The 65,171-nt window shown below is 43.1% G+C and overlaps 3 protein-coding genes across 10 annotated transcripts in view; 2 read left to right on the top strand and 1 right to left on the bottom strand.

The window, feature by feature from the left end:
• Positions 1–18,771, top strand: part of B3GALT5 (beta-1,3-galactosyltransferase 5) — a 359,311-nt gene extending 340,540 nt beyond the window's left edge. For all 8 annotated transcript variants that reach the window (XM_058834241.1, XM_058834233.1, XM_058834251.1 and 5 more), the window contains 2 exons: positions 14,341–14,523; positions 15,747–18,771. In XM_058834241.1, the coding sequence (XP_058690224.1) occupies positions 14,443–14,523; positions 15,747–16,700 (1,035 nt within the window). In that variant the 5' untranslated portion in view covers positions 14,341–14,442 and the 3' untranslated portion in view covers positions 16,701–18,771. The remainder of the gene's footprint in view (positions 1–14,340; positions 14,524–15,746) is intronic.
• Positions 18,772–27,215: 8,444 nt separating this feature from the next.
• LOC131592069 (proteoglycan 4-like) lies at positions 27,216–31,442 on the bottom strand. Its single transcript, XM_058863337.1, has 3 exons — positions 31,412–31,442; positions 28,811–29,620; positions 27,216–28,045 (listed from the first exon to the last, which is right to left on the bottom strand). The coding sequence occupies exons 1-3, from the start codon at positions 31,440–31,442 to the stop codon at positions 28,035–28,037; spliced, it is 852 nt and encodes a 283-aa protein (XP_058719320.1). The 3' UTR covers positions 27,216–28,034.
• Positions 29,296–57,734, top strand: IGSF5 (immunoglobulin superfamily member 5). The gene is made up of 9 exons (XM_058834208.1): positions 29,296–29,522; positions 31,505–31,628; positions 36,975–37,295; positions 37,989–38,297; positions 42,908–43,036; positions 43,516–43,540; positions 46,894–47,006; positions 48,185–48,261; positions 56,201–57,734. The coding sequence occupies exons 2-9, from the start codon at positions 31,571–31,573 to the stop codon at positions 56,267–56,269; spliced, it is 1,101 nt and encodes a 366-aa protein (XP_058690191.1). The 5' UTR covers positions 29,296–29,522; positions 31,505–31,570; the 3' UTR covers positions 56,270–57,734.
• The last annotated feature ends 7,437 nt before the right edge of the window (positions 57,735–65,171 follow it).

Raw genomic sequence — 65,171 nt, forward strand, 5'->3', positions numbered from 1 at the left:
TGGCTTAGGGATTCCTGCCCTGGGTCTGGGACAGAGTCACTCCCTGGCCATAAAACACTGGGGTCCTTCTGGAGAACCAGAGGTTCATTTTAAACATGGAAAGCTTAAAATAAAACCCAACCCTCAGATATATATTTTTTTTTTCTGTCTAGATCCCATCACAGCAGGCCTGGGAGGAACTGGGAGAACAAACCCCACTCCCATCACAGCAGCACTGCAGAAAAAAAACATGAGAGAAGAGCCAAAGAGACAAAAATAATCAAAACAAAGCCAAAAACACAACAAACAAAAAACCAAACCAAACAACAACAACAAAAAACTCCCCCACAACACTCCCTGTCCCCTCCTCCCCCCAAAAAAAAGAAAAAAAAAGAAAGAAAGAAAGGAAAAAAAGGGAGAAAAAAGAAATAATATTATTATATATATAAAAGAAATAATATTATATAAATAGATCATAAATGATATATGATTTATAAATGATATATCATTTATTTATATAAATATATTTATATAAATATATTTATTTATACAAAAATATAAATATATTTATTTATATAAATAAATGATATATAATAATATATCATTTATTTATAGTAATATATATATTTATAGTATATTCATAAATAATGAGCCCAGCAACCCAGTGCTGAAGTGATAGAAACTGGTGTGTGTGGAGAAGAGTCTAACTTTTTCTTAAAAAAATATTTTTCATTTCGTCTTTCTCTCTCTTGATTCTGCTGCACTTCTTCTGTACTTTTCTTTCTCCACTCCTGGATTTCTCAGTCCCCTTTGCGCTGAGCTCCTTTGGGATCCTCCCTCGTGGGGAGCCCTGCTTATCTCAGCTCTCTAGGTTTGAAGAAAACTCTTGAGCTCGTTAGAATCTTGTTTCTTGTGTTTATTAGAAGGTCATCACAAAACTTGGCAGCTCTCTCCAGACTGGCTGCACAATTTCAATTCACTGCAATCTGGCTCATTTTCTTCTGATGGTACAGAATGGCCTCACTTGTGGCTCACTTTGGGTTTTGAATGCACAAAATGGCCCTGAACCATTCAGTTCTTTTATCTTTATACTCATTCTTATCCAATTAACAATAGACACGGATATTATTTTTCTTAATGAGCCAATGACCCATCACCTGAGTGCTGCACTGTGACATTTTCTATCCAATCACTCACTATTACCCAAAAACCTCGAGGAGAAGAACATGAAGAAGAAAGAAGAAGGAAAAGAAACAACATTCTAAATATTCCATCTTGCCTTCTGCTTTCTAAACTATTTTAAACTCTAAACTTTTTCACCCAGTGACTTAAGAAAACTCTCTAATCTACACACTCACACTTTTAGCTTTTCTAACTTTAACATCTCTTTTCATGTATCACCATGAAAACATGCTCATGAATTTTCACATTATATGAAATTCAGTGTTTTTCTGGATCTCAGAGTTAAGTTATCAGAAGCAAGGGCACACACTCTGTGTCTCAGACTCCAACAAAGAGGAGCAGTGCCTTGCTCTGTCTTGCTGATGGACTGCCAAGGAGACACCATCCTGAGAGCAGAGGCTGCTGAGAGGGATATCAGAGGGGAAAAGGTTCACTAAGGGTAGCACAAAAAGCTTTTCCCTTGTTCTGCACTTTTTTTTTAGGATTTCCACCCTTTTTGCCTGCCAGTTTGGGTGAGCACAGTGTTAATACATAAATATGATGACCCAGCCACTGCTGAAGCCATTGCATGGCCAGAGATGTCATTTTGGACAGCTCCAATCTGGCCCCTGCTCCTCTGAAACGTTTGGATTTAGGAAAAAACTCAATGTTTCCTGCTGCTCTTGACATTTTCTTATTATCTATGTGTGCTTAATCCTTCTCTGTGTCATGCTGAGCTTATGAAAAAGCAATTTAGGGGCTTTATTCCAAGGAAAATTGAGAGTTTGCAGCTTTTGCTAGTCCTTATACCAGGGCATATGTTACATTCAGTGATTAGAAAAGGCAAATGGGAATAACACTGCTGACTTCTTCTGTGCAGGATTTGAGGTTGGAGCTCCTGGTCACATCTGAAGTCGTGCCTCTCATTTTGGGGCTGCAGCTGTTGGAATCTTTATAAAGCAGGGACTCCTGCAGATGGTCCAAAGCACTTTGGGTTTGGGTTTTTTCCCTGGCTGATGTGTGTGACCTCAGTGCAAAACACCACCCACCATCCACTGAGCCCAGCTGGAGCTTTGCCCCAGAAAAATTAAGGAAAATTGTACTTTAAATTGATATTTCCAACCTGTTCCTCAGGGGGACTCCAGACCTACTTCCCTGCCTCAGGCCAGGCTGCTTTCCCTGCACTATGTGGCACATAGCCCTGATCTCTTGGTGCTCTTCAGATAATTACACTCATTAACAGACCTAAAGGAGACGTCAGGTTCATTTGGATACAGTAATTAGGCTTTGGCACAGGAGCTGCTGTGGTTTAATCTGTGGGAAACACAAAGGAGTTCCACCAGGGTGAGTGGTGTGAACAGAAACCCTAAAAACACCCTGCTGCCCATGGCAGGGTGTGGGAGGGAGTTTGTGCCCTGCTGGAAATAGGGATTTGCAAAATACAGAGTGCTGCAGTTTGGGATTCGGATCCCAGACCTTGGCCACCTTCTTCATAGGGTCCCAATGATAAATAACACGGAGAAGAAACATTTTCAGCTCCCCTGAAGCTGCTGAATAGAGCTTAAAGACTAACTGGCAAAAAAAGAAAAAAAAGAAAAGATAAAATGATGCCAAGGCATGCCCAGAGAATGGTAAATATGTCTGGGACCAGTGCAGAAACAGATAAAGAGGTCTTTGTCAAATTATGTATAAAAGAAGCAACAGAGATAAAATTAGAAAAGTTAACTCCCACCAATTTTGGTGTCATTTCTGGTGAACCTACACTGGACAATGTCTGGTCTCCCCTGAGACTCCATTATTTTTCCTGATTTTTTTATCCACCAAGACTTTGGATAAAATCACAGATTCCCCCAGAGGTTCATTTGGGACACAGGTAGGATCCCATTGTGACATTAAGGCATTCTCTTCAGTTTGGGAATCCTGCCCACATAAGGCAACTGAAAATTGGTATTTTGGAATGGGATATTTTAGAATTTAATATCTTGAAGTTGGGTTACTTCGGCATTTTGAAGCTTGATGTTCTGGTGTTTTGAAGCAGAATTATTTTAGTATTTTGGAAGTTGGTATTCTAGTATTTTGAAACTGTGTTACTTTGGTATTTTGGAACTTAGTATTTAAATATTTTAAATACATGTTACTTTGGTATTTAAGAACTTGGCATTCTGGTATTTTACAATAGAGATTTTGAAACCTGGTTTTCTAATATTTTGGTGGAACAGCTGCCAGCATTTAGATTGTCAATGAAAAAAGGAAGTTTAAGATTTAAGCTGTAAAGTCCTGTGCATAGAGAGCTGCAGGCACAGGTAAGAGAGAAATAAAGCCAAGAAAATTATTTGGGAGGAAGGTAAAACTCACTTTTTTCATAGGACAAGTTGCAATTTTCATAGGACAATCCTCAGATGATATTAGAATAAAACTACTGAAAATCCAAGAAATGGATGGTTTTAATACAGGTAAACTACTTGATGTTGCATGGGCAGTGTATCAAAATATGCAAACCCAAAAAATAACGTTAAAAAAAACCAAACAGAAAATGATAGCAATCATAAAAGAAAACAGCTAAAAATTCTCACCCACAGGGAGGTGTCGGGGTTCAAAGCAAGGCTGGTACCCTGGTTGGAACCAGCACGGGCGGCTATCCTCAGCCGCGCGGTCCATGTCCCACTGCATCAATGTGATGGATGGCGAATATGGCGATTTATTGCAGGGAAACTTAACATTTTATAGTCTGGGGTCACTGTGTTACTCCCATCTACATACGTCACACCTAAGTGCTATTGGCTAATTGCTAGAGGCCTAGCTATCCTAACAGAGGGGGGTCGGATAACTTTCCGTAACATCCCGAATTCTTCCGCATCGCCAGGCCCTAAACTACAACATATTCCCCTCTCTCTATGAATAATTAATTTGCTAAAATATAAAAGTATTGAAAATGGATAATATAAAATTGAGTTCAAAGATTAACACAAGTAAAATCATTACAACTGGTCTAATTAGGGTAGACACCAGGGTGGTTAGCCACGAAGACTGATCGAACCAGGATTGGAACCAGCTTTGCTGGGCTTCTCTCTCTGCTTTTCTTTGAGACAGCCTGTCTCGTAGCTCTGCCATGGTGTCTCTCACTATTCCGGTGTGGTCAGCGTAGAAGCAGCTCTCTACTTTCAGGGCAATGCAGAGGCCTCCTTGCTGCATGAATAGAAGGTCGAGACTTCGTCTGTTCTGCAAAACAACTTCAGAGAGTGAGGAGACTGATTTTCTAGAAAGGATATGGATTTTTCAATTCTTTGTTGATCTTCATCTACAGTCATCTGTAGCTGAAACAGCCTCTGTTGTTGGGTCACGATGGCAGAGACACCTGTGGCAGCACCTGTTGCTCTCAGGTTAAGCAGCATCGCTATGATTACACCTGTCACCACTTTTCTTTTCTGAAGTCGGGTGAGTCTCTCTACTTGCAGGCTCCACTCTTCATCCAGGTGGTACAGGACTCTGGGGATGATAACAGCTAATATACACAAAAGTCAACAGAGGAGTTAAAGCTTGGGTGTAAATGCAAGGGCTTGACTATTAGATCATGGGTTTTCAGTTTGTACCACAAAATTGGGGCTCACTGCTTCAGGTGTTATAACTATAAACAGCACAATTACTATAAGCAGCTTACCATGTAAATGACACCATGCTTGCAAACTCACATTTAAAACTTTAACATTAAATGAACCTTTAAAGATACTTACACTACCTCTTAAAGGAAAATACTTATATTTTATACTAACATAACAATTACTACACAGGCTAAACACTTTACCTTAAACTATTATCTAACTACTTTTAACATACGTGTTCTGGTATATATGTAGTCTAAACATAAAAACAATTTGCTAAAAGGATAAACACACAATTACTATTTGCTTTGTATATAGTTAGATGGAGTCTCTACACCTCTCAAATCTTTTACAGAATTTCTCTAACACGATTTAGTCCTGGAATGTTCACTGCTCCCGTGATGTCAGCTGGCAGCTGATCGGTGACTGAGGGCTTTGATGTTCAAGTTGTCTTCAGACCCTTCTAAATCTTAAAACAAAGGATAACTGAAAAATTAATAGAAACACCACATCATAATAACAATATAAAATTTATGTTGGCAACTGTCTGTATAGTGTTCAGACATAACTGTGTCCTGACAGCTCCACTTCTGATCCAAGTCTGGAGTACCAAGGCTGTGTGATGACTTCTCTGTTCACTGGATCTCATGTGTTTAGAGGCAGACAGTCTGGTCAGATGGACAGGTGACCTTTCTGAATCTGTCAACAAAACACAGGCACTTCTCTCCTTGAAGTTAATGAAATACACTAATCAAATTGCTTTTAGGGTATCAATTTCCCCCGTTTTCTAAAAAATAAAAATGAGATGTATTTCTGTTCAACATTAACACAAAACCTTATATACAATTAGTAAGAACCTGTAACAGTTAAAAATCAATTAATATGAAGGTACTGTTAATTATTAAAACACTGCACCAGCATCCCATAGTTAATAAACAAACAGAAACAAAAAATCAGTGAAGGATTGGATCATCACCTCCGGAAAATGATTCTCCAAGCCCACTTCAAAATTGATCCAGCTGTCATATTAATAGGGTCAAATTGCAAAGTCAAAAAGTGACTCAAATACTGATTTGGGACAGAAAACATCTGGATCTGTTAGCAGACATTCTGTCCAGGTAAAGTTAAGACTTGGCCAGGGCCTTAGACTTTAAACTGGAAAGATGCCTCTTAACTCATTTTTAAAACAAGGTTTTCAATAGCAACAGCTATGAGATGCTTACAGCACAGCAAACTGTTAAAATGCATTTGTACAAAGCAAATGATCAGAAGTCTTAGGTACCAGACTAATTAAATCATTCAGCAGTTGGTTTAATTTGAAGCTTCTTTTATGGCAGCTGATCTTCAGCAATGGTACATCTTAAAATTCTGAAAACATTGAAAAATAAAAAAGTTATAGCAAACGAAACTGCAAAAATTACAACAACTAAATAGAACTCCCAATGAAGTCTAGGGTGTCACAGTCTGCATTCATTTCTGTCCACAAGCAGGTGTTCATCTGTGGTTTAGCACAGTTGCTTCAGTTGTAGCTGTCTTCATATTTCTAGGAAAATAACTATACTTTGCAATTTAAACAAGTGTTTCCAATAAAACATAAAACAATTCAAATTAAACAAAATTTAAACTTAACAATAATTATTTATAACAAAAGGAAATAGCAAAACCTAACTTTAAAAAATATCTAAGTTATACAGCTTAACTTAAAAACATTAAAGTCAACAGTAACATGGATTCACTATAAAAATTATAAAAATGTAACAAATACATCACAATTCCATGTTATCTACCTTTGAGAATAACCCACAATAACTGCAAATGTTACCGAAAACACTCATTCACAACACGAATTTGCCTAGTATATGCTCAAATTAGCTAAAATTCTAAAGTGCAGCTTCTCTAAAAAAAAAAGCCACAACACCGGATTGGGCAAGTTGTCATTTAGCTTTTGCAGCACTTCTCAAAAACATCAAGTCCAATTTTAAAACTAAAATCCAAAATCCAAATTAGTATATATGCAGTTATATGTGTTTTATATAACAAAAATATTCACATTAAAATTTCCGTATTAAAATTGTCAAAAACTCAGCAAATGGGTAATATATGATTAACATAACTTTAAAATTACTGAAACAAAACAAGAATTTTTTAAGTTTCTTGGGATGCAAAAATACAACATTTAAACCTTTTAATCTATTTTTAAAGGCACTTAATTCAATAGAAACTTATTTTTAAATCTCAATTTTAATTACAACAATTTGCTAATTTATAAACAATACAATTTACAAAGCTTCTAATTTTTAAATTGTCTAATTAAAACTCTCTCTTTTTTATCCCTCTCAAAAATGTCCAGCTTTTTGTTGTTTTTCTTTTGCTTTGTTGCTTTGGTTTCTGTGTGTTTTCTCAACTCGTCCATGCCGAGCTACTTTTTAAATCTGAGAAAAACTCTGAAAACTCCAATTGCATAAACTCATAATTACTTTAAACACAAAATTAACTCCAAAAGGGTACATAAACACCTTTTAAAGACTCAAGAAATCATGACTTTGTAGCAAACTCGGTATTGTCCCGCCGCTTCTCAGAGAGGGAGTGGGGGGGGGGGGGGTGCGAACCGGTCGTATCTCAGTCAAAGTCAAAACTTGTCGGTTACTTCCTGTTTGCCGTGCCTTTTCTTGGGCCCCGGCCTCGCTACCACCCCCGTGGGCAGGCTGTTCCCTCCCCCCTGGTTCCACTCCGCCTCCATCCCACCTTTCCTTCCACCTTCTGCTCCCCCCTCTCTCCTCTTCTGCATTCCAATCCCTGTGCCTCCCGCGTCTTATCTCTTCCACATTCCTTATCTTTCTTCTTCACATTCTTTTTCTTTCCCATCCCCCCCGACCACGTTCCTCTTTCTTTGTTAGAGACGTATTTTTCCCGCGCTACAACTTCTTTCTCTGTGCCATCTTTATGTCTTTGGAGGGATGTTTTCTTCTTATTTTTTCTGCCACACCTCTGGCTATTTCTGTTAACTTTTTCCAAAAATCTTCTGCTCTTCGCTGTTTCTCTGAGAGCAGATAAGAATTTAGGGACTGAGGGGACTCCCAGCCCCCCTCCCAGCTCAGTTGAGCTTCTCCCGTCTGGGGGCTGTAAAAGCTCTGACCCTGAATTTCAGGGTAGCCAGCATACAGTTCCTTGTTGTTCCCCAGATCTCTTTGGCAAGCGTTTTAGTACATCTGTCCCACACCTTAGGGTGGATAAACCTTACAAACTCATTTACGACGTCAACAACCCAACGCCTTGTAATAACAAGCGAATTAGGTTTACAACTTAATTAATTTACAACTTACAATGTAACCTTTTTCGATGATTTCATCATCCTTCTGGGCCCAGGCTCTCCCGTCAAGAATAGACTCACTATCTTGACCGCTGTTCCTTGATTCAGGGTATCCTTGCTTTCTTCTTGTCCCACTTTTCTTCCTCCCGGGTTTCGGCACCATATGTGGGGGTCAAGCAAGGCTGGTACCCTGGCTGGAACCAGCACGGGCGGCTATCCTCAGCCGCGCGGTCCATATCCCACTGCATCAATGTGATGGATGGCGAATATGGCGATTTATTGCAGGGAAACTTAACATTTTATAGTCTGGGGTCACTGTGTTACTCCCATCTACATACGTCACACCTAAGTGCTATTGGCTAATTGCTAGAGGCCTAGCTATCCTAACAGAGGGGGGTCGGATAACTTTCCGTAACATCCCGAATTCTTCCGCATCGCCAGGCCCTAAACTACAACAGGGAGGAGTTTTGTAACAGGGGAAGGGGTTCAGTTCCTCCATCTTCATTAGGGAAATTGGGAACTAATCAATACACATATTGCAAAAAATAAATAACCCATCAATTTTTGTACCTGCCTAACTCTCCAAAATTTTTATTAAGGAAAAACTTACTGGAAAATTGTGTGCAAAAATCAAATTTCAGGAAGGAGACATTCAAATTAAAATCCCTGAGTCTAAATACATGTAAAATTCAATTTTTATATTACACTGGCTTCCCAATCTGAACCTATCCCAAAGAAAATTAAGGATGCAGTATTCCCCATTGTGTGGTCTGGGGAGATTCCTGGTGTTGGGGAAGGTGAAACAGGGAAACCTTATGAATGTGATGGTTTAACAAAAGATTCTGGAAATATGAAGGCTAGAATCAAAGTAGAAATGAAAGCCTGCTTTGAGTCATAGGATACTGAGTACTGGTTAACCAAAGAACAATAGCTTAGCCAGCTAGACGAGAATCCCTGTTGATAAAACAATGTCCTTGTGCTGATAAAGAATGCAAAGGTCAAGAAGCAAGGAAAGAACTTGTAAGGTTTTGTAGAATCTAAAATGCAACACTGTATGTTAATATAGGGAAGCGCATAGGCTGAATGTAAATTCCTTAGTGGGTGTGTCTCATGGTGATTGGTTACTAAGAATTAGAATATTCACTATAGGAAAGCATATAATCGATTGTAACAAGAACTTTGCTCTCTGACCTCTTCGCTCTTTTCTCTTAACTCTTACCCCTCTTCCCCTCTCCCCCATTCCTAACTCTCAGCCCCCTCTCCCTGCTCCTACCCCTCTCGTCTTCCCTGCTCTCTCCCTCTGCCTTTTCCCTCTTTCCCCCTGCTGCGCTCTTACTCCCTCCCTCCCTCATCCAACCTCACCTCCCCTGCTCTACCTGTTCTCTCTCCCTTCCCCCGGAGCACGTGGACGCCGAGGCTGGTGGTGGACACGGGTCTCCCCTCCTTTTACCCTTATAATAAATTGCTTATACTTGAACAGCTTGACCCTGGAGAAGTCTCTCACCGCGAGCGAGAATTTATATACTGCAATATCCTGGAAAATCACAAAGAGCAGAACCCGTGAGAATCAAATTAAATCAGACACAGGCCTGGTAAGACAAAAAAAGCAACATCCTTTAAAATTAAAACATTGAAAAGGCTCATTACCTATCATTAAGAAAATTTTAAGGTGCAGGTTGTTGGTAAACTCAAATTTTCCCAGTCAAAAATGTTAACAGCAAAGGTTATCAATTAGCACAAGACTCAAGAGCAATTAATAAAATTGTTAACTAAAATTTTAGTTAAAATTAACCCAAAATTTATTAAAATTTTAAATAATTTAAATTTAAATTTTTCAAATTCAATTTTTTAATTAATAATATGTAATATTAATATTTAATATTTAATATTAATATTTAATATTAATATTAATATTTAATATTTAATTTAATTAATAAATTTTTAAAATTTAAATTTAAATTTTAAATAATTTTAAAAATTATTTAAATTTTAAATAAAATTAACCCAAATTAAAATTAACCCAAAAATTGCTAAGTTATCCAAAACACTCATAACCACACTTAAAAAAAACAGTCAATAAATAAATAAATAAATTTGGAATGGTTTACTGTAATATAATAATGTAATGTAATAATGACTATATTTAGTAATATAATAACATAGATTTAAAGGAATTTTGAGTTATTGGTTTATTATCGATAATAATTTTATTATATATAATTAATTTATTAATATAATATATTATATTAATATAATATTAATATAATATAGTAATAGATATTAATTATATAAAAATAATATATTATATATAATATATTATAATATACAATATACAATATATAATATATATTATATATAATATATAATATAATATATTAATTATCTATAATATATATAACGTAATATATACTATATATAATATAGTACGATATATAATATATATTATATATTATTATATATTAATTATATGTATAATATATAACATAATATATATTATATACATTATATTTATATTATATATATATATATATATAATATTGATTAATAATTATTGAATTATTTAAAATTGCCCATAAAGATTTCAGTAGATGGCCTGATGGCACTTGGGCTGCTTTCAAACAACTTAAAAAGCACTAATGAGGTCTCCAGCTTTGGGCTTCCTAGATCCTGTGAAATCTTTTGAATTATTCCCTTATGCCAAGGATGGCCCAGCTGTTTGTCACAGGTACAGAGCTGCAGAGTCAGGTATTAAACCAGAATATAGCAATTTGTCAGCTAATCAAAGCATTTTATTCCAAATTTCACCCTGGTGGATGGGCAGTCACCTCTGCTGGACAAGTAATATTTTTTGAGAGAATAAAGTAGTGATAGAGGCTATCAAATGTAGTAACTCTCCTGGAGATTGTTGGGAAATTGACTTTACAGAACTTCCATGCAAAGAGAGCTGTAAATAGCTCTTAGTGGATCCCTTTTGTGGATGGCATGAAGCATTTCCCTGTTGCACCAACATGGCAAAAGAAGTGCTGAAAATATTTCTAAATCAAGTATTTCCATGCTTTGGAGCTCCTCTAGGAATGTCATCAGACAGAGGGTCTCGTTTATAGCAGGAAAAGTGGGACAAGTTAGCAAGGCCTTGGGAATGCAGTGGGATTTACACACTCCATGATGGTCACAAGCCAGTGGAAAGGCAGAAAGAATAAATTATACTATTAAATTATTATCCCCAACCAAAATAAAACTGAGGAAAAAGAATGACTGAACCTTGCAACTGAAGTATGGCTCCTATCTGTAATATGTATCTTAATAATTACTTAATTATATTGAACTTAACATAATTAAATATAATATATATATCTATAATATATAACATAATATAATTAAATTATATTGAACTTAATATAAGTTCATTAAAATCCTTCTTTGCCAAAAACACTGTTAGAGTTTCACGGAGGGATTAGTCATGAAAATTCCTATGAAAATTAAAAGTAGCTAAAATATGAAATGTAACTAACTGCTGGATGTGTTCTCAAGGAATGTTGGTAGGAATGAGGTTCCACAGAACCACTTGGCCTTAAGGAAAAATGTGCTATTACAGGACAAGAATGTTGCACTTACATCAGGGATGAGTTTGAAGCCCAGCAGACAAAAATCGATAGAAAAAGCAGTAGAAGAGTGGCAGAAAGAAGAAAACTCTTTGATTAATTCATGGCTACCAAATGGCTACAAAATACATTTGTGGCAGTCATTTGTAACCACAGAGTTTTTATTTGTTTGTGTTCAGTTCCAGAGTTGTTGTAACACTTTGTGCTGAAAAATGCGGTATTGTGACCTGTCTAAAAGAGACAGTCTCAAGAAAAAGGAGGGATTTGGTAAATAACAAAGAGGATAAGGAATTTCAGCTCCCCTAAAGCTGCTGGGAGAGAGCAGTCTTTTTTTATGTGTTCATTTCAGGTGAGTGTGAGAAGAGGCTGCAACTCCCACATGATTTGGTGCCAGGATTCCATGCAAGCCACAGCTGCAGAGACCCATGAAGTGCCGGTCAACTTAAGAAAAGTCTCTAGGATATGAAAAAGGCAATTTTTTTTTTTTTTTTGCAATGCCCCTCATAGAATATTTTGCAGTTGGAACAACAAGAGATGGAAAAAGCTTTGAGATAATTAAAAATTATGATTTCTGACTGACATCACAGAGAAAAATCAAGTATAACATCATGCAAAACGACTTTATATAAAACCAGAAAGATTTGTTTTGAAGCAAAATGAGGATGGGAGGGAGGCTCAGTCCCTGATACAGAAACTTCAGTGCTCCAAGGAACTGCCCTGCCTGTGCTAATATAAAATGGTTTTAGTGTTCAGAATTCCCCCTGTTCATCTGAAAACAAGGATTGAATGGATGGTTTGTGGTTTTGGCAAGAGGAAGCAGCTTGTGTCTCTGTCATCCCTTTCCCTTGGAGCTCTCTCAGTGAATCCCAGGCTGGATGGGGTTTGGAGCACCCTGGGACAGAGGGAGATGTCCCTGCCCTTGCAGAGGTGGAACTGGATCACCTTTAAATTCCTTTCCAACCCAAACCATTCCACGGATCCATGGCTCCTCTTATCCAGGCCCACCCCTTGATCCCAGCCCAGGGACCTGCTGGGAGAGGACACAGGGACATGTGTGCCACTTGCAAGCTCCTGAAACTCTGATTGCAATTTGCAATTTGCGAAGTTGGCGCCGCCCGGCCGCGAGCGTTTGTTGTTTTTGTGCAGGGACAAGTCGTGCTCCGTCACACACGGCCTGGAAGGGGAGGGCAATCTGCTTCTGGCAAGGCAGAATGGCAAAGGTGGAGGCTGCTCAGCCAGCTCTCCAAAAAAAACCTTTTTAAAGCTTTTTTAGGTCTGTTACCAGTGCTGGAGACAAAGAGTAAACAGTAAACCCGTTACGTTAATCTGATTCTACCGAAATCTTGTAAAATTTGTTGTGTGTTATGGCACCTTGCACTTGGGTATTTGTGGAAAAGGTTTTAATAGAATGTTGTTCTCCATTGTTTTCTTAGTTCAGGGTTTGGTTCAAACATGTTCTGGAGTTTCTGTAACAGAGAAATATCAGACTCAAACAGTTTCCTGTGAGCTGGTGACAGGAACAAACCTCTTGTACATCTCCACTGTCAACCTCAAAACATCATCCTGTCCTGAAAACACAGTTCAGGATATTCATGTGCTTCCCCCCAGGCCACTGAAGAATGTGACAGCAGATGCAGAGCAGATTTTTGTACAGTTATATACATATAATATAACTGCATATGTATAATCTCAATTTTACATATGTATTTAACTGAAGCAGTTGTAAAGTTAATTACAAGATTATTGTGAGCTCTAAATACAAGTAAAAAAAAAAATCAGATCTGTGGAATACCCTATTTAAGGACAAAGTGAATTTAAATATAAGTGCCAGAAGAAATGTGAACTTTTGAAATATTTTCAAAATTCATTAGTGAATCATTGCAAAAATGCACTTCAGTGTGGGAGCAATTCCAGTAAACCAAGACTCCAGTTCTACTTGTTTCATGCTTCTGAGAATTCCCACTGAAGTCAATGGGACTATTCTTGGGGGTAAAATGAGCTGGATTTGGTTCCAGGGACACCTGGCTGGACTTTCAAATGAACTTAAATCCTGCATTGCAAAACCCCTGATTGCATGGAAAGGGGAATTTGAGCAAAAGGAAGGCACTAACGTGATTTAGGGGAGTCTGCACAGAACATTCCTGGTCAGAAGGCAGAGATCAAATTTCCATGAAATCTGCAGCTCTGGGCATGGTTAATTTGGTTTGCTGTGTTTTTATTTGGGGAGCCAGATACAATTCTTTGTTAAGAAGGGGAGAAGTGGAAGGGGTGCCCTTTCCCCTGGTAAAAATTGCCCCATCCTAGTGCTCTAAAATAGAAGTAGGAGAGCCTGTGGCTTACTGGAATGAGCAACTCAAGCCTTAAATTCCTCTCACTAGGTTAATTTATGGAGATGTGTGATATTTTTGGCACTGCAAGGATTTAGGCTTTGCTTTGATAATTTTTCTCTCACTTAAAATTTCTATTAGATTTATAACCAGATGCCCAGCTCATTAATCTCTTACAGGGTTAAATGAGTGAACAGTTTTGATATTGTTTGGATCTTTCTCACTTAAAAAGGGGAGGGGAATAGGACAAGCCCCTTCTCCCCTCAGCATGTCCTAGTGAGCCACTCAAACTCTGCACAAGCTGAAACATCCAAAATAGTGTGACCCACTGCTTTTTTGGTTCTTTTCTCTTTTTTTTTCAGAGCAGCTGACCCAACTTCAAAAATGTGACTCATGGCCCCTCCAGCAAAAGGATCAGGAGCAGCTTCTGGGTTGGTACAAGAGCCCCACGGGACACAGAGGTGATGAAGATGAGAGGAACCTGGCTGGGTGTGCCCATTGGACACCTGCTGGCTCTGGGACACAGGCACAAATGGAGAAATATGGTATTTAAAAAAAAAAAAAAACCCAAAAATCTATCACTGTTATTCCCTGCCCTCTGAAATGGATACATAAATCTGCTCCTTCTCTGCCCTGCTGGGTCTAAACTTGGTTTGTAGGATGCTGGAAATGGGGAGGAGGTTTGAAGCATCACCTGGGTAACCTGGTGTGAGTGGACACGCTTGTGAGGATTAAAGACTTTGGGAATGGTTATTTGAATCACAGAATCAGAGAATTGTTAAGGTTGGAAAAGACCTCCAAGATCATTGAGTCAAACATTTCACTAAACACCACCTTGTCAACACACTGGCTTGGAGGGCAGATTCAAGTTAAGCCCAAGAGTGAATCTGTCATCAGAACATGGGCACATAGACTATTATTACTCATGATAATGAACAAGCTAGACAAAAAGCAGCTGGGCTTTTAAACCCCAGGTTATTTGTAGAGCTGACAGTTAGAAAAATCTCTTTATTTTTCCCTCCAGCTGTCAAAATTTCTATGAGAGTTACAAGGAGAAAAAAGAAATGAAACTTAGGTTGACATTTATTTTCCTTTCCTTTTTCATTTTTAAAGAGGTATATTTGAAGATTGAACACAAACAAAACGAAAACTGTAAGAAAAGTTTCCTAGGTTATGTTAAATTCTCCAAATCACCCTGATATCAAAAATCTGATTTTTGTTTCCTGAGCTGCTGCTACATTTGCTCACCACAATGCCAGTTCCTAGAGATTGCTTTATTGATCAGATAGATGAGGGCTTCCCTAGCATTTCCATGACCTCAAGGCACCCAAGTATCCTGAAAGTGCAGTGTCTGAAGCAAAGGGAAATTGGAAAGAAATCTTTCCTATTGAAGGTGAATGAGTGGACACAAAATTTAAAGTTCAGTGCCTCTTCTTTTGCTATCCTTTATTTTTCCATTCCTCTACCTCATCTGAAGTGAAGCCCACAAAACTCTTCCACCTCCCGTTTATATCTGGTATTAAATCCAGACCCCTTTTGTTGTTGAGTGATCCCCTAATAGGTCCCTTTCCCATTCTGAGTCTAGAAGAATATTTTCCCCTTAACAGACCATCCCAAGTGGTGTCATGAGGAGGAATGCACGTGGGTGAGCACCTAATCTTTCTATTAGACCTGGCTTTAAACCCCACTGCAGGGAGCTGGGAGCAGAGCACTGAGAGGAACCTGAGATTATTTTTATGGATGTGCTGCTCCTTCTTGTTCCTTCCAGGTGGATTCCAGAAAGTTCAGGCTGTTTGTGTGCCTGCTGGGGCTCAGCAGTGCCAGCCTCTGGGCTCTCTACAGCTGGACAGAGCTGTGCGTGCTGTGTGAGAGCAGCCAGGGTTACATCTTCCCCACGGGGACTTTCAGGAGGGTGGAAGGGAACTTCTCACAGCTCCCAGACATCGACTGCCACAAGAACCCTCCTTTCCTCGTCCTGCTCGTGGCGTCCTCGTTCCAGCAGGTGGATGCCAGGATGGCCATCCGGCACACTTGGGGCAAGGAGAGGACAGTGGCTGGCAAGCGCCTGGTGACGTTTTTCCTCCTGGGGAGCCCCGTGGATCCCAGCCAGCAGGCTGACATCGCTGCTGAGAGCCAGAGGTACAGAGACATCATCCAGAAGAACTTTACAGACACCTATTACAACCTGACCCTGAAGACCATGATGGGGATGGAGTGGATTCACAGGTTTTGTTCCCAGTCCAGCTTCGTGATGAAAACCGACACCGACGTGTTTGTCAACGTTTTTTACCTCACTGAGCTGCTCCTGAGGAAAAAGAAGACTGCTGGATTCTTCACAGGCTTTTTAAAACTGCACGAGTACCCCATCAGGACGAGAGGGAGTAAGTGGTATGTGAGTAGGGAAGAGTACCCAGGAACCACCTACCCACCCTTTTGTTCTGGGACTGGATATGTTTTATCCAGTGATGTAGCCAGCCAGATCTACAACGTTTCTGAGAGTGTTCCATTCATTAAACTGGAGGATGTGTTCATAGGACTGTGCCTTGACAAATTAAAAATTGGGCTGGAGGAGCTTCACTCGGAGCAGACGTTTTTCCCAGAAAGGATCAGGTTCTCTGTTCCTCGCTTTAAGAAAATCGTGACGTGCCATGAAATAAAACCATCTGAGCAGCTGAGCTACTGGAACCACTTGGTGGCAGGAGCTCCAGGAGGAGTGCTCTAGCACCCACCCTGCTCCACTTAGCAAAATGAAATTCTCTGCTTCTACAGGGCTGCTCCCCACTCCGGCAAACTCCCAATAACTCCAGCTCCATCGCGTTAAAGACTTTGGAAATGGTTATTTTAATCACAGAATCAGAGAATTGTTAAGGTTGGAAAAGACCCCCAAGATCATTGAGTCAAACCTTTGACTAAACACCACCTTGTCAACTAAACCAGAGCAATGAGTGCCACTTCCAATCATTCCTTGAATCCCTCCCTGGGCCCTTCCAGTGCTTAACCACCCTTCCTGTGAAAAAATTCCCTATTTCTGCCCAAGAACATGCAAACCTCCTTCTCTCCCATTCACTCCCACCTTTGTGCATCCCTTCTCTAGACAAGTTACAATTATTATTTAATTTTTTTTCCCCCCCTGAAACATTCAGGCCTGCTAACCCACCCCCCAAATCTTGCTGCCAGAGGCCTGGGAACATTTCTGCTGTGCCAAACAAAAACTCAAAGTACTTTTGTTCAGAGAATGAAATCTGCACCATCTTCCTGGTCACCCTTGATAAATTACTGCACCCATCTGTGCAGGCATTTAGGGAATAATATTTGTAGCTGTCAGGATGGAAGCTGCAGCCCTGCCCTTGCAGCCAGCTCTGTGTGGGCTGAGCTGCATCCTGGCACAGATCCCTCCTTCAGTCTACACCAAGTTTTTTTTCTGCAGAATTTGCCCATGCAATGCTCTGGGGACAACCTTGGGCACTGCAGGTCACCTGGTGGACAGGTAAAAGCTGCTGCAGCTGTTTCCTTGTGTGTGCTTCTTGCTGAAAATAATCCGTGGTGGAGCCAGCGGAGGGTGTCCTGCTCTTCCTATTAAAATAGACCCTGGAGACATCTTTTATATTTGTCTCACTTTGATTGCCTGAGAACCACTCTGAATGGTTTGCCAAGGCTAAACTAGAGTCACTTACAGTGATTTTGACTTTTTTTTTCCCACAAAGAAGCTGGGTGTGTGAGGGAGAAGACAGGAGGATTTTTCTCTTTTGAACAAGACCGAGTGGGAAAATGTGCTCAGGAAATAATTCAGACTGGGAACCCTATTTCTTATCTCCCAAGCAGAAAGTCATGAAATCTCTGGGATGATTATAAGTTTCAGAGATAAGGAGTGGGATCTTTACAGCAGATGCTGAAAAATCCTTCAGGGCTCTGAGGAGGGAGAAAGAAGTTCAGAAATGCTCCCTTATGCAATGCTCCTGATTTTCCTGCAGGCACAGGCGAGGTCAGTGCTATCAGCATGGAATGCCTGTAATGTCTGTGTGAAGGGTTTTTTTCCAAAAAGCAGTGAAAGTGGAGCTGTTCCCAAGGGGAACTGAGGGGATCTGACACCCGCCATGGTAAAAGCACAGAAGAAAGACAGGGAAATGGATTTTATGATTTTGGTGTTATTTATTTTTATTGTTTCTTTTTATTGAAAAAAGAAAAAGGATTTTTCTTTCTTTCTTTCCTTCTTTTCAAATCCTTCTTGGCAAGGATTTCCCAAGTATCTCATTTTACTTGCCTGTGTCTGAAGAGCAGGATAAATATTTTCAGCAGGAAAATCCTGTGAATCCTGTTTAATAATGGTCATCATAAAATACTTGTTTTCCTCTGGTGTAGAGTAACCTGAGATCATGCACTTACTTTGACCACTGATGATGAAAGAAACAATATTTATTTGTTTGTCAGAAGAATAGCCTTCTTAATTTTAAGATTTTTTTATAAACTTTTAACATTTTATTTAAAGAATTAAAATGTTTTAATAGCTCAATTTTACTTAAAATTCAGCTATTTTCTGAATACTTTTGCTGCCTTCAGAAGGTGTGAAGGGTCAGACTGATAAAGTCAAGCCAACATTTTTTTAATCACTATGCTTTCCATGTAATATGCAGAAATATCTTGTGTCATTCATTGCTCTTGTGCCCAAACTGGTTATTCCTTTAATTTATGGAAAAAAGGTGAGCAGAAAGGAATGTTTCCTGGTCATTCCTAGCTGCCTGTCTTCAGGGGCAGAGGTCTGTGAGCATCATCAGCCTGATGTTCTCTCCTTGTTCTCAGAGGTAATAATAATAATAATAATAATAATAATAATAATAATAATAATAATAATAATAATAATAATAATAATAATAATAATAATAATAATAATAATAATAATAATATATTAATGAAATAATCCTGCAGGCAATTGTAGATCTCACTTCCACCTCAGTGCCTGGTGCCAAAAGTTTGTGGCTTTGCATCAGCATAAAAAATGTCACCCTTGAGGACCAAGTCCTGCTCAGCCTCTTGGCTGTGGCTTTTATTTGAGTTCAGGAGTGTTCCCAAGTACTTGAATCCAGCTGCTAAGAGCTCTGTCAGTCACTCCTGCAGACTCCACCTGGGTATTTTTGGGGTTACATTCTAGTGGGAGATGTCCCTGCCCATGGCCAGGGGGTGGGGATGGATGTTCTTTAAGGCAGCCTCCAACCCAAACCCAGCCATGCTGTGCTTCTGTCAAATCCATCTCTGATGTGCCTTTGGGAACAAGGTCCTCAGGCATGAGAAACCATCCTGACACCGTTTCCAGGGAGATGTATTTGTCATTTCAAGTGACCTGTACAAGCTCTCTCTGTTGCTGCCTTCAGAATGTTTTGTCCCCACATCGGTCTCCAATGGCCCGACTGCCCACGGGCATTTAATTTGTCACTGCTGAGGAGCAGATGAGTTCAGGTTGAAATGTCAGGGACTGAGGGAGCCTGCTCCTCTCCTCTTTGCAAAGTGGCTTCCCAAGTGATTGCTTTTGGTTGCTGGACAGAATTGTCTTCAACAGAATGATTTTCTTTGTGTAAATTAGAAAGTGATTTCTTTCATTCACAGAATCACAGGATTGTTTGGGTTAGAAAAGAACTGCAAGTGCACTGAGTCCAACCATTAACCCCAAAAGGTGTCTCTACACCTTTCTCAACACTTCCAGGGACAGTGATTCCATCACTTCCTTGGGCAGCCTGTTCCCTGTGCTTTACCACCCTTTCTGTGAAAAAAATTTTCATAAATACAATCTAAACCTCCCCTGGTGCAACTTGGAGCCATTTCCTCTTGTCCTGTTTTTTTTTTTTACTTGGGAGAAGAGACCAACCCCACCCTCCTGCCAGGGAGTTGTGGAGTGCAATGAATTCCTCCCTGAGCTTCCTTTTCTCCAGACTAAACCCTCCCATGCTCCCTAGGCTGCTTTGAATAACAATATATTAACTGAATAATTAATTACTTAAAACATAAAGTTACCCTGCTGGAAAATGTGATTTAAGAAAAAGCAGATGATTGCATGTAAGGCAAATCCATTTGTTTAAACAAAACCACTGCGCTAGTGAGTTTATATGTATCAGCTAAATTAAATTAGCTTTTGCAGCTGAGGCCTCAGATCATGAATTTTAAAACAATCAAAACAGTATTGGTGGCCTTTTGCAAAATTAGATGCATTTTCTTATGAAAGACATCACAAAGCAATCAGAAATATAAGTAGATCTGTAAACACAATACTGCAGTATACATATACTTATTTTTTGAATTTTGTATAGGCTGATAAAAGAATTCAGGCAACTTGGGGGCAGTTTGTCTGCAGAAGTTGAGCACAACCCCAATATTTTTATGCATTCTGGGTTAGAAGTTTATTAAGTTTTTTAGTTTTTTCTAATAAATGGCTTTGAAAAGGTCAGCTAAAAGTTACTCCACTACTTCTAAGTAGGGGGAGTCCAGAAATTAGCAGAGCTGACAGTGACTTAGAGTTGGTTGCATTTCAACACAACTCTTTCTTCCAAGATGAGTTTTTGGATGCAGAAAAATAAATACAATTTTTTTTTCATAACCCTAATTCATCAACTAACACTTCTCAGTTTAAATTAGGATTTTCAAACCTGTGCACAAAGGATTTAGTCTCACAGCTCCTCTCAGACTCATTCAGGGGGTAAAACCTCCCCAGGCACTTCTGAAAATACAGGGTGCATTTTTGCAATGGAAGTTTGACCTTGTTTCAAAGTGGAAGAGGACAAAAGGGCTCCTGGTGTGTGCTGGAGGTGACAGGAACGCTGCTCCTCACGGATCTGTGTGGGTGACAATGAGTGTTTGTATTATTTGCACAGAACATGAGAGTGTTGAGCCAACAGTTCCATGTTTGATATTTTATTAGTAAAGAATTTTGCTACCACAGTTTTTTGTGTGTGTGTGTTTGCTTGTCTTTCCAGCTGTGAATGTATCAGCGTTTTGGGGTGTAGTCATGTTAGGGGGATGGTTCATTTAAATCAGTAGAATCATAGAATCATTTAGGTTGGAAATGACATTTAAGGTCATTGAGTCCAACCTTAAACCCAGCACTGCTGAGTCCAGCACTAACCCATGTCCCCAGGTGCCACATCTACACAGCTTTCAAATCCCTCCAGAGATGGGGACTCCAGCACTGCCCTGGGAAGCTGTGCCAGGATTTGAGCACTTTTCTGGGAAGAAATTTTCCCAAATATGCAATCTAAACCTCCCCTGGCCCAGCCTGAGGCCTGAGCTCTCCTCCTGTCCCTGTTCCCTGGCAGCAGAGCCCGACCCCCCCGGCTGTCCCCTCCTGCCAGGGACTTGTGCAGAGCCACAAGGGCCCCCTGAGCCTCCTTTGCTCCAGCCTGAGCCCCTTTCCCAGCTCCCTCAGCCCCTCCTGGGGCTCCAGACCCTTCCCAGCTCCGTTCCCTGTCCTGGACACGCTCCAGCCCCTCCAGGGCTCTCCTGCACCAGCCACAACTGGAGCCAGCCCTGGAGGGGCCTCTCAGAGCCAGCACAGAGGGACAATCCCTGCCCTGCTCCTGCTGGACACACAATTCCTCACCCAGCCCAGGGGCCAGTGGCCTCTTGCCCACCTGGGCACCCCTGGGCTCGTGTCCAGCCCCTGGCACCGGCACCCCCAGGGCTTTTCCAGCTTTTCCAGCCCCTCTGCCCAGCCTGGAGCTCCAGGGGGTTGTTGTGACCCAAGGGCAGGACCAGCCCTTGGTCTTGTTAAATCTGAAACCGTTGGATTTTCTCCCCTTCTCCAAAATTACTCAGGAAATAGTGAGGCAATTGAAAGAAACAGAGAAATCTAACCACAGCTGATGCCTTTGGTAAGAACAGGAACCAAACTGAAATTATTTCTGCCCCACTGTGTGCCTGAGGATGGCTGTCATGCTCCTTCTGGGACCTGGAAGTACAGGGCTATTGTCTTATCACTTAAAAGAGAAATGTGAAATAACTGAAGACTGTCAGATTGATTTCCAAACACAAGCAGTTATGAACTAAAAACAATAAAGAGAAAAGTTCTCCTTTACTGCCTTTATCTTTTATCTAGCTTACATTTCTGATGTATTTTGCTTGGGGTTTTTTTTACACCTGTACATTAATTCATTAGTTCATGACAGCAATATATTCCCAGAAATATCTACAAATATTGTCACAGGACAGACATAGGCAGCACATAGGAGATCCAGCCTGAAAAAGCAGACTTGAATTTGCACGTGTGCAGGCTGAGCAAATAAAGACTTCTTTCAAAGCCTGGTAATACAGTGCATTTGAGGCTGTTCTTCTAAAGAGTTCACTTAAGTACATTTTCACCGAAAAATGTAATTAGATGATATCAATGGTTGAGAATTAATGTTTCATATATTCAAAAATGCATTATTTTTGCAGGAAAAAAAAGAAATAAATTCAAGATCCTTCTTAGAACCTCTCCAAGTGAACCTTGTACACAACATTCCTTGCATTCAGGTACTGACCTAACCCGACCTCGTTTAATTTATGACTTTGGGTGCAGGGACAGAGTCTTGTAATCATCTTCCTGCTCCTCAGGAATCCCAGTTACATTTCTGATTACACTATTACACTCCACAAACTCCCGTGTACAGCTGGAGGCGCAGAACGTCATAAATTAGTGATGTGCTGTGATTTACACCTCCAGCTCCTGGATCTTCCAGGCAGCTCTAAACCCTTCATGTTTAATTTAATTATTACTGCTGAAACAGCAGTTGTAAGTAAATGTTTGACTCGAGTACACAAAGGGACCTGCAGCTTTTACACGTGTTGCTGCTCATAAAGGTTTAACGGGAATTAACGAGAGAGGATCAGAGGGAGCTGAGCTGGGAGCAGGACGTGGTGTGGGAGTGATGCTGCTGGGTCCTGACAGGGTGAGGAGGGGGTGGAACAGCACAGGTGAGGGGCTGGGAGGCTCCTCAGCCCATTTTGGGGATGTCAGCCCCTTGTCCTGAGGCTGAGCCCTGCAGGTGGGACTCTGGCAGGAGGTTCTCTGAGCACCACCTTCAGCAACTCTGCTGAGGAAGGCACTGTGTGGGATATGGAAGAGGAAAGGACTGGAGGCTTTATCCTTTAAAATGTCAATCTTTACTGTGTTCCTGAGATCTTTTTGTACTCACCAGTTCCCTCAGCTCCTAGCTGATCCCATTTTTTGTACAAGTGTTTCAAAGGAAATGACCAAACAGAATCATGAAATCAGAGTGGCTGGGTTGGAAGGATCCTTTAAAAGTCATTCAGTCCAACCCCCTCTGCCTTGGGCAGTGACATTTTCAACTCAGCCAGAGCCCTGGCCAGCTTGGCTTTGAAGTTTTCCAAGGATTGGGAATCCATCACCTCACTGGACAACGTTTGGTGGTTTTCCTCACGCTCATTGTAAATAATTTCTCGTATCTAGTGTAAACTGACCCTCCTTCAGTTTAGAGCCATTACCCCTTCTCCTATCAGTACAAGGCCTTGTAAAAAATCCCTCTCCAGCTCTCTTGTAGCCCCTTCAGATAATGAAAAAGTGCAATAAGGTCTCCCTGGAGATTTCTCTGGTCTGAACAGTCCCAACTCTCTCAGCCAGAATATCAAAATAAAATTTACTGCTCCTCTAAAGGAGAAAGCCAAAATACAGCAGCAATTCTGCCACACAAAGAGGAATTGAGTATCTGAAACCATCTCTGCCAGAGCTTTACAGTGTCTTACTGCAAAAGGTCAGCTTTCAGCCACAGCCCTGCTATCACAAACACAGAGCAGAGGAGACATTGATTTCCAAAAAAAAATCCCCTTCCATTTCTACTCAGTGATCTTAAGTGAGTGCCCAAAGGGAGCAGCAAGATATCGGTCACAGGGATGTATTTCATTAAAATGCAGAAGGGAAACAGCTCTCCCAATATCACACCTGCTGTTCTGGTGACAATCTGCTCTCTCATCATGGCAGTGCCACTCTGGATCATGCCTGTGGGTTACTTGGGGAATATTCATTAATATTCTATTTTCAGAGGTGAGAGTATGAACATTCCTCACAACTAGCAGCCCTTGCAAAATCATTAGGAAAACAAGAAAAGCTTGGGGGGTGTTGGACAAGATGAACTTCAGAGGTTCCAACCCCAACAATTCTGAGTGATCCTGTGCAAAGGGGGTTTAATTCCATAGTCCCGTGGTAAGTGTCCTGGGAATTCCTGTGGGGTCTGGAGCCTGGACAGAGTGTCTATGTCATGTTCATTTCATTAAATGAACGAAGCTGTTAATTTGTTCCCCTGATGTGCCCAGAGCTGGCCTCACTGTGCTCGCTAGAGAGAGGTGTTGAGCACCAGTTTGAAAGCAGCTCTGGATAAATCTGCACTTTGCCTGAACTCCTTGAAGAACCTGGTTTTCCACTTAAGCCTCAGAAACAGTCTAAAAAGCATGACCTTAAGCAATAAAGAAAAATGCAGTCATGATTATGAGTGTAGCAAATGATGTTTCCCTTTTCTTGGCAGATTATCACGCATTGAAAAGTTCTTTAGAATAAACTGAAGGATAACCAGAGCAATTAAAGCTGTTTGAAGCAGAGACAAAGCATTTCTAAAGCTAAAGGAAATGTTGCCAGGGGAACTGATGTATTAAAAAATTTCCTTCTCAGATTTACACTCCCTCTGACAGCACCAAAGCTGCATCTTCTGTCACTCTGTGATAAACTTTCTTACTTCATCTTGCCTGAACTCCACAATGAATGTCTTCATCTACCTGTCCTGAATGATGACATTTTTCCAGCTACAGCTCACTGGTTTCAGTGCTGGAGAGGAGAAATGCACCTGGCAAAGGGGAAGAACGGAATGTGGTTCACAAGGAGTGCTGGCAGAACAGGACTGGACAACAACATTCCAGTTGTGCAGATTTATTCAGGCCAAATAAAAACAGCAAGGATATTCGTGCCAAAAAAAAGTGTTTAATCCTGTGGCCTCCTGGGTGTGAAAGTCTGGAAGAAGATTATGTCCAAAGCTTTACTCATTAAGGGCCCACAGCAATTCTGCACAGAGCTGTGGCTTTATTATAGTCAGCAGGGGAAAAAAAAAAAAAGAAAGAAAAAAATCAGATGAGTTAAATTGGTGTTACAAGGATTTTGAGAATTTATGCTGGCCTAGATTCATGGTAGCATAATTTCATGAATCTTTACATCAAGGCAAAGATTACCTGACTTCCTTGGAAAGAGATAAAGCAGGATTCCTCAGACCAGTGGGAAGCAACCTGGTGGGATTGGTCTCAGCTGCTTTTGCAGTCTAAACCAGAGAGTCCAGCCCAGCCCAGCCCTTCAGACTCCACTGGAGTAAAAATAAGGAAGGAGACAATGTGAGAAAATGCATCTCAGTGTTTATAAAGGTAACACAAAGAGGAAATGGCCCAGCCCTGTTATTTCCAGAGCTTTCCCTCTGAGCTTCTGATTAAGTAAAAATGTGACCACACTAACAGACTAATTAAAAAATATAAAAAACTCATTAAGAGACAGAGAGGGATCTGTTTGTCTCACTTAAGACTTCTACAGCTAACACTGTTAGCTGTAATAAAATCTGTTTTGAATAAGAAACACCTTACAGAGCAAGATATTTTGGAGAACAGTAGAGGAAAGGAGTAAGAGCCTAGAAAGAGGGAAAAAACAGAAGCAGAGTTGGAAAAGTTATGGCTTAGCATCATTTTGACCTGATTTGCTACTGGAGAGAGGCATCCTGTAGGGAGCAAGATAGAGACAGCTAATTCAGCCATTAGGGCAGCTTTTCTCCTGCCTTTGTCTTTTCTAGAGGTTTCAGTTCCCTTGCTCTTCATGAGAGAAAACAACATTTATTTCCTTGATAGGGAGCCATTTCTCAAAATCCTTGTCAAGGTTGGTCAATGGTCAAACCTTTCAAGCCCATTTTAATGAAGAAATGAAGAATCTTATTCCTGTTTCTAGCACTGACCTCAAACAGCTTTAATCAGTAAGTTCTCTGCTGTTTTAGTGCTCACACAGTCTGATCTGATTTTCATTGACTATGCTAAAAAAGCCAAAATACAGCATGGAACTGGAGGGCTTGGTGACTTTGCAGATGAAATTTTCTATCACAGAATCACATAATGGTTTGGGCTGGAAGGGACCTTAAAGCTCATCCAGTTCCATCTCCTCTACCATGGCAGAGACACCTCCCACTGTCCCAGGAGCTCCCAATGTCCAGCCTGGCCTTGGGCACTGCCAGGGATCCAGGGGCAGCCCCAGCTGTGCCAGAGCCTGCCCACCCTGCCAGGGAATAATTCATTCCTAATATCCAATCCAAACCAACTCCCTTTCAGTTTGAAGCCATTCCCATGGTGACAATTTGTCCCATTCTCCTGCAGGGGAAGCAGAAATTCCACTTTTGGCCCCAGTGGCAATGACAGAAGGTTTCACCCAGCGAATCCCAGCAAGTCCATTTCCCTCGGAGCTCCTTGCGTGGGATTGCACAGCAAGCTGTGCAGACATATGTTCCAGCCTCACACACCCCAGAACAAAAACCATGGGGGTTGCTTAGGAGTTCACAGTGTACACACCATCCAGAAATGGGTTTGGAAGGGTTGGTGGAGCGGGGGGAAGAAAAAGGATGAAAATCCTCCTACTCACCAGCAGAAGAAAAAGGAAAAATTGGAAAGAAGTGTCTAGGGGAAGTGGAGTGGGAGGTAGGACTCTGCCTGGTGATTCACAAAGTGACCAAGATGCTTCTCCATTTCAATCAAGCTGGCAAACTCAGGACCTGGTCTTTTGAGAATGGGTAGCCTGGAGCATGCACGCTGGGGACTCAGACTCTTCACCACATCTCCACTCCATCCCAGCACCACGGGTCCTTAGGAAAGCCAGAGGAAGGAAGGAGCTGACAAGGGCAGCAATTGATAATTAATAAAATGTCAATTCACGTGCTGGTCTTTTCTCACACAACTGATTTTGTTCTCTCTACACTGAGGGGATGGGCACGAACCTCAGAGCAGCTTAAGCCTACCTGAAGAGCAATTAGAGAGATGACAGAGCCAATCTCTTCTCAGCAGTGCCAAATGATAGCTTTGTAAGAGTTTTAAAAGCAGCAATTATCCTTTCCAAAGCGTTTTTATGAAGCGTTATCTTGATTAATTCAAGCTGAAAATTCATTTTAACCTTCTGCACTTCTCCTGCTTGGGCAGCCAGAGATGGAATGTGCTCATTAAATGTTATTTATCCTTTTTGTTGCTCTAGCTTTATTCAGACACACCTGTATGGAAGGCATTTCAAGAATATTGTCATTTAAGTCAGTGGAACAAGAGTGTGAGATTTCAGACTTAAAAAAATTAAGGTTTTTAAAGTCAAGGAAATAGCAACAAAAATTATAACTGGTCAAAAAAAAACTTCCTGCAGCTTTCATGGCTATTTCTTTTAACAAGTCAGGGCAATATTTTTTCCAATAAAGCTAAGTTTTTAAAATTTATTTTCAGAAATTTCTCATGATTGCCCAAACTGAATGATTCATTTCCCTTTGCTGAACTGAACCTTTCCGTTTTGAGTCACTGTGGCGTTAACTTCTACTTGCTACTGTTACTGTGCTTAGTAGGAAATACAGTTCAGGGAAGTTTTACATCACTTTTTTTATGATTTAGGCTTTCTGGCAGATGGACTCATCATAAAAATCTCCTGATGGGTCACACCAGTTCAGTTCACTGACCAACAATGGCATAAAAAGCAGGATGCAGCTCTTGGAGGAAGACCAAGACTGTAAGAACATCTCATGAGGCAGAAGGGAAGCACACACAATCCCCTCAGTCTCCAGGGGCCTGAGGAGGAATTTCTTCACAGAAGGCACGATTAAACCTTGGAAAGCACTCCCAGGGAGGCGGAGTCCCTGGAGGCATTTAATGAAAGACTGGACGTGGCACCCAGTGCTCTGAGTTGAGCACTGGTCTGGTTGACAAGGTGATGTTTGGTCAGAGGTTGTACTTGATGATCCCAAAGGTCTTTTCCAACCTGTGATGCTCCCCAGTGAAGCCACAGCCTGATCCATCCCTGCCTTTATCCTTGGATGGGCACCTAGATTTTACCTGCAAAAGATTGACCTGAAAAGTTTTACACCACAATTCTTACAAAGCCTTTCCCCCAGCCCTGCCCCATCTCCTTCAGCTGCAAACTGGGCCCCTGGATGCTCCCTGGCCCTGGCTCAGCCCCTCGCCCTGTCGGGGGCTGCTGCTGGACCTCAGCCCCCCCATCTGTGGGTGACAGTCACCACTGGCAGGGGCATGACTGGCACAGGTCAGGAGCTTTCTGCCACTGGCACTTTAACGGTGGGATGTGCTCCAGCCTCATCACACTCACCTACACCATTATACAAGGGGACATCAGTGCCAGGCACATTCACACTCAGTTGTACCATTATAACAGGGAAAATCAGTGCCAGGCACATTCACACTCACCTGTGGCATTATAACAGGGAAAATCAGTGCCAGGCACCGTTCACTCACTTGTGTAATTGTAAGAGGGGAAACTGGCACCATCACACTCACCTGTGTCATTGTAATAGAGGACACCCATTCCAGGCACCACTGCACACACCTGTGCCATTGTAACAGGGGAAATGTTATATAACAAGGGAAATGGGCACCACTGCACACATCTGTGCCATTATAACAGGGGAAATTGGCTCCATCACACTTACCTGTGTCACTGTCACACGGACACCCGTTCCAGACATCATCACCTGTGTCACTGTCACAGGGACACCCATTCCAGGGACACCTGTTCCAGACACCATCACTCTCACCTGTGTCACTGTCACAGGAACACCCGTTCCAGGGACCATGGCTGCCCACCTTGCCGCCCGGAGCCCTCTCCTGCAGCTGTGCCCAGGACGAGCTCATGGCCGCGGCTGCCGGGCTGTGAGGTGAGGCTTGCCCGGGGTGCTCGGGGCCGCGGCTGCCGGGCTGTGAGGTGAGGTTTGCCCGGGGTGTCCCCGGTCGTGCCCAGGACGAGCTCGGGGCCGAGCTCGGGGCCGCGGCTGCCGGGCTGTGAGGTGAGGTTTGCCCGAGGTGTTCCCGGCCGTGCCCAGGACGAGCTCGGGGCCGCGGCTGCCGGGCCGTGAGGTGAGGTTTGCCCGGGGTGCTCGGGGCCGTGCCCTGGACGAGCTCGGGGCCGCGGCTGCCGGGCTGTGAGGTGAGGTTTGCCCGGGGTGCTCGGGGCCGCGGCTGCCGGGCTGTGAGGTGAGGTTTGCTCGGGGTGTCCCCGGCCGTGCCTCACTTCCTCCGGCCCGGTTAAACATTGACAGGGCGGAGGGAAGCACAGGCCATCCCTGCGTGTCACGGGGCAGTGCCAGGCACGGCCTGCGGCCGAGGAGCGGCTCGGAGCAGCGTCCCTGCCCTCAGCGACAGTGTCCCCGACACCTGAGGGGCGCTTCCTTGGCAGGGCCGGTGAGGGCTGGCCCGGGATCCTCGCTTGGATCGCCTCCAGCCTCCTGTGAGGGCAGCGTGAGCCGGACCTGTCCTCAGAGGGAAAGCGGTGGCGGACAGCACCGGGGATGTGACCCAGGTAAACCCCCCCGCGGCCTTGATTTGCTTCCCAGCACACGGAGCCGGGGGCTGAAAGGTAATTTAGCGTTTTTCCCTGCTCCTGCCTCCGCAGGGAGCCTGCCGTGAGGTGGCAGGAGTGTTTTGGGGCTCTGTCTCCTATTCTGCTTCCTGGAATTTGAGGTCGGTGCCCAAAGCGCCTCTCCGGGTCCAGCTGCCATTCCCCATGGGTGGTATTATTGTTGTTATGCCCTGCCTGTGTCGTGGATGAGGGAGGGAGCAGGCTCAGAGCAGCACCGAGTCACCCCATGCACCGGCAGAGGAGGGGAAAAGCAGCCCAAAACAAACCCAGGCATTTAATTCATCATCAGCCAAAATATCCTGTTTCATCTGGGGATCGGCTAATCTTTCCCAGCCCTTTAAAAGTCCATTTCCAAACAAAGTAAAACAAAATATTATAGAGCCCTCCCTTTCCTGTCTTGCTCTACTTCACCCCGAGCTGTTTACTGATTTTTGTCCTGGATTTGGCATAAAATTCTCACCAATTTATTCTTCACTGTGTAAAACTTTGCCCAGCTCAGACTGCTTTGGTTCAGCTGGATTTGTCAGCGGGGGTGTGAAGGCTGCTGTTCTGGCTGGAAATCCTGCTTGTGTCACAGCTTCCTGGAAAAGGACCCAGCCCTGTGTTTTGGATTTGTTTCCTGCTGCTTTACTCGGGCTGTTTTGCTTGGTGTGGCAGATGATACCAGCTCCTGTAGCCCGGATTGGCTTGTGTGTGAGAGCTGTGACAGAGCAAGGAGAAATCCCTCCAGGCTGTGCACAGTGACCCTCCCTCCCCACCTGCCTGCTGGGGACTCCTCCGCACATAAAATGTGGAGGTAAAAAACCCAAAACCTTTCAAAATGCACTAGGAAAACCCAAACCAGCTTTTGTGGTTTGGGCTAGCAGGTTCACTAGTTTCACTAGCAGGTGAAGAAATCAGCCCACAGGTTTGGTTTAAAATGTTGGTAAGTTGACAGGGCTGTCCTGTGAGTTCCCAAGGTAAACTGAAAGCTTGAAAAACGGGAAAATGTGGATGAAAATGCCAGCTGAGCCTGCCAGATTCCAGGCAGGGAACAAAGCTCTGGTACCTCCTGGTGCTGCAGCTGAGCAGGAAACCCAGGATGTCTCTGTGGTGACACTCCATTTTTATGCACTGCAAAGTGCTGCCACAAAGAACACCCCTGGAGTCAGGAACACCCTCCTGACAAGAAATTTGGTCTGGCCACAAAAATACATCCTCTGGCCCAGGTCCCTTTCACAAAGGCAAGCTTCAGTGGCCCAGATGAGGAATTTGTAAACCAAGCACAGTCAAAGCCTCTCCCACATATTTTGAGGGGGAGGAGGATAATATCTCACAAGTGAATCACAAACACTGAAAAAGCAGAAAATACAGAAGCAAGGTGGTGTCTCACACCCAGGCTCTGTGTATTATTTCTGATCACAGTGGAGAGCTGCTGCTGGTTCGTTGTGGGGTATAGGAGACACTCTCATGTTCTGAGGAATAACTCTGGGGACCTTTTTGCACTATCAGCCTTTCTGAGGGCTCAGTCTGCGGTGCTGGGAGGAGATTTGATGTTTCTCATCCTCACAAGTGCCACAGCTCAGAGAATTATTTTTTCCCCAGTTGCTCGGGTGTAACTTTAATGATGCAGCTGGAGCTGCCCTGGCCCTGTCAGTGCTGAAGCAGGAGTGTTGTGACAGCCAGGAGGGACTGAGGAGTGTGAGATCTGCAGGAGGAGGTTTCTCTGCTGAAAAGCATTCCTCTGTGTCTTTTGAAACAGTTATTTGAGGAAAGATTCTGCTCTGCTTCCAAACCCTCCCTCACTTAATCTTTTTCCCTTGTTGGTGGTACAGGTCACACAAAGTCACCCTTGTCACAGGACCCAAAGCAGCGGCTCATTCCCACTGATAATAAATAAATAATGATTTATATATGAGTTCATGATAAATTCTGTCCTTCAGCTTCTTCTCAAGCATGCAGTGACCAGTGGTGGCTTCCTGCCTCGGGGACCAGGAGAGAATGCTCCAATGGAGAGCTTCCAGAAATCCATTTTACTCCCCCTCATCCTGACTGCTGCGCTGCCAGGTAGGACACGTTCATAACCCGTGAGATGAACCACCATGGACAAAATACGGGAGCTCAACTTAATGTGCTGGAAATGGCCTTTGCTGATGAGTTCAGACTGAGCAGCCAGTCACAGAGTGGGATTATTTGAACTGTTTGGAAGGGGAATGTTTGTATTTGAAGCCTGAATGATCTGGTGATTAAAAGAGTGCTGCAGTGTGAAGGACTGAGCAGTGTGTGGGGTGGGGAGGAGGTGGGGAGGCCATCCTCTTTCCCTTCCAGTTTCTCCCTTTCCTTGTTTCTCTCTTCCTCCTGTTTGGGACTGCTTTTGAGGGTGCATCTGGAGAAAACTCAATATCAGCAGCTGGTTTTTACTTCCAGAAGTAAATGCAAATTGTCTTGTAGCTGGTTTACCACCAGTTCACATGCCTGAGTCTCAAAGTCAATTCAGATTAAAAAGCGTCTTGGTGGCAAAGCTTTAGAGGAAAAGTGAATATTAAGTGACTAGCTGGGTAATGGAGACAAGGCTGATTATTTTTTTAAATTATAGTCTAGCTGGAGTTTTAATGGGCTCTGACAGGAACAAGCTGCAGTGGGATGGAGGGGAAAGGTATTGTCATGGATTAATAGTGAAAGGAAGCACAATGCAGGAATGAACACTGAGTTTCATGAGCAGTGGAGCTGCACAGGGATGTGTGGTGTTCAAGAAGCTCTTAAACAACCTGGTGAAGAGGAGGGAACTGTGAGGTGGCAGACTTTGCAAGCGGTGCAGAATTACTTAGGGCAGCCAAATCCAAAAAGAGACTAGGAAGATTTGCCAGAAAATGTCATGCTGCCAGATGAGTAAGTAATAAAGGCAGAGAAAGCATTCAATGCAAAACATCCCTTAAATGCAATGTCTAGTGGGGAAAAGAATAGATGTCTTGGAAAGAGAGTAAATTGCTGAAAGAGAGAGAAAATTTCACCATTTAATGTCTTCAGCAAGGCGGATAAAATGAAACCTGGCATGATGTAAATCCACAGAAAGGTTTCATTTTGGATATTGGCTGTTTTGTTAACCCTTCCATTACAAACAGAACAGGTTTGGTTTGAGAAAGCTACAAAGTGTGACAGAGCTGTTCAAAGGTAGGGAATCAAAGAATCATAGGAGGGTTTGGGTTGGAAAGGACCTTAAAAATGTTCCAGTTCCAACTTCCCTGCTGTGGGCAGGGACACCTTTCACAGGTTCCTCAATGTTCCATCCAGCCCTGAACACTTCCAGGGATGGGGTGTCCAAATTTCAGCTTGTCTTGGTTTGGAGGGAAGGATGAGAGGGCTTCATTAGACTGGGATATTCTCCTGCTTGTGAAAAAGAATAAATAGTAAAAACGTGTTAAAATCATTAATTATATGGAAGTGAATGGTGAAATTATATATTTGCAGTTTCTCATAACAAAAAGAATTCGTGGCAATGACTAAAAGTATCAGAAGATTTAAGGCTAACCAAAGCCTGTTCTTTTCGCAGAGCATGTAATTAAATAGTAAAGCTCATGGTCACTGGGTGTGGGGGATATCAAATTATGAATAAGCTGAAAAAAACTTAGAAACAAATATCATAAAGGGTAGATCCATCAGTGCAGAAGCAATTTTTTTGGCTCAGGAAGCCCCTGCATCTCTTCTTTTTGGGTACTGCTGTCAAACAGTGAGTGAGAGGAGAGAGGAAGACACGCCTGGGGGCTGTGGAGAGGCTTGTGTGCAGGTGGGAGGAAATAAGTGTTGCTGAGCATCAGGAGTCTGGTATTACTTGACAGAAACATCCTGTAAGCATTTAAAAATTCTTGTTAACATAAGCGAACAAGCCAGTCCCTCGCTTCAGGCTTTGACAAGCTCTAACCTACTTTGGTTTTCAAAAGCTCAGCTGCAAGGCTGTTGGGTTTTGAGACAAACTTGAGATGTTTATTTATTTATCTATCTATTTATTGTTATGTATTTAATAGTTCATTGCAGAGCTGTGACTGGAGCAGTGGGCCAGGAGCAGTGGGAGGGGGAGGTAGAAGGCAAGGTGGGGTGAGCAGGAGACTGAAGAAAGAGCAAAAAGAAAAAGGAATTTCAAAGAGACTGGAAGGAAAAAAGATGTAGAAATTCAAGCAGAAAGAGCAGAGAGGGAATGGAGGAAGGCAGATATTAGATGCAAAACTGAAGGATGAAAAGCAGTGTTTGTGGAAGGGCAACATGGGCATAGAGGGGGAGATTATTTTGAAATACTATAATGAGGCTGAAAAAAAAAAGACAAATCATTATGGCAAAAGGATAAGCCCATCCTGTCCTTCCCTGCACTGCATCCAAATAGGTCACTTACAAAAGAGCAAAGACAGAGCCAGCAGAGGACAGGAGGCAAGGAAGAGAAGGTAGCCACATCTCAAAGGCCTTGTTGTTGAAAACTCTGGTGTGGAAGAGTGGTCCTTTGGAGTTTATTCAAGCGTGGAATAAAAAACGTTGTTGATGAAGGGTGAGGGCGGTTCTTTGGCAAATGAGGTTCCCTCAGTGCAGGCATCATCCTGCACAAGCTGCATCTTCATTTCTTCACAACTTGCAGTGGTGTGGCAGTGGATTTGTGTGGCAGAGGAGGGAGAACACCAGCTCATATTGGAATTGGTTTGTGCTCTGCGAGCAGCTGGGACACCAGAAGCACTTAACTTAAGCAAATTTTCACCCCTGGTGACTGCTCTGTAAACATTTAGTGATGTGCCTCAGAGAAGGTGTTCTCACTCAGCTCTGTGTTTCAAAAGCCAAGGGGTGATCATGGAGCCAGCCCAACACTTCCCTGCTGCAGGGATGGTGTTTGCCTGGGTGGGATGTCTCCCTGCTGGTGTGTGGGGAAGCAGATGTTAAAACAGCTGCTAAAAGCTGAACACATAATTCCTGTAAAATGCAATGAAAATCTAGCCCGAGGCCTTAATTTGTTTAAAAGCAACCATCTGCAAGGTATTTTGGAAGCAGGATACAAATGAAAGCAGCACTAACATTTTTCTCCCCGGTGCATTAGGCAAGGTCCAGTAAAAGGACTTCCAGCACTGGCTTAAGGCATTGGTAGCTGGGTTTAGATCTCATTTGTGCCATGAATGTCCTCTGTGACCTCACACAGGTGACTTTATCAGTGTTTGTGCACGGGCTGGACAATGGAACATGCTGTTGGTTCAGGACTCCACGTGCAGAACAAACAATAAAAGCAAGAAGATAAAGAGGCAAAGGTAAAAATCACCAAAACCATTCAGGTAACAGGAAGAGAAAGCTGATGAAACTCTTCTATTGGTTGTGCTGGGGCTGGGATCTAACTGGAGGAGAGGTTATGTCCCACTCCTCAGTCCTTCTGCCTCCCAAAGGATCCCCATGCAGGGCTCAGGGATCTGTTCCCTATGGACAGCAATCAGGGAAAGACCATTTATTGCTCCAGCACACTTGGTTGGTAAAAGAAGATGTAGATCCTACCTTACCTATGGACTGATAAAAAATAATTGTCATAGATAAATGACTAACTCATACCTACCTGCCTATACTGCCCTGAATGTCTGAAGAAAGCAAAAACAACATAGCCAATTATTTTTAGAGCAAATGATCACTGATTATTCCTGTTCCGGGATACATTTCAAAGGTTAATTAACAGCAAGCATTGTCTTGAAAGTTGCATCATTTATTCAGAGTCCTGGCGTACCACATCTCCTTGAAAAAGTAGTGTTTGCACAGGCATGGAAATAAATTCCAAGTGCACAGAGAACAGTTTGCATTAAGAGGGGCAGAGCAGGTAAATTTTAATTTGAATAGAAATATGATTTACTTAATCTTATCTGGCTTTATTAATTATCAGAGTAGGTAAAGTTTGCTTTTCATTTAATGTTTTGTTGCTCACCCACAGACATACTTTGCAGACTGAGGTTCGTGGCAGACATAACATAACCCAGGGAGGTGGAAAATTTTTGTGAAGGGTTTTGTAAACATGAGAGGACTGAGAGTCAGCCATACACAGAACCAGGGAGAGTGAGGTCTGCACAATCCTGCAAAACAAAGAAGTCTGTAAATGCTTGCAGCAGGTGGGAGGAAAGAGAGGAGCTATTTATATTAAAGAACAATTCCTGGCACCAACCTGGTTGGACATACAGTGGTTCAGTGTGGGCTGGGAGCTGGAGAAGGGTCTGGACAATGGAGCTGTGAGATTCCAGACTCTGCATCCTGGGTGCAGGTCACTGAGGCACTGGTTGCAATGTCATCACTGAGGTTGGGCTGTGGTTGCGTTCATACAACCACAAAACACTCCTGCTGTGTGAAAAATACAGCGTGTCCTTCTCTCACATCAACTCCTGACTGGAAGAAAAATGTGGGTTTTTTTTTCAATAATTTATAGCTAATCCATTAATGAATAAACTACCTAAAAAACCTGATGTGAACAAAACCCTTAAAAATTACTCCATTGTCCTGAATGCTATTAGCAAGGCAGTGATGACCATTTCATCATTCATCTTTTTTTCTCCTGGAACATAATTGAACACTTATTCTCAGGCCAAATTTGTGGGCACGGGGTTTTAATTAGTCTGCCATGGAGCACAGTGTCTAATTGCTGTCTTCATGCAGAGCTGGAACCATTGGGGCACCACTGGCAGTCCTGGTGCTCCCTCAGCAGGAATGTTCCTCTGGTGAGGCAGATCCCCCTGGCAGGATTGTTGGGTCTGCAGGGAGTGAAATATCCATGCTCAGACTCAAAATATTCCTGGGTGAGGCCCTGTGCAGTTGCTGGAGTTGGCAGTGGGAGGCCCTGGGTCTATGAGGAGGAAAGGAAAACAAAATGACTTTGTTAGGAGCTTTCAGGTCCGAAAAATATTTGCCGAAACTCACACTGCCTTTCAAGGAGTTAAAAACTAATGAGTTACAGCAGCTCTGCTTAACAGAAAGCCTGAGGAAGGCTTCAGAAGAAATACATCACAATGTATGTGATGAATGATTGAGGAATAGGGGAAGGAGCGCTGAAGGATAAATGATAGGGCTGCAAAAATCGGTGAAAATCCCAGATATGGAAAAGGGACTGGTTACAAACTCCTTTAATTATCTGAAGTCTAGGCAACTCACATGCTTTCCTATTTAAAAGTGGATTTTTTTTCTGTCTGTAAGATGGTAGTCAGTGATCTAGTAAAGAGGAACAGGTGATTTTGGGGTGTGAGAAGGAAAGACGAAATAATTTTAAAAGGCATTTTAAAAGAAAACCACTTAATCTATGCAGGATCTGAAAGATTAGATCGCACACCTCCCTCTATGAACCGGTTAAGATGTTTTACACTATCCAACCACCTCTTTTGGTGTTTTATATGTATTTATGGACTGATTTTGGTTCCCTCACAGGTCTGGGCTTTTGTTACTCCATCACAAAAGGCCCTGAGAATGCCACAGTCCTGGCTGGCTCAGAGGCCCGCTTCAACTGCACGGTGTCTGCAGGATGGAAAGTCCTCATCTGGCTCTTCCAGGGCTCTCCTGTCCTCACTGTCATCAGCTCCCAGGGCTCTGTGGAAACCACAGAGCGCTTCACCTCCCACAACTACACCACTGGGGATGAGTTTACCTCGGAGCTGATCATCCTCAACACCCAGCTGAGTGACTCTGGCAGGATTGAGTGCAGCATCCAGAAACCCAGTGAGAACAACTTTGCCTTTCTCTCTGTGCAAGGTGTGTATAGCCACCAGCAAAAAGCTGTTTTATTGTGCTGCACTTCAGGGAATCCTCTGAGGGATTGCTCAAGTTATCCCTGGGAAGGAGTATGTGCTCTCATTTACCATCCTTTGCCTCCTGCCCTCCTCATCCTAATTTTACTGTCCCAGTGGGTTTTAGAGTCACATGCAGAGTGCCAGTAACAAAGGTTAAAACTGTCCCTGTTTTTCCTGTTCCATCTCTTATTCCTTATCAGCCTGCAGCCAGGAGAGCAGGATCTCACCACCAGGCACTATCCATATGTCAAGGAGGGGCTCAGTGCACTGATGACATCTCATCACCTTTCTGCAAACCTTTTCTTCTATGACCTGAGCATATTTAAAACTTACAGACAAAGTTGTTGTTTTGTTATGTTGTTCTCCAGCTGGATATGTGTCAAGATGGCTAAAAAGTGAAATTTCCTGCTTTTTATTGGAAAGGTGCTGAAAGTTGAGACTTGTGCTTTAGACATACTGGGTAATGGACCCATGTAGTTGAAATATCTGCATGTTTCCATCATGCATATGGTTTATCTGTATTAATAATTGTTTTCCACTTCATATCTCAAGGCATAGCTATTTCTGGGTAGCGAGATAAGGTTTAAAGCTACCAGCAGGAAAGCAATGCAGCGAAACATTCTGAAGGAACAAAAACATCTTTTCACTCCCACAGTTAATGGATCTTTACTCATCAAAAATAGCACCTTAACAGTGAGAGAGAACCAAACAGTTGAGATTGTTTGCGAAGCCTTAGGATGGGCCCCGGCTCCAGACATTACCTGGATGACAAATGACTCTTTGATTGATAAGTCAAGCTATGTCACCCAGCAAAGCCCAGGATCTCACGGCCTCCACAATGCCCTGAGCACCCTAACTCTGACTCCAACGGACACGGAGGTTTTGACTTGTTTAGCTGACATAGAAGCACTCCCCAGCCCTCAGAATGCAACTGTAACTCTTATTTTTGACAACTCTGCCACGGGTAAGTGAATGTTTGCTGTGCTTTTCCCGTACTGTACCGCCTGTACTCAGAGCTCTGTATTTTGTTCTGGTTCGTTTTGCTTTAAAAAGTCTTTTTATTTGCAAATGAAATCCTCTGGGGTGTGGAAATCCAAGCCAGGAGTCACAGCATGATGTACTGGTAGGGTTAAATGTGCTTTCACCAGTCTAATGAACCATGAAGCCCAAGGTAGGACTGAGCAAGACAAAGCCTCTGACAAATATCTGCCTCTGACTCCTGTGAGTTCGCTGCTAGGAAAACCAGCCTTTGCTCCTTGACCAAGAAAACACCCAAGGAATTTGGATCTTAAATATCCTTGACCAGAGCATGCCTGCCATATTAACTTAATTTCTTACAAAGCCAAACCCTCATGTGAAATTGTTCTCCATAATATCCAATGCCCCTCCCAGTTTCTGCACACAACCCAGAATAAATTCTGTACTAACATATATGGAATTTTTTGGGCAGTGCATTAGGTTGCTTTTTACTGGCTTTTACTTAAGGCAATTCAAAGTTGCTTTAATCCAAGCCTGGATGTTGTGCAAATCTCTCCAGAGTAGTTAGCAAGGCCTTTGATAATTCTAAATATTTTTACTAAGGTTGTAATCATGCTGACAGCTTCTCTTGATGAACTGATGCTCTTTCTGCAATGGGTGAACAAGGCACATACAAAACATCCTTGCAGGATATCGATGAGGGTTTGGTACAGACATTTTGACACATAAACAACTGAGAAGATTGAGTAGCTGTGCCCTTTGTTTTCAGTATGAATCATTATTAGCAGGCCTTTTTCAGAAGTGCTTGCTTGGTAATGCAGTTGGAAAAGGTCATTTTCCCATCCCTAATATGGCCTTTTGTAGTCACATTGATCTTAATTACTGACTAAGCAAAATAGGTCTATCCTGAGGAAATTAATAAATTCCCCTGCCCACTCATTTGTGATGTTTCCATAGCTACTCACTGCAAATCAGAAGAGGAGAAAAACAGATGTCATGAAACACTATTAGTGTATAATTAGCAATTGTATAGGGCCATCATTCATTTCTCTTTGGAAATCCCATTGTGCAGCAGCAGCAGGCACTCAAAATTTGACAGGATAGGAGAATCTGAAGTCTTTAAATGATCAGAATGAAATAGAAGCATGGCATTTATGACACAGGAAGGTATATAATGTATGCATCACACTCAAAATCTAAGAGCTTGTCCCAGTTTTCATGTATGGGCTTATCCTTAGCTGGCTGTTGGGGAAGAACACAACCAGCTTCAAACATGTAAGAAATCCTTTCCAAAACTACTAAAATATCAATTTTCCCCTTGACTTTAAAGCTTGGGGAATCAAATTCCCCCTTGTTCCTCTCAAGCAATACAAGAATAACCAAAAATCTGAGCCCTCTCCAGCCACCAGCCCCTGGTGAGGGAATGTCCCACCTTCCTGCTCCTCTGGGTCAGTGTTTCCATACAAAGTGATGCATTTTTATGTCATTCACTCTTCTTACAGTGGTGTTTGACTGACATTTGGGATCTCCTACAGAGTTATCCCAGGAGATGCATTCACAGAGCTGTTACTTGGAATGGGATCCATGGTGGAGTTCCTTAGCTGGGTCCAAGCTGTCTTTGGCTTTGATCTTGAATTCCTGTGGCTTTTGACCTGCAGAAGTTGAGGACAGAGAGTCTCCCATGAGCCTGGATGTCCTGTGCTTTTAAACTCAGCCAGAAAGCTCCAAAGTGCCCCAGAAGCCACGTGCAGGTTTTTCCAGTCTCTCATTGCTCACTGGCCACCAGCACCTGCCTGGGAAAATCCCATTTTCTGCAGACACTTTGTCAAAGTCAATATTTGGACAACTTTGGGAGGAGCCAGAGGTTGGGATGGCCTCAGAGGATGGGCCCTGTGGAATGAGGAAGTAGCTCTGTCCACATTAAACACTTCATGGAACTTGGCTTGGATTTCTTAATGGACTCAAAAGGAGCTCCTCGTTCATACCCAGCTCCCCTTTCCTTCTGCATCCTCCAAAACTGCAGAGACACAAAAATGCTGAAGCACTGGGAGTGTTTGTGTTGTACCCTGTCCTTCTGGCTTCAGCTCCAGAAACTCTTGGCACATAACCTGACCCTGACAAATACCTTGGTGTGGCAGCCAGCCTGCAGGAGTGGGCCAGTGCAGGTGTTGTGTTTAGCTCTTCCCTTCTGACTAGGGTTAAGCTTTCCCCTCTAGCTAAATAGATGTCATGCATATTTTAGTCATCTTGAAATCCCAGTGGCATCTCTATGGAACAAAATGTACTAAAATGTAGTTATCTGTTGCAGTACTTTTAGATAAAAATATTAAGAATAAGTTTATCATTAATTGATGGCAACCTACAGGATTTGCTGCTAATTTTCAGGTTACTTAGTGCTTGTTTTTTTTCTTATTAGAAGAAATTCCAGACATGCTGGTTGAGCATTAGGATTAGAGAAGGCTGGAACAAATTGCTTAATGATAATGATCTGAGCTTTGGAGAATGCAGATTCCTGGCAGAGGTTCAAGCTTTGTAGGAGGCTCTGGTACTGTATCTTTTCAGTCTGAAACCTCCAAACCCCAAACACAAACTCAGGAAAATTTGTAGATAGAAAGGGTTTACCTGCCACAGGTAAACCTGGTTCCCACACCAGGGGAATTGCCCTGACTTTGAGCAGCTCCCAGCCACCCTCATTCCTGTGGTACCTTTCCCAGAGGCTGGCAGCCAAGTGTGGCCATGGAGTTGTTAATTGGGACCTCAAATGAGGAAAAGAATCATAAGCCCATGGGACAGAACTGTGCCAAACCTGGATGTGTCTCACACCTGTAATTTGGATTGGAAGATTGTTTCTAAACAGCTGTCAAAAGTGTTTTGGGGCTGCTTTCCAAAGGGAAGCCAAACTGGAGGTGCTTCTGGAGTATTTGGTCAAACCAAGGGGCAGGATGATGTGACAAGCACAACTGGCATCTCCCTTGTACACCCAGCTGCCTGAGAAATGTTCCCCATCCCTGGAAGTATCCGAGGCCAGGGCTTGGATAGACCTGGGATGGTGGAATGTGAAAAACGAGGTTCACATTTTTTTTTAATAGAATTTAAAGGTTTAATAGAAAGACAATTAGGAGGTAAAAATAAAGTATGCAGATACACCTGGGTGTCTCTGCATTCAACCAAGAGAGCACACCTTACTAACAAAGGATTGTCACTTAAAAACAGAACCCTACTACATATCCATAAATTCTCATTCATGATTCAAACATTCTCCTTAAGTTTTGGATGTTTCTTTGTTCAGTTTTTGCCCCCTTCTCAATAAATCAATCTTCTTGGCTCCACCAAGTTTCACATTCCCTGATAACAGAAATGCAATAAATTCCTCCCCCAGAGCTCTGGTTACTGCTGTCCTCATCTGGACAAGATAATCTAAGAATGGGGGGTCTCCAACCATCTCCTCTAGTCCCTGGGTTATACAAACAAAAAATATTTCTGCTCCAATACCATGCCATGGCTCAACACATATGTATATTATACTACCATTTCTAAGCTTCATCAACAACAGAAATAGAAGGAACCACACTAATACAACAGTTTTCTAACCTTATACATATAACATTCATTCCAATATTTGAGAAAAGCCAACAATATAATATGTATCTATAACAGGAAGGTGTCCCTGCCCATGGCAGGGGGTGGAGCTGAGTGAGCTTTGAGGTCCCTTCCAACCCAAATCATTCCATGATACTGTAATTCTAAATGCAAGATATTTTTAAAATTCTGTGCATGTGGGAGCCCTGTTTGGTCATAGCAACCGATTTCAGCAAGACACTGAATTATCCTTAAATCCCCTCATTTAGCCCTGTAGATTACAGCAAAGATGAAGGAGTAAGTTAAATGCTGTAGAGAAGATGGGTCAGGAGCTGTGTGTTCTTCACTGGTTTTGCTCTTTGGTGCTCTTTAAGTGGGGAACAGGTGTCCCACCAAGCACATCCCAAAATCAAACACTTGTTGAAATCATTGAGAGAAATCCCAAGACAGAATTGATTAGAAAATCACTTTTCCAGGCTAGAGATCACCAACTGTACTAATCACCTATGACTCCTGCTGTGGTTTGTGGGGAGAAATGGACATTTTTTTCAAAGCAGTTCAGCTTATTAAAAGGGACACGTACACATTTGATCAAATTAATTGTAACCCAAAATACTTATTTTCTCTCCACTGACGAGAGCAGCCAAGCAGGACACTCAATATCTGCAGTATGGACAGCTAAACTGAATCTTAACACCTCTCCCCAAATGTCTCCAAAGAACTCTGGGATGCCCAGCATAATTAGAAAACAAAGTTAAGTTTGAAGGTTGCAATCCTGTACTTTCCAGAAAAGAAGCAGCAGTGGGAGAAGTTACAACTGCAGTAAAGGATCTGGATTCGGGAATATTTTAAATTTTTGGGTGCCATCCATAAATACAGAGTCTGTCATTTGGAAAACACAGACCCCTTGTTAAATATTCACCAAACACTTAATAGCATCTCACAGAAAAGCTAAATATGCTGAAAAGGATGTTTTGAGCCTCTGATAGCCCAATGTTTCTCCATTTAATTTAACAGAAAATGATTACAGTGAAGACAGCAGGAGCACGTGGGTTATTGTACTTGCAGTTGTGCTTTCATTTCTTGGTATTGTTCTCCTGGTCGTTGTTATTGTGGTTGCTGTGCGCTGCTGCCTAAAGAGGAGAGGTGAGTGGATCTTCACAGCTGCTCTATACATTAAGAAGTGTTTTTGATTTGACATAAATCTACTTGTGTCAGCTCTGATGCTGCACAAAGACCTGTAAGCAGAAGACTGAGCAGGCAGATCCTGCTCTTAACTATGACCTGGTTAAGATCCTCCTTAATTTCACCATCATGTTTCTCTCATAAATTTATTCCAATCAGTGTCAGCCCTTCACATTAACTCCTAGGGGCCATGTTTTTTGGGAGAACATTCACTTTTAAAGACAACTAAAGGTTCTTTATTGAGAAATATTTTCAGTGCTGTGTGCCTAATTCCAGTTTCCATGTAAGCTGCTCTACAGGGCTGCCCGATCTTGCAGGGAGAGATGCTCCTGTGGTAGCTGGAACTCAGGGGCATGCTCTTAGAGAACTTACAGAAGTTTTAAACTTTAATTTCCTGCATTTAAAACACTTTTTTCTTTTTTTTTTTTCTTCATTCTCAGGATCCACTTACCAAAATGAAATAAGGTAAGTCAGATGATGTGGGAAAACTTTTTGTGTTCGCTGGACTCTGAGGCTGCTGCAGGGTGGCAAGAGGAAAAGTGTCCTTGTCCTGGCATCCCTCATCCCAGAACTGCCGCTGCTGCCGGGCTGCGTGAGCTTGTGGGGACAGCAGAGGGACGGGGGACAGCATCCCGGGAAGGGTACTGACCCTAGGGATGAAAACAGATCGGGAACTCGGATCCCAGCACGGTGAAAACCCCACCAAAACCCCAAAGCGCCGCCTGGCTGGCTGGCTGGAGCAGGGTGACACAGCGAGCAGACGCTGTGCTAAAGCTGAAGGACAAAGCGGTGGCTCGGAGGCGGCTGTGGCCCCGCTGGCCCGGGGAAGGCAGGGCAGGGAGGGAGGATGGCTGGCGAGCAGAGCCCGCGGGGCGATTGCCTCCGCCGCCACAGGATGTCACTGCCAGACCGGCAGCGAGCCCCGCAGCGGGGCAGGCGAATTCCAGCGGCTGCCCGGCTCTTTAAGGCTGGTAAAACCGCTAAAAAAGGGGTTCAGAGGGCAGGTTTAGATTAGATATTAAGAAGAAGTTTTTGGCTCTGAGGGTGGCGAGGCAGTGGTACAGGTTGTGACTCTCCATGGGAGTGTTCATTGGAGCAGCCTGCGGTAGTGCAAAGTGTCCGTGCCCACGGCAGGGGCTTGGAACGAGATGATCTTTAAGGTTTCTTCCAACCCAAGCTATTCTATAATGCTATAAAAGATTAATAAAGCTGCCCCGTGGATGGGTATCAGCACCTCATTCAGTGATGGTCAGATGTGTTTCAGTACAAAGCTGTTGGTCCACTATTGCACGGAGCTGGAAAACTTTAGAAATCAATATGGGGTGGCTCACCGCTCTTTTTATCAGCACCCGTGTGGCTGTGACAGCCATGGCAGTGGGGTTATTCATAATATTATTTAGGCAGCATTGTAAATTCATTCTCTGCCTACGCCTGTGGGGCTTTTAACTCCCCATCCCTTAATGAGTTTGCAGAACGTTCCACCCCGTTGCCTGGCACGTCAGTAATTCCCAGTTTCATTAGCAGCCCCTTGTGGGGAAAGTTTGTGGAGGTCTGTTGACAGATTTCCAGTTGTAGAGCCACTTTATTGATAGCAAACAAAATAAGGAAATTAGATACCCTCGGTTTTCTCCCTAGAAAATGATGCTTATTATGCCACACCATACGTGTAAATTTCCATGTGATTTCTTACTTTGTGGGGCTAAATGCATCATTTTGCCAAGTGCAGCTATATAAATAGGGCAGGACTAAATCAGCAGGGATTGTTTGGGTTCTGGCTTGGTTCAGAATCCCAAAAACTGCCAGAAGGATCAACCCTAGTAAGGCAAAACCAGTTGAACATGCAGGGAAGGGTCTGCCCAGCAGTGAGGTTTGGAACAGTCAGGTCCATGTTCTTCCCAGCCCCTGCCTTGATGTTGTGGATCTGCAGTGCTGCTTTCAGACAACCTGAACAGGTCCAGAATAGGGCAGAACTTCCCTTTCCCTCTGTGTTTTTGCATCTGGGCTGGGCAGAAACAATTCTACCTTCATGGCAGAAGTGTGTTTTTAGCTCTCAGTACTACGAAGTTAATCTTAACTTTAAAGATGAGTTGTCTCAGTGTGTTCACAAGCTTTGCTTATACTTTAAAGTTAAGAAAACTGGGATGAGTTTGGGCTCTGAGGCTCAGTTTGGACTTGGAGATTCAGTGTTGACAGTTCTTCAAGGTTTGAAAAACAATGACCCTGCAATCATAAGGATTATTAACAATCAGATTTCATAGATTTTTTTGTTCAGTATTTTTTCCCTTGGGAGGAACTTCCCTGCAGTAAAAACAATGATGCTTGTCCAGATTTTGGAAGCTGCATTTCTGTGGTAGCAAAGGAGTAGTGAGACCAAACATACACTGGTTTATTTTCCACCTTTATTTTTAACTTGGCTGGCTATCTTCCTATTCCTCCCACACCTTTATTTTTTTTATTTTTTTTTCGTAGCTGCTTTTTATTTGGCAACTCCACTGAGTTTGTTGGGATCTAAGGCTCAGATAAAAGAGACAGCAAAATGTCACGTAACATGTGGGGGCGGCAGCCCTAAACAATTGCTTTTGTCTTCTAGCAACCGTGGCAAGGCTCTTGGTGGTGTCCAACGTTTATCTCCTAAAAAAGCCCCGTAGCTGACAGCTGACTCACCAGATTTGTGTGTGCATTAGTAACACCCCTCTGAAGCTCTGTGGGCCTGCAAAGTGATTCCTACTAAATATAAAAGAAGTAGAATTACAGAATCATGGAATCCCTGAGGCTGGAAAATCCCTCCCAGCCCATGGAGTCCCAGCTGTGCCCGATGCCCACCTTGTCCCCAGCCCAGAGCCCTGAGTGCCACCTCCAGGTGACACCTCCAGGGATGGGCACTGCAAAGCTCCCTGGGCAGCCCCTGCCAAGGCCTGAGCTCCCTTTCCATGGGCAAATTCCTGCTGCTGTCCACCCTGAGCCTCCCCTGGCCCAGCCTGAGGCCTGAGCTCTCCTCCTGTCCCTGTTCCCTGGCAGCAGAGCCCGACCCTCACTACAGCTTTTCACACGCAGCATTTTCCACAAACGTCACTACCACCCCTTCCCACTAAAAATTCCTGGTTTTCCATTGTCAATTTGTGTTGGCCACACCTCAAACCTAGGCAGAGGTGGGCCTGGGACTATCCTGGAGAGGGGTCCATGGTAGCAGCAGATCAATAGTAGCATCTCTTCTAGCATCAGAATTTTGGGTAAAAAAATCACCATTCTCTCCCTGTGCAGCTGTGAGGGCACCATTCTGCAAATTCAGAGATTTTAACCAGGGAATTTCTCTCTGGTTAACAGAGAGACACAGGGAATTTCTCTCATGTGTAAAGTAAATTTCAGGGTGAAAGATTAACTTCAGAGTGCACAGATGAATCACTGACTGTGGGGATGTGAGAGGACACGCTTTGGCTTTGCAGCTGGGCACCAAAATGATGAGCTGTCATAAATGACCTGGCTGGTGTTCCATTATTGGGCTCCTAAATACCCTGCAATTCAGATTCAGAGATCAAAATTAATTTTCTACAAAACCTATGATCTGGCACAGGGTCCACACTTTTTGAAGGTTGCCTTAATTTCATGGGTTTTGACATTGCAGCTGATGGAAACTTTCCAGAGAGAATTAATTCCATGGGCAATACTTCCATGGAACAAGATTTGTACTGGCTAATTGCTTGGAATATGTTTTACACCTATTTTCTGGGATGTGAGACATTTACTTTTTTCTCTCTAGTCTGCTACCCAAAAGTTCTCCCACCACGAAGAACTTCTAATGGCACCTTTTTGTTTTCTAGAAAAGTTTCAGCTGAGAAGAAGAAAGATGGTGATTTGGAGAACAGGCAGAGGAATGGCAGTGAAAATCTGGGATACATTCCAGAGGAACTGTGGAACACAGAACAAAGCCCAGGTGAGTCCAAGCTGGTGAATCACAGGTTGTTAAATTGCTTCTCAACACGGGCCTTTTGGACAACAGGTCAAGCAATTAAAATTATGAGGTTTCACAGTATTTAGTGAGCTCGTTCTTTTCATGGACCTCTCTAGAACATTTTTGATTTTTTAGGGGAAGATCTTCCAAAAATACTGAGGAAACATCCAATTTTTTTTCAATTTAATTTAGATTTAGTCATGGGTTTGTTTTTTTTTAAATGCCTTTGTTCTTCCATTTGTCTTCTGGGGCCAGGTGTGGGAGGACTGGGTTTTCATACAAGCAGCAATTTAGGCAATATTTTGCAGTTGGTCTGTGAAAACAAAAGAAAATCCACTACTATAAAAAAAAATAGAGAGAAGAAGAAAAGAATAAAGGCTGTTAGTGAACAATTATTTTACTGATAAATGACTAAGGCATTATAAATTCTTGTCTTTAAGCACAAAGACTCTTCAAAAGCAAATGTAAATCTCCACCAAATCATTACCCTCCACTTGCATTTATAACCACATTATTCTCAAAACATTTAATCAAACGCTTAATGGCATAAAATTATTGTGCAAAGTCTATAATCCAGGCAGGCATCCTTTTCTGTCTGACAAATAACTGGTGAAGAAATGAGTACAGGGGAAAGATTTTGAGAGTATATAGTATTATAAAATGCAGCAGTTATAAAAAGTAAAAGGAAAATTAAATTAATCTGGACAAATTGATTCCTCAGAGTCCTAGACTGGCTTTTTTCATATTTGTTTGTGTTCTGGGTTGACCTTGGCTGGCCATCTCCCTTCTCCACTGCCCTGGGTGTCTCCAGGACTCTTTCCCTCACACTTTCTCACTCCTCTTTCCCAGGTCCTGCTGGGCTGGGTTTTTTTACCTTTCCTTGAATTCATTGTGGCCGAGGTGCCACCAATGTCACAGCTCAGGCAGGACCCTGCTGGAGCCACCTGGAACTGCCTCTGTCTGACATCGGGGGCAGCTCCTGGTGTCACCTCACAGAAGCCACCCCTGAAAACTCCCACAATACAAAAATCTGGCTGTGTTAGCCCAAAAAATTAGCCTTGGTTTTGGGTTTTGCTCACAATACTAAATCCTCTTCAGCCATTGTGATTCATGCCGTGGTGGACACTGAGTAGCAGTAATCTTTTATATTCTTTTTGCAGGACTTGCCTCTCTTCCCTCAATGTTTTCAAAGTTTGCTAGCCCTGATGACAATTTGCAAATCACTTCTGTCCCAAAGGTAATGCTGATATCTTGAATATCTCGACCTTTTTTCCTTTTTCTGTATTGTGCTAGAGCCAAACATAGATTTTGGGGGGAGGTACACAATTAGAAGTCAATTACAGCTGTAATTGGGTAAGTGGAATGTCCCTTCAACATTCATGACTGGTTTCCTTCAGATTTGAAGGAGATGTGGATGTAAGATAGAGGCACTGTGAAGGTGAGGTTTGAGGTTCCTTTGCAAACAAAATCCAGTGTAGAGAGAGTAAATAAATGTGTATTTTCTCTGGGTCATTTCTTGACTGTGTTTTCCAATATTCTGGAAGTTGCTTCAATCAGGAACTTTACGTTGATGTTGAAACCTTTGGTATCTCAGCAGTAAGAGCTGGGAGGGAAAGCAAACCCTCAACACCCAGTGCCCCCAGAGCTTTGCCCCTTTTCCATGTGGATAAAATGTAAAAAGAAGAGCTCAGTGTTTATTCCTCCACTAGTTCCATTCTCAGTGGCCTCGTTCTGAAGGCTGGTGCTGCTCTCCCTCAGCTTTCAGCACAAGAGAAATGTGAATCTTAATTTATGCCATATTTCTGTAAAATCCATTTAGCACCTCCAGGATGGTTTTTGCCAATATTCTCTTGAGAAAGTGGCAGTGATGTGGTACTGAGTTCACTCCTCACACAGTGATAACTCATTTATTTCTGAGGAGCTGCTTCAACATGTACAATGCAGAAATCTGTCTTGGGGATGACACTGCACATAAATCATAGCAGAGTGTGTCAACTTATTTTGGCACACAATGAAATTTAGGAAGCACTCAATCAACAATTAAAACAATGATCACATAATACTAGTAAAAAATAACAGCAATGACACTGATGCATTTGTGCCTGGCAGTTATGATGGTTGACATGAATTACTTGTCAAACAAAATACTTTTAAAGCAAAGCTGAAAAGTCTGCACAGAACAGTGGAGGCATCAGTGTGGATCTATTACCCCCAGCAACACTTTCAGACAGAGTTTGGAAGGCTTGTGAACAGGGTTATGCGGCACTGGCTGTGCTTCCACACACGTGGTGTCTGCTCTGACAACCAGGAAAGGTTGTGCTGAGCACCCTGGACACATTTCAGGGCAGGATATTGACTCCAGGAGGCATCTGGGTGTGGCAGCTGGGGACATGGTTTAGGGGTGGTGGTGGTGGTGTTGGGATGATGATGGGACTGGATGATCTGGGAGGTGTCTGCCAACCTTGATGACTCTGGGATTTGCTGGTTCTGGGATTCATTTGGGCCATTTCCCAGGTGCTCACTGATGCTTCAGGGGCACTGGTTGGGCACTGCAATGACATTAAAGCATTTAGTGACATCTGAAAGGCAGCGAATTTGGGTGTTCTCAGGCAGCTCCATCCACTGTGGAAACAATAATGTGAGTGGGGACCATAAGGAGACTGGGTTCACTGTCCTCATTCAATCTGAGACATGAAAGGTGCAGCCTCCACATGAAATCCTGGGTTACATGGCCTAGGAGTTCAGGTGGTCAGGGGAACTTTGAATCCATCACAGGAACACAGCATAAAATTGAAATATTTATGATTTTAAACTGGTTGTCCCTGGACAATATAAAAACTCTGTTACCTGCATCAATAGCTGCACACACGTTCTTGAAAAACACCAAGAGAGAACCAAGAAGTGAAAATTACTTATAACTATTTCCCATATGTTAGAGGAATATTTAGCAATCTAAAAATGTCTTGATGAAGACAAACTATTTCTCAGTTTGAACAGGGCTTCTCAGTATATTGTGATGATCCCCATCTTGTGTATGCAGGAGCTGATAAAAAGCTGCTGAAGGTTTACCCTAAATTGTGGCTTTGCAGTCCATTATTTAATTTCCTTGCAGTAAATACAGAGTAAAAAATTTCCCAGACAAAAAGCATTTTCCTTTTACATTCATAACCTTCCCTGTTAGCTGCATAATGCAGGTTTTCTCTCAAAAGGTGTTCCTGGATATATTCCACTAAAGTTCAATCACCACTGATGCCAATATATTGCCTAACAACTATTGAAGTGCTCTTTCATTATATTTCTTGTCAAGTAGGAGAAATCAGATGTTAACTCATGGCTGTTTGCTGGCTAGTGCTGAATTAATTTGTTCAGAAACCACCTGCCTTCCTGCCATCTTCTAAGTGCAGAAAGTTGTGATTCTCAGTTGGCTTTCCCTGCCTGAGTACTGGAAACATTCCCAAAGACTTTTCATCTTTGTTCTCCAGTACCTTTTAGTGAGAAATAGGGGATAAAAAACCCCAAACAAACAGGAGGAAGAAAAAGTTATCCTGAGAATTTATTCCATAGTGAAGGAGGTCAGGAAGGGGTGGACTCCAACAAATTACTTCTCTCTCCCTGGATAATCAGGGAAAATGAGCAAAAGTCCTTGCAGTGCTTATTTAGAGGTCATGAAGAAGGAAGGAAAATCCAAGGTCTCCCTGAGGAGCAGGAAGTCCATCTACTGATGGAAAAATTGCAGATTGAAGATGTAAAACCGTATCTATTCCCGTGTCTCTGAGGGTAATGGCTTCAAATTTGATCCCTTCCCTTCCATATGTAAAAAAGTTACAATTTTAAACAATTTGGGAGATTGAAGGAGACTTCACTTCACAGGTTTTGCTTCCTCAGGTTTTGTTACACATAGACCCAGCTGGGTACAAACCTGAAATCCCTGGTGTGTGTCGCAAAGGGCGCCAACAGAAAAACATCGAGCTCAGCTTTTGGCCATTCAGACTCTTTGAATCAGAAACTAATGCAAAATGTCCACAGAAGATAAATGCTGCCCAGAAATTGCACTGATTAATTCACAACCTGAGCTAAAGGTTTGGCAAAGAACAAAGGAGGAAAATCAAAGGTGTGCGAGACGTTTAAAAAATGATGAGTAACGAAGCAAATTATTGAGCTGAGGGAAAAATTACCAGCCACTGGAAGAGGAGGCCAGAAGCATCAGTCAGAGGTGCTGGAAGGTCTTCATTGTGGTGATATTAACTGAGAAAAGGTCAAACTGAGAGCAGAGGCGCAGGCTTCTGTTTAATTGCATCCTGTCCGGGATGGGAGAGTGTGATCCTCGCTCCCAGTACCAGGGCTGAGCTGCTAAAATGGGTTTTAGGGACCAACATCCCACTCAGGGAAGAGTTCCTCATTCCCTGACCCACAGTGCTCCTTCCAAAAGCCAAGAGCAGTGAGTGGGATCCCCTGCCTGGGATTTTGCAGATCTTGGGGCAGCCCCACAGACAGTTGTGCCTGAACAAGAGCCACAGGTCCAGCTCTGCCCGGTCCTGAGCGCCACCTCCAAGGAACTCTGTTTTCCAAGTTCCCACAGAAGGAGGTCCAAGGACTGAGCAACTTGCAGGATTGTACAAACTCCTAAATGAGCTTCATAATTATCTCATTTAATATGCCATAAACATCTCTGTGATAAACCAGGAGCCCATTCCATGTGAGGGTGTGAATGCTCATTTCCAATGGGTTGGATTCATCCCTGCTCTGACTTCAGCACAGCTCCAGGAAGCTTCCACAGCCTCATTGCTCCTTTCCAATCCAGAGTGAGTCATGGCTCCCTTAATGGGGAAGGATCTATTTTTTTTTCTTAACTACTCCAAATGACACTCTATAAACTGGAAATATTATTTAGTTGTGGTTGTGGTTTTATACTGACAAGGAAATGAGTGATGAATTGCAGCTCCATTTATTGCCCCGTATAGAACTGCTCTGACTCTGAGGGTTGTTGGAAAGAAAAATTAAGCTATCAAAATGGAATTAAAAGGTCAATAAATAGAAAAATAAATCAATGAAAGCAAACAATTTTCCCCCTGCTGATGAAATGGGCTGCAGATATGTCATGTTATGATATCCATTGGTTAGCATATCTTGATTAAGAGAGGAATAAATATTGATTATACAGATAGAGAATTGGCAGTTGCAGTTTACAGGTTTTTCCCCCAAATGTCTGTGGGAGAAGGGGAGGAGTGAAGGCATGTGGGTGGGACTAACCCATGAACAAACAAGGGGCAGTTTCCAGGCTGTATTGATGGGCAGGGAAATGTGCTGAATGTCCAAACAGTTGACAGGATGGAACTGGTTTGTTACTTGAAGTAACAGTGTATCTGAGTTATTTTGAGGGTATCCAGAAATTATGGGGTGGATGTTTTCCTGTAAATGAAGTGAGTTTAGAATCAAAATTGAAAACTAAGGGCAGGAGGAGAAATAACCTTCAGAACCAGAAATCTGTGCCCCCCTGATTTTTTGTTCTGTTTTTGTTAACCCAGTGTGTGATGCATGCAGACACATTTGGGAGCACTCCTACCCCATTAATGTCAGCAGTTTGTTCTAATGCAGTTAGATCTGATTTTTTTTGGCTGGGTAATACCAAGCCTTCAGTTTATCACAGTCTGAGGAGCTGCCACCTCCCACATCGGTGTTGAGATCAGATTCCTGTTTCCTAAGGCCAGATGTGTGCTCATCATTCACATCACTGATATCACACGGGGTGCAGAACTGACTGAAACATGCTTGCAAGAGCAGAAATCCTTCTTTCATTGACAGAAGATCATCAGTATTCAAAACACCACGGAAGGATTCAACCCTGAAATCAGCTGATACACACCCAGTTTACCTTCAGATTCATCCATGTGTTGCTAGCTCCCTTTTTGTCTGGCTGAAGAGCTGGAAGAGATGAAAAGATCTGTGCTGCATCTCTTTTCCCAAACCAACAAACTATGTGAAGCTTTTCCCAGTATTATAATCCTTTTATAGTAATCCCTGTGAAAAGGCACCCAAGGCAGATGATAAATCAACAGGCAGGCTTTGGAGCATGTGACTGTCAGATATCCATGGTTAACTGGATGCCAAGCTGACAGTACAAAGAGATTTAAAACTGTGTAAAAGAAATGCTGATGTCAGTGCCTCCTTCCTGGTGGGGGTTCTACCTCAGAAACTCGCTCCTGTGATGTTTTGCAGTGCAGCAAGCCACTGGAGATGAGGTTTTTCCCTTCAATCTGTAGGGTGTAATGAATTAGGAAGCTATTTTTGCTCAGACTAGGACTGGCAGGACTAGTAGAGCACTGGATTAATCTAAAGAGGAAACAAGTTTGAAATCTAAACCAAGCAGGGGCTCCAGCAGCTCAGGGTATAAATATGAAGTGATCCTAAATTGTTGTGGTCCTGCTCCTCTGCATTATTATTTGTAGTGTGTTGTATGAGATCTTCCATTGCATTCAGAAGATGAGTTTTAGGTCAGTGACCAGCAGCCTTCATTGCAGTGAAGTGCAGCTCAGGAAGGCTCTGCTGCTTCAGAGAACTCTTCCCAGAAACCGGGCCAGCACACAGCATGAGTTGATTGAAATTCATTAAATTATTCATTAATTGATACCAGAGCACAGTAAGCATGAAATAGAAGTAACTCTAAAGCAAATAACTTGCAGAGATGCAGCAGGGCAAGGGTGAGCCCTCATGGATGTCATCCCCACCCTGGGAGAAAACTGCTCAGTTCCTGCTTTGGTGGTGAGGAGAAATGCCATGCCAGACAGGGATGGATCATTCCTGGAGATGGGATTTTTAAAGAAAAAGAGGCTTGGTGGGGTTCCCCTTTCCCCAGTGCTGTCACAGGATCCAGCTGCTGCTCATCTTCCGGCTCTCTGCTGTTCAGAGTCATACACAAACCTAAAGCAGAGAATCTCAGAATGGTTTGGGTTGGAAGGGACCTTAAAGCCCATCCAGTGCCATCCCTGCCATGGCAGGGACACCTCCCACTGTCCCAGGAGCTCCCAATGTCCAGCCTGGCCTTGGGCAGTGCCAGGGATCCAGGGGCAGCCCCAGCTGCTCCGGCAATTCCATCCCAGCCCCTGCCCACCCTGCCAGGGAACAATTCCTGCCCAAGATCCCAAGATCCAGCCCTGCCCTCTGCCACTGGCAGCCATTCCCTGGCTCCTGGCAATTCCTGCAGCCCTTGGCAATTGTCTCTCTCCAGCTTTCCTGGGGCTCCTTCAGGCCCTGCAAGGCCACCCTGAGCTCAGCCCAAAGCTTCTCCTGGCCAGGCTGAACAATGGCAGCTGTGCCAGCCTTTCCTGCCAGCAGAGCTGCTCCATCCCTCTGCTCATCCTGGAGCCTCCTCTGGGCTCTCTCCAGCAGCTCCAGCTGCTCCCTGGGCTGGGCCCCAGGGCTGGGGCAGCTCTGCAGGTGGGGTCTCACCTGAGCAGGGCACAGGGACACAATCCCCTCCCTGAATCTCCTGTAGCATTACCTCCAAATCACCCCAAAACTTCCTCTTCCCACAGCACTGCTGGATGAACTTTCTGAATAATGTCTTTTTTTCCCTTTAGCAAATCTGGTGCAATAGAATATTCTTCTGCACCAAGTTCTGTGAAATATTCTCACTTCAGTATTCTGCTAAACATGGGATTCAAAACATGACCTATTTCAGGGAGTTTTCGAGACAGGGTGTTCTTGGGCCCCCTCTCAAACTTTCTGGTTACTCATTATGCTACTGGCTCAGTAGCACAGACCACAATATCTGGGTATATTTCTTTCCACAAACATAAAACTTGGCCTTTGGCATTTTTTCATACTTTTTTTTCCCCCATTCTATTTGAAGATTTGTTATTTTGGTGGGAGAGGTAGTAGAGAGCTTCTCTGCCCAGCACCACTGAGGTCTTTGGGCAAGAAATTAAATGCAGCAGAGGGAGCTTGGAAAAGGTCCTTGAGCAGAGCCAGGCAATGCTGTTACTTCCTAAAGTACCTCTCCTCTCTGCAAAAATAAACAGTAAAGAAGGGTAAATTTAGAGAACAGCAGCATGTTCTAGCAACAAGAAGGGATGGGAGGGTGGAAAAAGAGAGTTGTGTTTAAAACAGAAGGCAGCTGTCTTGTGAAATGCTTCTAGGATAGTTAAATTTATCCCACAGAGGTGCTGGGGCTCATTAAATACCAGAGACATGTTGTCCACATTTGTTATCTAACATTTGCCTCCACGTGTTATTCAATAATGTATATGTACCAAATGCATTATTGAAGATGTTTAATACTGGAAGAATACCAGAGCAATACAGACTGTGCATGATTAATAATGCTCCAGAAACAAACCTCAGGAAAACTGGTCAGTAGTTAAAAGAACCAAATTTGCCATGATAAAACATTTCACTGAGAAAAACATTGTAATTTCTATTAATTTCCAAGGGCTTGAGACCAGGTGAGGAATTGCAGGGAGGAGATGTTGCTACTACATTTAAAAATCCAAAGTTCATGTTACTTGGATGCATTTGAGAGCAATTTTTTCCTCTCCAATGATACTTTGTAAAAGCACAGAAGTAATTAGGACTGGAGATGCACCTGCACTTGTTTCAGATGAGGAAAAGCTTTCCAAGGCTCTGCTGAGGATTTGTCCTGCTCTGATCCCACTGGGGCCAGTTTGAGAACAGGCTGCAGACAGTGGTAGTGGAATCCTGGCAGTCTTGGGAAGTTTAAAAAAAGCCTGGCTTGGATAAACACTGAGATGCTGGGAGTGATCTTCCAGCCCCGTGAAATGCCGGTGTGCTGTGATTTCAAATGGATTTGGAAAACAAATGTCCAGATTTTTTACAGCTTAACAGGTATTCCCTTTAGGAGAACCAGAGTAGAAACACCCAGCATCACCTTTTGCTTAAAAGCACGCAGGCAGCAGAGGCCACAAGAAGTTCTCAGGCAGCATAAGATCAGATAATGAATTCCCAGAACTGCCAGCAGCGTGTTGCACGTGAAGCTTTTGTTCCGTTCTGCTCCTCATGCTTTCCTTTGTGTTTGGATTTTGAGTGGGTTGCTGATGATGGATTTCATTTTGCTGTAATGCTCAGAGGTGAGGGGTTGGCAGGTAACCTCCTGAGACCTGTTGTGGGACTGCTTTTCTGGGATCTCTTTTAGTTCTGTAACTGCTTTTGCTCTCCCCTAGGTGCGACCTCAAAGACGTACGGATTATCTGATCAGCCCAAAGAAAATTAGGAACGTGACACTCGTGTAGGATCTGCTTCTCCAAGAAGTTGTTTTTTCACACATTTGGATGCCTTCATGCAACAGAGAAAAGTTAAAACCAGTTCTCTCAGTTTTAGTTCTAAGTTATTTTTATTTTATTTTATTTTTTTTCTTTCCTCATGCAATGAAACAAAATTGCAGCACATGATATCACAGCAAAATAATGGACATAAATGACATAAATAGTCTGCCCTAATTGCCAGGACTGTGAGTTTGATGGGACTGTGGAAGAAGAATCTGTGTTTTGGGTCCCAAGGAAATCAGCAAAACTCCTGTCAGACAGGAATGTTATGTTACAGCAAAATCAAGGACTGGAAATGGAAGATATTTATTATTTCAGAAAAACTGGTTAATAATAATAATTGTTAGCAGAATATCTATGCTTTTAAACACATTTTATGCACATTTTATCATTTTGAGTATTCAGATCAACAACATTTTTCCATTCCTATTCTGTAATGAAATCAAGGGAAGTTTTCATGAGGGCTGCTTCAAAATTTCTAGCAAAGCTATCTTTGGATCAGGAATGACATTTCTCCATTTCAATACATTATTTTATAAGAAGTATTTGCCTTAAAATTCCATTTCAAAATAAAACCCAATCACCCATGTGCCAAAAAAATCCTTTTTTAAAAAAAATTGAAATTCAAATATCTTAAGCTGCAAAATGTAGATTTGAAACTCTTGACTTTGAAGAGTCGTTGCTTGAATGTTTTACGTCTCTGTTCTACTTGTGGGCTGAGCTGTGTCACAGCAATGGTGGCTTCTGGAATTCAGTTTGAACAGTGTTTTTTCCTCAGGGATAGAGTTGATAATGACCATGGGAAATGCACTTTAATAAAGCAGCTTCTCAGCAGAGCAGATCCAGCACATGGACCATGTGTAAAATTGATGAAATGTTTTGTCTGAAATTCTGTATTTCACAATAAAAAAAGTTGGAGCTTATTATTTTTTTTTTTTCTTTTACAAAAAGGCAAACTTCTTCCAGAAAAACAAGTTATTTTCAGTGTACTTTTCTTTCTTCCCACTCCAAGAATTCTGAATTATTCAGTGTGTCTCATGTTAATCTTCGGTACAAACCAATGCAGGTGCTCTTGAACGAAGCCCCTGCTTAGCACCCCTTGCAGTGACACTCTGTGCAGCAAAACTGAGGAATCTGAAACCTGAACTCAGGAAGAAGAAGTTGTTTTGCACGTTTAGCATTTGCTACCTCCTTAACTTGAGCCAGATTTTGTGCTGCTGGTGGCATTTTCAGCCAGCCTGCCAGAACAAGTGTGGGGTCTACCACGTGCTCTTTGTACACAAAGCTGTTTCAAATTCTGACCATCTACTGCCTTTCCATCTTGTTTGCCTAAAGAGGAGCTTTGAAATGAATTTTATAATGTTACACAGACAAAAATACAAGCAATTTACATTGTTGCATATTGAAATTGTCCTTGGAAATATCCTTATTTTGAATTAAACACTCGTGTTGAAATACATCTACCTTATTCTGAAACAAGGATTCCTATTGCTGACATCTCTTGTTACCACTGTAGCTGAACACAACCTAAACACAAACAAAAATTCACTTTATTAAAGGACTGTCCATTGCATGAGAGAGGGAGGCCCAGGGTAACACCAGCCTGACTTGAGGGGGTAAAACCCAGGGAGTTTTGGCTTTTTGTTCATGTGCTTTGTTAACAAGACCTCCTGGTTGTCAGAAAAGTTACAATAATCTGTAAACTGTATGGAGACAGTGGTTTCCCAGTAGAAAGTGTTGATTCATTGGGATATATTTTGCAAAGGGATCAAGATCTACTCCTTTGTTCATCTCCAGGCTCTTTTCAAGTTTAGCTTCGATATTATTTGGTGTCATAGCAAAGCAGCCAACCTAGAACTGAAGAAAATCTTTTCTCCACTTAATCTGACTCCTTCCACATTAATCAAACACATTTCTCTGTTGATCCCTTGGGCCAGAGGACACAAACTTGAGACTGTGCCAGCAACAAAGACATTTCTGTGCTGGGGAGTCCCCACTGAGATTCCCAGGCTGTGATTCCTGGTGCTCGAGGCTCTTCAGAGGACACCAGCAGAGCTCCCAAAATTGGTTTGCAGGCTGTGGCTGGGCCAAAGCGCTTCCTGGCATTCCTCAGGAATGAACAGTCTGAGAAGAGAAGGTTGGAGATTTCACAGCAGCCTTCCAGTACCTGAAGAGGGGCTACAAGGGATCTGGGAAGGGATGTTTCATCAGGAATTGTAGCGAAGGATGATGGCTTCAAACTGCCAGAGGGCAGGGCTGGATCTTGGGATCTTGGGCAGGAATTGTTCCCTGGCAGGGTGGGCAGGGGCTGGGATGGAATTGCCAGAGCAGCTGGGGCTGCCCCTGGATCCCTGGCAGTGCCCAAGGCCAGGCTGGACATTGGGAGCTCCTGGGACAGTGGGAGGTGTCCCTGCCATGGCAGGGCTGGCACTGGGTGGGATTTAAGGTCACTTCTAACCCAAACCATTTTAGGATTCTAAGTGAGGCTCCAAACCTGAGATCCACATGGGATCCCCTTCCCTGCTGCCAGCTCCAATCTGTCTCAGTCAGACATCAGGGCCAGCCCACACAGGTCACCCTCCAGCTGTGCATCCTGCCTGGCAGCTGGAAAAGCTCTCCAAGGTGCCATGCTCACCTCAGGGACCAGCAGGAGATCCCCTGAACATCCCAGAGCAGCAGGAGGAGTTAAATCCCCCTGGCTGCTCCTCTCACCGACCAAAACAAACAAAGCTTTTTGCACACAGAGGTACCACAGCCATGGAAATGTGCACGTTAACCAGAGTCTGGAGCTCTTTCCCTCCCAGCTTTTCCCTTTTCCAGCTGAAAGAATGCATCCCACACAGCTGTGGAACTCTCCTAACAGCGTTGCCACGAGGTTAAAAAATTCTCATCGTGTCCTTGGGATTTATGGTTGGGGGCATTTATTTCCTTCCAGATTTGTTTTCTTTGGGCATGCTGTACAGGCTGTATATCATCTCCAGTACTAGCTGTTACTTATGTTTGCAAATAGAGCTCCACAAATAACAATACATAAAATACAGGGACAATTTTCAGCTCACAGGGAATATAAAATATGCAGGCACTTTCAGAAGGCACAGTAGACTAAAAATATTGAATTTCAGGCACTTTATGGGGACACCAATCTTTTGCACGCATGCATATTGATTTATAATTATGACTTGAGGGACATTTTAGTAATCTAGAAGTATCCAGCTTTTTACAGCTCACAAACTGTGCACAGTTTGATAATATAAAACCCTTCCATGTTTCCTTACAAAATGTTCTAATTTGAATTCCGTGCTTGTATACATGGGGAAGGAATGCATTGAAGATAAACAGTATTTCATGCTGTAGTAAGGTTTCCTAAACTTGTCTCACCAGCTTTGTACTTCACAGAAAATCCAGGCTACCTTTAATACAAAACCACTTAAAAATAACACTTGGCTTCATGGGGAGGCTTCTTGTTTCAACAAAATGCACCTCAGGTTTGTGTGGGCTGAGTGGAATCAACAGATGAACTCTTACTGAAGAGTACTCACAATATTGACTGAACATTTGGTTTCTTACTGATCTGATTGAGCAGAGCCTCTATTTTCAGTATTTATTTGGTAGAATGTACGCTGTATGGTGCTGCTAACCTAAGATGCAGCATTTTTGAGGATTTGGGCCTCCCAGTGACATAGATGGGAATAGCTCTTTTGGTTGCAGGGCTCACCATCCCTTTCCTCAGAATGATCCTGCACGAGGCAGGAAAAACACAGCTTCCTACCAAATTCCCCAGCAGGAAGTCATGGAAAACTGGAATATGGTCTCCTTAAAGTGTCAGAGAGAACTCATTTTGTCATCCCTCACTCTCCACCCATGCAGATCTTCCCCATCTAAAGTGTGGAAATGAGGCCCCCCCACAACTCTCCCCCTCTCTGAGTTTCTCTAAATCCCACACCCACATTCCCAACACCACCATAAAATTAATCCAGTGGCCTCGTGGTAACTGTGTAAGTGAAATTAAGCAATCAGGATAGACCAAAGTGGGCTCGTATTTTCAAGCTGTAATAAAACCCAAGCAGCCTCAGCTGCCAAGGGGAGAGCACAGCTCCCCAAACACCTTTGGCATCTCAGTACTTTTTTTCCCAACAGCCTCCAAAACCCCTCCTAAAGACGAGGCTGAGCATTGAAATTCACAAAGCCACTCATTCTGGAGGAGCATGCACTCGGCAGATGTGACTTTTATGATTACTCTCCTCCCACTCACCACGATTGACTCTTGTTCCCCAGGCTATAAACTACCTGCCTCTTCCTCCCCCCAGGTGACAAGCAGCTTCATTTAACTTGAACTTTCTCTGTCTCTCATTTTCCGCCCTCTTCCCCATCCTTTCTTCCCCGCAGCTCCCAAATACATTTCCTTTAAACAAAGGCCTAATTGATACATACCTAATTAACATCTGAGCATTTGTTCTCAGCTTGTATTTAGCTCTGAAAATTGCTGCTTCTATTTCAAACCTGAATAAGGGCTTGCATACCTGAACGTTTGCCTGATATTTCCAGCAGTACCAGTCGATCCAATGAAACACACACTGGTGGCTGTGGATTCCCATCACCCCATATTCCAGGACTTCAGGAGGACTCTGTGCACACCTCAGCTGACCTTCCTGAGCCACTGGTGGGAAAAAAAAAAGAGAAAGAAATGGAAGCCAAACCAGGTCTGCATTAATATGTCTGCACCAAACCTCCTCAGCCAGCAAGAAAGTTCTTCACGTTGTTGTGAAGGTGGAATTTGTCAGGAATGTTCAACATTGCTGCAGTTTGGAACTCTGTGTGAGATTTCTGAAGAATTCTGTTTTCTCTTACCCATTCCTCGCCCTGCTCTCTGTTCTTTAGGAGGTGCAGGTTGTTATCCTGGAAATAATGGGAATAATCCTGTGGATTATTTATGTTAGATTGGCACAGATAGTTATTTAAGTGATGCATATTTGCAGGCTCAAAGGAATATTGCAGCTCCTTTCCAGCTCAGAGAATCAATGTTTGGGAGCTCCCAGCATCATTTGGCATTAGCTCTGATAGCAGAGCTCGTGTCACACAGATGTTATTTATATTGTTTATTTTCTCCTGTGCTGTCATTGCTCCCTCAAATGAGGCTTACACCAAGTGCTTTTTTTTTAAAAAAAAATCACGTTCCAGCAAAATTCTGTTTGGTTTTGTTTTGGGGGAATAATGCCAAAATCAAGGGAAAACAATACTGAGAGGTTTTTTATTAGAGAAGTCAACCAGATCCATCTCAGCCCTGCCTCCCACTCATTAGCTTCCCATCAAATGGGACCAGGGACTGCTCCGAGCTTGGATCAGCTCATCTGTGCTGCTGATTCCCTGAATCCCAGTGCCCTTCCCATCAGATCCTGATGCTCTGGGCTCAGCTCTTACCTGGGCTGTGCTTTCCTGCAGCCTGCCTCTCTCCACTGAGACCAGCCCCCATTTCACCTTCTGTGTGAGGATGAGGGAGGCTCGTGGCTCAGATCTGCTGCCCCACAGCTGAAACTCTTCCACTGAGGCTTCCAGGATGGATTTTCCTTTCCCAGCAGAGCAAGGATTCACGTGGGGTTACAATCTACCAGATGCTGGGATTATTCCATGCCACAGGGTTTCATTTAGGTGTCACCCTACTGACAGGCAGCCCCTTGAAGAACACTGCTCCCTTTGGGTTTGCCTTTTGCATGTTGCAGCACCTATGGAGAAGCCTGATCTTCCTGACAGCTGCTGATCCACACTGGAATTGTGCTGGGGAAACAATTCCTGCTTGAAAATTAGCATCATGTTGTGATGTTTTCCAGTATGGCCTGGACCCTGTGTGCTGCTGCCAGAGCCTTGGTGAGCTGCAGGAAAGTGCTGTTTCCTGGCAAAGGGCTGTAGCAATTCCTCAGGTTGTAAGAAATGTTATTTTGGGGAAAAATATAAAAGTTATTTTTACAGACAACACAAACAAAGTGGTCAATGCACCTTCTGTAGCTTCCACTGGTTGCACATTATGATGAGTAGCCCACATCCATCCTGGGACAGAATTACTTCCAGATTTAAGTGAAATCTTTCCCACCAGGAAGTGAGGCAGACTGGAATTGTGTTGGGGAAACAATTCCTGCTTGAAAATTAGCATTATGTTGTGATGTTTTCCAGTATAAAGCAGTTAGACACATTCAGACCATGCAAAACGCTGGCACAGGGTGCCCAGAGCAGCTGTGGCTGCCCCTGGATCCCTGGAAAAGTCCAAGGCCAGGTTGGATGGGGCTTGGAGCAGCCTGGGACAGTGGAAGGTGTCCCTGCCCATGGCAGGGGATGGAATGGGGTGATCCTTAAGGTCCTTTCTAACCCAAACCATTTTGTGATCTGAGATTCTGAAACAGAGACTGTTCTGTTAAAATGCCAGCAAATTGAGGCACAATTTTTGTGGTGATCTTCATCTTGCAAATTTACAAGTTTGTTCCTTGATCCTCTAAAAGCATCCTCATGAAGATTTAAAGTCAAACCAAGCCCTCTGATGCTGCCTGAGCTCAGAAAACACTTTAAATTTGATCACTGCTTCCTTGTCTCCGTTTGCAAAATGAAAACTAAAAGAGGGAAGCAGTGCCTGTGCCGAGCCATCAAAATTCACTGGAGAGGCATCTGAGCTGGCACAGGAACAGTTACCTTCCCCTACTCCTTTTATCCATTGCCAGAGCAGGGGACAAACAGAGAGTGACTGATTTGGGAGTGCTGCACACCAGGAACGCTCACACTGCTGGGCTGGGTGGAAGGCAGCAAAGAACTTGGGAGAACAGTTGAAACTGTTAAAGGATTAATTTAAAATTAAAATAAAAAATTCAATTAAAATGAAATGAAATTAATTAAAAAGACCAATTAAAATAAAATCTACCACTTTTCCTTAAAGTGATATATGGTAGTTGCATCATGGATTCTGTGATGCTGCTTGCTACTAATAATAATTATTGATTGTTTACCCTTCCCTGGCAGGGTGGGCAGGGGCTGGGATGGAATTGCCAGAGCAGCTGGGGCTGCCCCTGGATCCCTGGCAGTGCCCAAGGCCAGGCTGGACATTGGGAGCTCCTGGGACAGTGGGAGGTGTCCCTGCCATGGCTGGGGGTGTGGAAAGATGTGATCTTTAAGGTCCATTCCAAACTGTTCAATGATTCCATGATTACCTTTCCCTAGAGATCCTGAAAAGAATTGTGACATTCTATATTCTGTTGTGCAACCAGATTTGAAGACATTTTAGAACTTTGTATTAAATAACAAGTCAAAATTCTGTTCCCTTTGCTCATGCAAAACCTTTGCTGATCTCAGTGGGGTTGAGTCTATTTTTAAAACTGAATTACCTCTCTTATGCAATAAGACCATCCAGAGTTACAAATAAATGTATTTTTTCCAAGGCTTTCATATTTTACTTCTTTTCATTATGTTTAAAGTTTAGCTGAGTGTATTAAATGTGTTTATAAGAGACAGGTACTAATGAAGATGGAACATTGAGAGGTGCAAGGTGGCTGTGGTACACACACACATTTCCACTGTTCTGAGCTGATACCTGAGAGCTGAGGTCTTGGGGGACCTCCTGAAATGATTTAGCTGCTGTAAATGCAGTTTTGAGAGCATTCAGTGCAGCTTCTCAGGGCCCTGGGAATTGCACCTTTCCCTGTAATCCTCCTCTGCAGGGAATTCCACCTTGCACATCCAAGGTTTGCTGCCAGTGTTGGAGGTGATGCTGTGTAACCTTCCCTCAGTGCTGTGAGAGCAGCTGAGCTGGGAGAGAGAGCAGTGAGAATCCTCAGCCAGGGCTTCTGCTCAGTCCCTGGCAGGGAATTTGGATTCCCTGTGCCCTGCCCAGCCCCTCCTGGGCTGCCTGCACCTTGCACCTGCCCGTCCCTCTGGACCTGTGTGCTCACCTGGGCTTCCCTGCTGGACCCTGTGTGGTGCTGCCAGAGCCTTGGTGAGCTGCAGGAAAGTGCTGTTTCCTGGCAAAGGGCTGTAGCAATTCCTCAGGTTGTAAGAAATGTTATTCTGGGGACAGATTTAAAAGTTATTTTTACAGACAACACAAACAAAGTGGTCAATGCACCTTCTGTAGCTTCCACTGGTTGCACATTATGATGAGCAGCCCACATCCATCCTGGAACAGAATTACTTCCAGATTTAAGTGAAATCTTTCCCACCAGGAAGTGAGGCAGACTGGAATTGTGTTGGGGAAACAATTCCTGCTTGAAAATTAGCATTATATTATGATGTGTTCCAGTATAAAGCAGTTAGACACGTTCAGACCATGCAAAAAGCTGGCACAGGGTGCCCAGAGCAGCTGTGGCTGCCCCTGGATCCCTGGAAAAGTCCAAGGCCAGGTTGGATGGGGCTTGGAGCAGCCTGGGACAGTGGAAGGTGTCCCTGCCCATGGCAGGGGATGGAATGGGGTGATCCTTAAGGTCCTTTCTAACCCAAACAATTTTGTGATCTGAGATTCTGAAACAGAGACTGTTCTGTTAAAATGCCAGCAAATTGAGCCACAATTTTTGTGGTGATCTTCATTTAAGTGAAATTTTCCCACCAGGCAGTGAGGCACAGCATCACCCTCTACAATTCCCTGGAGGTCAGCAATTTGGGAGGCTGTAGCAATTTGGGGCTGGTCCCTTCTCCCAGACAACAGGACATGACCTCAGGTTGTGCCAGGGGAGGTTCAGGCTGGACACCAGGAAGAATTTCTTCATGGAAAGGGTGGCAAGCATTGAAATGGGCTGCCCAGGGAAGGGAAATCACCATCCCTGGAGGTGTTCTGGAAATGACTGGACGTGGCACTCAGTGCTGTGGTCAGGCTGAGTATGACAGAGTTCAGGCAAAGGCT

This window comes from Poecile atricapillus, chromosome 1 (genome assembly GCF_030490865.1).
Source record: "Poecile atricapillus isolate bPoeAtr1 chromosome 1, bPoeAtr1.hap1, whole genome shotgun sequence".
Classification (NCBI taxonomy): Eukaryota; Metazoa; Chordata; class Aves; order Passeriformes; family Paridae; genus Poecile; species Poecile atricapillus.

Coding starts and splice junctions, on each gene's coding strand:
- LOC131592069 (XM_058863337.1), bottom strand. CDS start 31,442: ATGAGCCGCTGCTTTGGGTCCTGTGACAAGG. Junction 29,621..31,411: donor CTTTGGGTCCTGTGACAAGG/GTGACTTTGTGT, acceptor ACCTCACGGCAG/GCTCCCTGCGGAGGCAGGAG.
- IGSF5 (XM_058834208.1), top strand. CDS start 31,571: ATGGAGAGCTTCCAGAAATCCATTTTACTCCCCCTCATCCTGACTGCT. Junction 47,007..48,184: donor GAACACAGAACAAAGCCCAG/GTGAGTCCAAGC, acceptor TTCTTTTTGCAG/GACTTGCCTCTCTTCCCTCA. Junction 48,262..56,200: donor AAATCACTTCTGTCCCAAAG/GTAATGCTGATA, acceptor GCTCTCCCCTAG/GTGCGACCTCAAAGACGTAC.